This window comes from Neolamprologus brichardi, chromosome 23, assembly GCF_056152115.1.
Source record: "Neolamprologus brichardi isolate AB-2024 chromosome 23, ASM5615211v1, whole genome shotgun sequence".
Taxonomy (NCBI): Eukaryota; Metazoa; Chordata; class Actinopteri; order Cichliformes; family Cichlidae; genus Neolamprologus; species Neolamprologus brichardi.
Window position 1 is genome coordinate 15,406,074 of NC_142125.1, and position 72,089 is coordinate 15,478,162.

General features: G+C 41.4%; 1 protein-coding gene across 1 annotated transcript; it reads right to left on the minus strand.

Moving 5' to 3' along the window:
* Nucleotides 1-26,614: 26,614 nt before the first annotated feature.
* Nucleotides 26,615-42,850, minus strand: s100p (S100 calcium binding protein P). The gene is made up of 5 exons (XM_006802019.3): nucleotides 42,775-42,850; nucleotides 28,149-28,256; nucleotides 27,843-28,013; nucleotides 27,534-27,729; nucleotides 26,615-27,374 (listed from the first exon to the last, which is right to left on the minus strand). Exons 1-5 carry the CDS (start codon nucleotides 42,822-42,824, stop codon nucleotides 27,090-27,092), a joined length of 810 nt encoding a protein of 269 aa, XP_006802082.1. The 5' UTR covers nucleotides 42,825-42,850; the 3' UTR covers nucleotides 26,615-27,089.
* Nucleotides 42,851-72,089: the final 29,239 nt, after the last annotated feature.

Sequence of the window (72,089 nt, forward strand, 5' to 3'; positions counted from 1 at the left end):
TAGGGCCTTTCCCCATCACCGAGTTAGGGAACCACTATGTGTTGGTGGCTATGGACTATTTCACGAAGGTGGGCCAGAGATGGACTACTATAGGAGGCTGAGGGAGCAGCTGCATGTGGTTAATGACTACACCCGCCAGGCCAGTGCCGGAGTACGACAGAAAAGAGTGTACGACACCAGATGCCGAGGGGCTGCTTTCGTGCCTGGCGACAAGGTTAGGGTGTACTGCCCTGTTCGTAAGAAAGGAGTGTCCCCCAAGCTGTGCAGTCACTGGCAGGGGCCGGCGGAGGTCGTGGAGCGGCTAACAGAAGTGGTGTACCCAATGTTCCCTCTAAGCTGCGCGCGTGCGCAATTGCGCACTGCTGGCACGGTCTCTGCGCACAGAAAATCTGCGTTGCGCACAAAGAAAAATATAACCTGAATTGAAATTATAATTAAAACTTTAACAATTCTGTTTTGCAGTGTTAGTCAGTAAGTGACTGGCTGCTCCTGTATGGGATTAGAACGATGCCACCTTATCCCATAGTCCAGCCAATAATGCGATTCACATTCATATATACGCAGCTAATCAACGTCGTTGACAGGCTATGACAGCGTCCTTATGTGCCGACACCGGTGTTTTAGCTAGCAAAGCGGCGTGGCTGATGTGGAGTGAAGCCACGTTAATGACGACATGTACAACCATTGGAGATGTGAGCAGGAGAGATGGAACAACTGACAGAAAAAGTGTGGACTTTATACCAGTTTTAAAATTGTGTTGATAGGCCACGTAAAACCAGAGTTATGATAAAAACATGTAATGTTTGGTTTTCTTCCTGAATACTATCGTTGTTTATATTTACTGCGGGAAGAAACGGTAAAAACTGAGTCAATAAAATGATATGCCAAGTTGTGTAGGAAAGGGGGAAGTTTTAGGAGTTTTGAGAACGGCGGTGTTTTGAGATGTGAGAGATTTGCGACGTTTAGCGCAAATCTTGTGTAGTTAGTGTGTAGTGTAGTCACTAGTTTTGTTGTGTGCGTCAGAACAATGAGACGACTACTGAATGTTACAGGTGTTACAGGAGTGATACATCTCCTGTTGTCAGGCCTGCAGGTATCAGGCTGTTGTTCTCCTTTATCTAATAGTGGACAGAAATTATTTTTGGAGTGGCACAAATAATCTGTGTGGCATCAAATTTGATGCAGAACAGCTGATTGTTCTGTAAATAGTTTTAAATGTTTATTTTAAAAAAACACCTTGGCTGCATTTTTAGAAAAAAAAACTTTGTGTTGGGTAATAGGGTTGTCGGGGACGACTGACCCCTTAGGTGGGGGCTATGTAGCGGATCAGGGCTGTTTTGGGCTTTGACAGTTATGTTCTGTTGTTCCAGGCGGCAGCGTTATGTTGCCATGGTTACAGTGTGATGCGTTCTCTCTGTGCGACTGTGTGTTTTCTGGGTGGAGAGAGCACCTTTGTTGTTATTATGCTAAGCTACGCCGAGCAGTTGGACACTGTGTTCAGTGTTGAGAAAACAAACAACTGTGCTTCCTGCCAATTCGGGGAAGCAAGACCAAACAACACCTCTGTCTCCTCCTTGTCTGAGCTCATCACAGTATGTTCTCAGTTAAAGCTTGAACTTTTAACTTCAGGATTGTGACAAGTACAGAATTGGCTTTAAATACTTTAAATACTTATTAACTTGTTCACTACAGTTTAAGACACAGTTGTGCAAGACTGTGATGGCCATTGAAGAGAAGGATAACATGATGTTTTCTTGATATTATTGATCCCTGAACAGCTTACCTTCTGCTAGTGGGCACAGCTTCCTCCAGCAGGTAATGCCACCCTCCTGGGTAAATTGCCCTATAGTTGTCTCCAGCAGGAACACGGGTACACCACAGGTTATCACCTGAATGAAAAACATACACAGCAAACATACCTGTTGTGCAGCTTCTGAGTAACAAGCTTACTCAATTACCGACGGACCAGGCATATATTTTTAAAACAAAACATATATCAGTTGTTTAAACATACTACCAGAATTAAGACAACATATTGGGAAGTTATCAAATGAAATTTTTACTAATTAATTATTTGATTGGTACGTTTACTACTACTGCTACAACTACTTTTTACTAGAACTTTACTTCATTTTCTCGTTTCTACTTTGGCTCTCGGAGGAGGCGGACGCACTTTTTCTCCTCTCCCTTATTTTCCCTGCTTATGTCCTTGTCTAGTCTCGTGTTTTTTTGTATTTTCCCTGTAACATTCTCTCACAATCTGTTCTCTAAAACCTAAAAGAGGAATTATGGATTGGATCAACTGGTCTCTAAATGCAATTGATGCCCCTTTCTCAACGAGAAGTTTGGCTTGGGTGACCCTGAGTGCTGAAGATATCTACCTATTCGGAACCATGGTAACAGGGTTCTGGCAGATCGGAGCTGGCTTGGCCCAGACTTATCGAAGAATTAAGAAAGTGGAACCGGCTGTTCAAACCCCCACAAGGCTGGGATTGGAACGATGGGAGAGGCGTGAGTTTCTCAAAATGGGCTCATTTAATCAGCACGGATAAGATCTTGGAGAGGCTACGGCTGCTGTGAATACTCAGAATAAGATCTCTGACTGCAGACTGGATACATCTCGGAAGGGCTCGCTCGGAATAACATCGCTGGGCGCAAAATTGGATGACATCTCGGGGAGGCACACTGCCGTGAGTTCTCAGAAATTGGCTCCTTGAGCACAAGAAATGACAACATCACAGAACGCAAGTATGGCGAAGCTCGCGGCTCTCCAACGGGAGATTGAGAGACCAGTGTTGGACTGTAGAACTGCTTTGAAATTCATATGAGCTGTTCGCACTAAAGTAAAAAAAATAACATCACTTCATGCGGATACCCTCTCGGCGCCAGCTGCAAGGCCGGAGCTGAACAAAACACCCTGATAACGACTGTGTTTAGTCTGTTCCTTCCCATTCTATGCAAGGCCACCTGGGTTGGCTGGAAGACTATTTACTTAGCCTGGCAGGGCGAAGGACACTGTCTCAGCTGAACTATGGACACGCACACACATACATATACTGATACTGATAAGCACTCACCGACGCATCACCCTCCCTACCTCGGATCCAACGCCACCTCCAACGCTTACCTCCCCTCTGATGTGGACATCGGGTCAGTTGGAGGCGCAGTCGAAAGATTGCAGCGGTCCCAGATCAGATGTACACACTGGAACTCTTTCCAATGTTGCTTGTCTGTGTTTATTGTGCTATGGTGTGTTGATATCTGTGCATTCCTGTATTATCCTTTTATGTTACACATTTCGATGTTTTTTTCCTCGCTACCTAGCCTGACCTGTCTCCCCAATGTGATGTTTGTGTATTGTATGTACGGTCGGCAAGGTCTGTCATCTCGGTTGTGGGCAAAAGACCTGCAACTGACAAATAAAGGCTCTCATCTCATCTCATCTCATCTCATCTCATTTGTGCAAGTTGATTTCACAATTAAAATTACAAGAGTCAAATTTTTATAAACTAATGATATTTGTTTCCTCTTTTTTTTTATTATTATAATTATCCTGTTGCAAGTAATCAAGCTGCCTGAGGACTGGATACTTTTGAATTCAATGGAGCAGAGTCTCCACTTTGAATGCTAACATCAGATTTGAGGGAATCAACCTGCTGACAAATCCAAAATGCTTCAAACAGATAGAGAGCCCTGCTTGGCTTCACCTACAATTGTCATGTGAGTTGTCATGTGAGCTACCTCAAGTGATAAAATTAACATTTCCTAGCATACCAATGGAGTTTGAAGTCACACTTTCAGTCTCATTTCAGTGACTGTGAACTAGTAATAATAGACCTTGAACAAGCAATTTATTTTGCTCATGCTTTACCAATCAATATAATCCTACAAGATTAATACACCTTTTGGTTAGTTAATGTAAAATAAATATATTAAATAATAATAATAATAATAATGGATTGCATTTGTATAGCGCTTTTTCAAGGCACCCAAAGCACTTTACAATTCCACTATTCATTCACACACTGCTGGAGGCAAGCTACAGTTTAGCCACAGCTGCCCTGGGGCAGACTGACAGAAGCGAGGCTGTCATATCGTGCCATCGGCCCCTCTGGCCAACACCAGTAGGCGGTAGGGTAAAGTGTCTTGCCCAAAGACACAACGACTAGGACAGAGAGGCCGGGGTTCTAACCGGCGACCTTCCGGTTACAGATGCGCTTCCCAACCCCATTTGCTTACCCCCTCCATTTTTGTAACAGAGGTAGGGAAACCTCCACACGTTCCCCACGCCGACAACATTTCCCACCACAGCAAGGAGAAATTCCACCTTATTTCCCCAGTGTCCTCGCTCCTCCACCTCTGGCTGTGTGTCTCTCTGCATAGATTTTCTTTTCATCATTTCCAAAGGTTCAGGGTGCGGACAATGATGGCACTGCGCTTGGTGCTTTAATCATCACTGCCTTTATATTCTCTGCCAATTTTGTGTTGAGGAATAAGTTAATAAGTTTTCAGTAGAAACATTAACCCTTTAAAACCGGTCAGAGCGGGCACGCTCCGTTTTGCGCAACTACTTTTAAATCCTTGTAGAACTGCAACCACGTAAGCTACCGCAATCATTTTTTTTTTTGCATATGAAAGTGGAGGAGTTGTACTTACATCTTATGCCGTCAGCTTGTCCTAGGTCACGGTTTCCTTCCACATATAACTTTGCAAAAACGGCATAAAAAGCGCTTGCAGGAACACAAACATAATATTCCAGAAACACGCTTTGCCAATCCGATCAGCTGTTCATAACACTTCCTACGTTAGAATAGACGTCAGCGTGAACTATCGCATGTCCACCATTACCTGCCCGAAACCGGAAGTGACGTCATTTTCGCGGAAATGTAGTTTTTTACCATCAGGGCCTCATGAGCCTATACTGGTGTTTTTAAAAGTTATGTTTGACTTTATGACTTTCTGTGTTGTTTCTGGGATGCTTAGAACTAAAATTGCACTGCTGGAAATAGTTTATTTTGATGCATTTGCTGCTTTTTTGCAAATTTGCACTATAATATTTATTTTCGTTTTTCCTGCAGTATATAAAAATTGGTATATTTCAAAAATAAAACTATGAAGACACTCAAAATAAATTTCCTGTGGTGGGAAACTATTTTTGTATTTACAGTTTTGAGGGATAAGCCTCTTAAATTTCTCTAACTAGAAATATATGTTAAAAAAACAAAAACGATTTTCAATTTTTTTGTAGTTTATTGCACTTCTTTGCAATTTATGTAATTACTATGCACTTAATGCATACATATTATTAAAATCTGGGCTATAATGGTTGTATTGATGTATAGCAACAGCATGTAAAAATATAATATAAGCTCTGGCGGACTTGGTTCTATGGTAGGTCTTAAAGGGTTAAACGAACAGAAGAAGAAGAAAACCCCTGCACATGCGCGGTACGGATCGGGTAGACCCGATTAGTACGGTCAAACTTTGCACATGCGCAGTAAGGATCGGGGAGTCCTGATCCGTAACTATCATTATTGGAAACATTTTAAGAGATACTTATTATTCTTAACAACTTAACAGATACTCTGACCTGTAACTATCGTAAAACACTTCGACCGGATGTGGACACCTTTCGCGCATGCGGGGTACCAATCGGGTTTCCGGTACGGATCGGGTAGTGACAGTGCGTACTTTGAATTGGAACAGTACTTGGTCTCCGACTGATGACGTATCACGAGTACACGAGAACGCAAGTACGCATTATTACGCTTATTATTATTATTATTACGCTATTGAGACAGGGCCATGGAGTCTTCACACCCCCGTTCTCTGTTCACCATTGGGGGGCTGGGAGGAGGAGCCGTATGGGCTCAAATTGTGGTCATAAATATTTTGTACTTGTAAATCAGTTTTGTACTTGTAAATCAGGATTTGTATGTGTAAAAATAATTTGTGTGTATGTAAAAAAGATTTGTATGTGTAAAAAGAATTTGTGTGTGTGCAAAAAAGATTTGTATGTGTAAAAAGATTTGTGTGTGTGTAAAAAAAATATGTGTGTGGACTTAGCCAAAAAATATGTGTGAAACTCTGCACTCAAGTTTCAAGTTACGTTTGTTTTGTTTTTTCTGTGTCTGTATGGGGGTGTGGGTTCTGAAACTCTCCACATCTCTCTTGTACACTCAGGAACTGTTATCTTGTACTCCAGGGTTTACTATTCGTATTATTAGATTGGATCCTTTCTTTTTTCTTTTTGTACACCCACTGGTACTCCTATAATTATGAGGTGGGAGTGTATGTTTCATATTGTTTTATGTTCTTCAAAAAGAAAACGGCATATTGTTCAATTTGTCTTTTGTAAAAATGGATGCAGAAAATTTAATAAAAATATCTGGGAAAAAAAAAGTTTCAAGTTACAAGTACAAATTTTGACCCTATTTTTTTTCTTTTCATCTGATTGGTTAATGTCATGTCAATCACAAATGTAACTATCCAATCAGAGAACAGATGGGTTTGGCTGTCGGAGGGGGGCTTTTTTGAACTGCAGGTCCTTAAAGGGTAATACAGTTTGAAGCTGGAGGATCTCTATATAAATATCTGACAGAAGCTAGGTCCCCTAACTTTCAGTAGCTGTTGAAAGTACAGTTGTGGTATATCAGTGGTTAGAAATACCATTATTACTTTAGGATTAGTTTAACACAAAGTCAGGGCTGACCTGGGACCATTGCTGTGAGTCACAGTGCACAGCATAAAGGTCCTTTCACATCGGACGCAGCATGTCCTGCCAATGATAACTGCTAACTAAAAGCCAAGGATCCAGAATTTGTTGTGCTGGCTGCTGAGCTCTGTGGGGTTTTTGCAGCCGCTCTACCTGTACTAGATACACCTGCTTCTTGTCGTTTCTATCTTGGACTTTATGTCCTCTACAAAAGTTTCTGGGGTTTTTTGCTAGTTCTTCAAATGTTTAATAAAAACATGTATCGCTAATTCTTAAAAAAGAATGCTTTGTAACTATCCCCACTAGTGAAGACTGTGTCATTTCCACAACACTGGGAGGAGGAGTTGGCCGTCCAATTGGGGTCTGGAATGTGGGGCCTCCCTGCTGCTGCCGAGTCGGGGCAGTCTGCTTCTCTCCACCCCAGGGAAAAGGGTAACACTACCTGGGTCTGGGTGCAGTTTCCCCCTCCAGGAGCAAGGGTACCTAGACCTGGGGCATAGAGTATGCTTGGGGAGTGTGATTGTGTGTACAGTGTCTCTTTGTGTCTGTCTCCACGTTGGGTGAGTGTTGAGTAATTGCATATGAGAGCATGAGGGTGGGAATGGATGTCTATATCTGTGTGTGCCTGTATGTCTGTGTCTATATGTCAGGTTGGGTATCAGACGCCACCTCTCTAGGAACATCTCAGGACCTCCAAGGTATGGAGGCCCATCTCCCCCACCACTTCCCCTGCCAGTGGCAGATGCCCTCAGACATCGGTGCGTTGGTGGTTCTTTGTGTCCGGGGATGGGCGTCCAGGTACACACCGGCTCACTCCTTGGTGGCTGCTTGTCGGGGCCTGGAGCCTGGGGCTTGCTCGGGCCACTTCGGGGGTGGGGTGCCCTCAGCCTCTCGGCCTGGGGCTCGGTCACTCTGGTGCAGCTGGCTGCCGGCGGAGCTCACGGGCACGTCACTGCAACCCCCCCTGGCTTCTGCTCCGTGGCTGCTGAGTGACCCCTCATCTGGGACTCTCCTCAGCTCTTTCTGGGACAGTGGCGCGGCTGCCCCTCTGTTGGTCTTCCTTGGTCTCTTGTGTTGTGAGGGCCTCTGGATGTCTGGAGTTTTGATCTCCTCCATACCTGCTTCATGCCCTGGAGGATGGGGCTGTGGCTCCCCACACCCTCTAGCAGATCATTACATGAAGGAACCTTTTAATACAAGCGTGCTCATGCTCACAGGTGTACACACGGGTGCTCACACACACAAACTACACCCTTTTTGGCTCCTACCTCAAAGCACACTGTGCGCTGTCAATCTTACGTGCTGCACAATAATGTTTAATATTTAGTATTTACTGTTACATTCCCATCATCGTGATGTTGTTTATTATGTTGCTCTTTTTTCTTTCTCAACAGGTGATCCAGGGGATTGATATATGTATTTTTTGTCTGCTTATTTTGTTGGTTTTTGTTTTTTGCCCTTTATCCCCATCCCTCTTCCCCGCTGTTTTTCTTTCCTTCTTTTTTTCTCCCCTTTCTTTTCCCCAGTCAAATCTGTCCCGTATTTAGCAAGGGAAAATAAAATAAACAATAAAAGGTGAATCAAATAGACCATTACAGTTCAGTTCAGTTCAGTTCATTTTTATTTCAAACATGTGCCTTCACAATCATTACAAAATATCATTCCATTATTTGTTTGAAAAGGAGTAGGCAGAAGTATTTACTTATTTGTCCCTACCCCCTCAAGTTTTACCTCTCATTCATTAAATTTTTTAAAATTTTTTAGTCTTAATTTAAACTAACAACATGTGAAACAAAAGTAAAGCAAAGCAAAACAAAACATACATAAATCAAAAACAAGAAGCCCCACCACAGTATCGTTTCTTTCATATGAAAAATACAGAATGTGTATATTTGCAGATACACAAGTTATGGAAAAACAAACAAACCAAAACAAAAAGGCTGGGATGGTCCATTTGGTAAAGTAAATCCATTGGGCATCTTTCTTTGCCTTTAGACAATAATTCTGATGGCAAAAGAGCCAAACAGGACAGGCAAAAAAAAAAAAAAAGAGAAAAAAAGGCTCTGAAGGTCCCTGTATTAAGCACATAAACCTGTGACACAAAAATCACCAAACTCAGACCACCACAGACTGTTTTCCTTCCTGGTGATGAAGGAAAACGCTGGGCTGGCATGTAAAAGGACATTTATTCCCTTCAAGGACCTGAAGCTCCATAAAGCACCCCTCCAATAGCCAAACCCATCTGTTCTAGTAGCTGCAGTTCCACCAGTGCAAAACAAGAGGGCGCCAGTATTCACGGCCAGCCGTCTGTCCCTTCCAGTGTCCCTGAGGCTCTTCCACTTTCTCCTGCAGATGTCCTCTGAATAAACGCATTATCTTGTTAGCGGAAAGGTATTTGTACATCAGTGGGAAAATAGCTGGACAGTAGGCGGGCTTGCTAGCTTTTGCGCGGCTTCATCGGGTCAGTCTGAAAATTAAAAAGAAGAAGGAATGAACTTACCAGGTTGCCCGATCTCCTTACTTATGCGCCTCCAAGCTAGGTCCTTTTTATTCCTGTCTCGGTAGAAGTAGTAGCTAGCATCATATAGCTCTGGGTGATTAGCCACAGCACTGATGAGCTTTTCCTCCATACTGAATGAAGAATCAAGGGCTTTGGCTGGATCTGCCCATTTGACCTAGGTCAGAGCCACGTCACCAGGCTCCTGATTGGTTGTCGCGGCGCGATTTGACGCTGGAGTTCAGATTTTTCCAACTCGAGCGGTAGACGCGAAACGCGCGTATGCACAAAATGCAACACAAAAACTCACGCGCGTGGTTTTATTCGCGAGTCAAACGCACCAGACGCGCTACACTGACGCGCGTTTCACGCGTTTTGGCGTTTTCGCGACGCAAATCTGCTTCCGAATTTTCGCGGGACCCGCAATCGCGTGTCATCGCGCTTTTCCATTGACTTTACATGTAAACCTGACGCTCTATTCGCGTCCATCGCGTTCGGTGTGAACACACTGACTCAAGCTTCGAAATCCTACTTTTTGAATTGGGGAACCCACGCCCAACACTTGTTGGAGTAATATACAGACCTCCAAAATATAACAAAGATTTTATTCGAGATTTTTCTACTTTTTTAGCAGGAATCATCCCGAGTTATGATCAAATTTTAATAGTAGGTGATTTTAATATCCATGTATGCTGCCCCCACAACCAGCTGGCTAAAGACTTTTTTTTTTCTCATCCAGCATGTATTGGATCCAACAGATGTACAGGGCCACACGTTGTCTTTTGGATTACCAATTGTTAATTTGGAAATAAGTGATGCAATCTTTTCTGACCACTGTCCCAGTGGCGTGTCCAGCGGGGTGGCCTGGGGGGGTCACAGGGCACCCCCCCAATCACACTGGCCACCCCAGGTGCCACCCCGAAGCTAAAACACTAAAATTGAATGAAATATCAAATGTACGATTATGGTTTCACAGTCAAGCTCAGATATCCGAGGGTAAGTGAATGCAGCACCGGCTTCTGCACTATGAGCATCATGTTAGCAAAGGTAGGAGAGCCAAGCACGAAAGAGGCAACGCAGAAAACATTTTTTCAGCGAAAGATTAACAAGTTAACATAGCTGGACTAGCCATCGGACATTTGCACGGTGGGCTGATGACTTATTTATTTATTTATTTTGTAACGGCATGAACAATGAGAGGTGGTGGATTGGCCAGATGCTGGCCGATGTGTAAAAATAACTCAGTTGTTTGGTGGTGGCTATGGCGGAGCTTCCACAGAGGCAACAGGTGGATGAGGGAAGGGGAGGCAGGAGGAGAGCCCCGAGGCAGCCGCCGGTCCGACTATCAGGTGAACTGAACTTCAGGTAAGAATATGACCTGCAGTCTATCTGGGTCAGATATAAACCAAGTTTAGGTGGAGTTTATTTTATTCATAAGGTTAGTTAGTAGAGTTGCCAACAGCTCCTTAAAAAATGGAATGGTCCCTCATTCAGAGAAAATATTATGAGTTTCGTATTGAGCTGTGACGCAGTTTGTCCCGTACTTTAGCTAGAATGAAAAAAGACACAAAGCTGGAGTTATTCTGTGTGTTTACGCTGCACAGCTGTCTCTTCTTCTCTCATTCTCCCCCTCCCTCCCCTGTTGCTACTTCAATCATGAAACTGATCAATGATCAGCTGATTGGCTTTTCTCTCTTGTTTATTTATCGCCCACTTTGCGCCAGAAACAGGAAACTAGCGAATGTCGCGCTAAACAACAGTAGCACGTTTAAGCTTGATCAGCTGTTGTTAGAATTTATTTAATATTAATTTCTAGTATCAGCTGATGTTTGCTGGAGCCACAGCTGTAAAAGCTGCTGGTCATGGTCGGTTTGGATATGTGGTGAGAGGGAAACATGAGGATGAAACCAGGAGATGTCCTTACTGAATCATCAGAGCTGAACAGGTGATGGAGAAACAAGTTTACCTTTTAGGTGACATGAATGAGTTGAAGGGAAGTTATGAACTGTTTCTGAGAGACAAATAACACCAGGATCCTTTTGTAAGTAGCTGACAGCTGGTAACTGTGCAGGGGCGGGTCTAGCAAAGTGTTGCCAGGGGGCCAGGTAGGGCATCAACAGGGAGAGGGGGGCACAAAGAAATACTTTTCTTTCTTATTCTCATTTAAAATATCTAGCTTTTATTAAATAATTATCTGAAGCTGACGAACAAAGTTTTTATCTGACGTAAAATGTATAGAAATCATACATATACCAACAAGACAGTGTACATCACTGTCACAACAGCATTTTTTTTTTTCATTCAAAGGCTTTATGGCTTTAATACCTGGTAGGCCGGTCTGTAGTGAAAATGCCCAATTTTTTGTCCCAGTCCAGCCCTGCAGGTTAATACTGGCAGTGTCACCATGCCAGCTGACTGTATTTCATCATCAGCCAGTGTTGTTCTTCATACATCAATATTACCAAAGTTTACCATAAGGCAGCATATAAAGTATTTACTTGCTTTCAGGTTTCATTCAAATGTTAGTCTTTTCATTTGTTTCCCCACTTTTTTCCTGTTTCAAAATCAAACACCAGTTTGTGAGAAGATTATCTTCTTTTGTTTTATAGGCATTGGTTTTGCATTGGCTAATTTGGCAATTGTATGTTAAAAATGTTTGTATTTTAATATTCAAAAATGTTTTTGCCCAAAACATATGTGCACTACACGTCAGTAAAAATACTATGCAAATATTGATGTCCTTGACTGCTGAATAAACACTGACTGATTGTATCTCTTGTACTTTATCAACGCAGTATCTAACAACTTTGCACCGTAGAGGTTAAAATCTCATTCTAATAAGAGTTAAAAGCGCATTCGGTTATTAGGTTTATAGGGTTATTGAATTATGGTTAACGGTTGGTAGAATTGTTTTTAACATTATCTTATATAGTATGTTTAACCCGAGTGACCACCCGGTCAACTGGTGGGTAACAGGCATCTCCGAAAACATTAGAGCACTTATGTGATGTCTTGATGAATCGAGCAGATATTTGAAGTTTACACAGCACCATTCTCGCATGAAAATATCTTAAAAGTTTATTTTGTGACCCAGAAAGAGTAATATTTCAAACTCCGCCACTCTGCGTTCATCCGCCACTGCCTCGTTTGAGTTTTTTTCACGAAATGGATTCTGGGATATTGCATTTCGTCATTTCGAGCTGATTGGAGACCAAAACAGCAAATCAGATTTTTTTGCATCCAAGTCAGTGATTGGCTGGTTTTGTGGCCCAAATATAACGGTGTAGAGAAAGAGTTGAGCGCGCACGGGCAGAAATGTTGCGAGCGCGAGCAACACATTGCGAGCGCGAGCAACACATTGCGAGCGCGAGCAACACATTGCGAGCGCGAGCAACACATTGCGAGCGCGAGCAACACATTGCGAGCGCGAGCAACACATTGCGAGCGCGAGCAACACATTGCGAGCGCGAGCAACACATTGCGAGCGCGAGCAACACATTGCGAGCGCAAATACAAAAACTGAGCGAGAGGGGCTGCTTTTGCGTGTGTGTGTGGATAATAGCAAACACTGAAATACATTTCTTGCACGCAGCAATGAATTCTGTTCACTCAAATTCAGCTTTTCTTCGCTCAGAATAAATTTCTCCTCAAAATGCAACACTTGCACCTGCAAACCTTTTTTTACGTGTGCTCAGAATAGTGGCACAAAAATAAAGCCATAAATTTTGGTTGGAGAGAGACAAAACCTGCAGCTCAGAATCTAGCACAAAAAGATGTAAACACAGAGCGGACCCGATGCATCAGAATTGCTGAGCCCCGACGGCGTGCCCATCTACAGGCCGTCGGGTGAGAAAGCCGAGAAAGACAAAGCTGATTCTGATGCATCGGGTCCGCTCTGTGTTTACGTCTTTGTGTGGAATCCGTGTACCTGCTCTCATTTGCTGTTTGGTGGTTTTTGAAATAGTTTTGTAAGCTTTAATCTGAGAATCTGGCGTTTCTGGCAAAACACAGTTATTTTTAACCCTTGTGCGGCCTGGACCAAAAAAAAAAAGAAGGGGGGGGGGGGGGGGGGTCACGCAGACCCCGGCGGCGCAAACCCAGGTCTCGTCGCAAAACAGGGCTCTGGTTCGCGGTGGGGGCAGATGGGGGTCAGGCAGACCCCCGGCTATAGCGGGTCTCGTCACAGCGTAGGACAAAGGCACCTAATTGGCTGTAACCCTCCATTGATCGCATAAGTTATGATGGCAAACCTTGGGGTCTGGAGGGACCCCAAAGCGCCACGGCAACAACTCTCAACTTCACATCATCATCATCATCATCATCGTCTCCTTCTCGAGAGTGTTCGCGTAAACCGGCCTCAGTGAGGACCGCGGACTCTCCGTTCCTCCTTCTCCCCCGTTCTCCTGCTCCCCACAGGCGAGCGCTTAGCCGGATGGGCTCATGATGGGGTATTTCGCCACCCCACACCACATTCGTAAGTTACGATGGCAAATACTGGGGTCTCGAGGGACCCCGAACCACCGGAGCAAACATCTCTCAACTTCACATCATCATCATCATCATCATCATCATCATTGTCTCCTTCCTCCTTCTCCTTGGTCCTTCTACCCTGCGCTTGCAAACGCTCAGCTTTACAGAGGGTAGTCTTCACGTAAACCAGCCCTCTCCTCAGTTCTCCTGGGCCTCGCTGTTGGACGCTTGGCTTTACAGAGGGCAGAGTTCGCGTAAACCGCCCTCTTTGAGGGCCTCAGACTCTCCCTGCCGCCTTCCTACCTCCTTGTTCTCCATTCTCCTGCTCCTCGCAGGCAAGCGCTTAGCCAGGTGGGCCCCAAGTTACGCGTAAACCGGCCTTCGCGAGGACTGGGGGGGCTCTCTACTCCGTGGGTACACTGTGACCCCTTAGTAATGGCGATGGGGTATTTTCGCAACCCCAATGCACATTCGTAAGTTACGATGACAAACACTGGGGTCTGGAGGGACCCCTAAACGTCGGAGGAAACAACTCTCAACTTCAGATCATCATCATCATCATCATCATCGTCTCCTTCTTGGCAGTGTTCGCGTAAACCGGCCTTACTGAGGACTTCGGACTCTCCCTGCCTCCCCGTCCTGCGACCTCCTTCTGCTCCGTTCTCCTGCTCCTCGCAGGTGAGTGCTTTGCCGGATGGGCCTTGGGTTACGCGTAAATGGGCCTAAGTGAGGACCACGGGCTCTCCGTTGCTCCTCGTCTTCCTTGCTCCTTCTCCATTGTTCTCCTGCGCCTCGCTAGTGAAAGAGCAGCTGCTTGGCCTGCCTATTACTCAGTATTTGACAGTGGGGATGGTGTGTTCAGAGTGATGTGCAGTGTTAGTTTTCCGCCACACATAGCATTTTGCATTTTGGCCAAAAAGTTCCATTTTGGTCTCATCTGACCAGAGCACCTTCTTTCACATGTTTGCTGTGTCCCCCACATGGCTTATGGCATAGGTGTCAAACTCTGGCCCGCGGGCCAAATTTGGCCCGCAGCCTAATTACATTTGGCCCACGAAGCCATACCAAATTACTATTAGAGCTGGCCTGCTGGTATTATACAGCTAATATTAGGGGTGCAACGATACTCGTATCGATATTGAACCGTTCGATACAGTGCTTTCGGTTCGGTACGCATATGTACCGAAAAATACAAAATTTTTAATTTATTTTTTTATCAACTTTTCTTCTGACGATGCTGTCTGTGTTGAGCGCTCAGTGGATCTGTGCTCAACAGGGCAGCCTAGGCGGAGTAGTCGAATGCAGATTCACTGAGCGCAGGGCAAGCTAGCAGACAGAAGGTTGCAACATGGCAAATTGAACCTCCCCCACCCTCATTCAGATGTGGCGTTTGGAACTATTTTGGTTTTCATGTGACGTATGACCCTGAAGGTAAGCTGTCATGGACAAAAGTAAAACAGTATGTTGGATGTGCCACGCAATGCTCAATTACATTGGTGGGAACTAGTGTGTTAGCAGGTTAGCTCGTTAAGGTGTTGGCCATCCAGCCCCATGCACAGGGCGATCTGCGGTAGCTCGTTAACAGAGATTTGCCGTGTTAACGCTGACAGCACTAGTGGGAACACAACGAATATGACTGCACATTTACTCCAACATCATCCTAGTGCAAAGACAAGTGGAAGCAGACAAAAACAAAAAGGACGCATGCTACAAACTTTACCCGAGTCATTTAGACAGCCGTTAGCACATGATTCTCCTTATGGGGACCTGATATGTTTAACCACTTAAGCCCCACGCCCCAGTACGGGCAAAAAGGAGGAAATCATGTCATATAAACCATTTCTACAACCACCAAACACACCGAAAACAAGCGTGATTAAACGAGCAGTTATGTAAATGCGCAGAAGTCCGCTAAACAAACAAAACCGAACCAGAAATTCTTCAGACTTCCTGTAACCGTCTAAAGATGGGCTGGTTAGCTTCCAGGGCTATCACTGACTCCACACACCAAGTTTCACCACGATCAGACCAAAATTCACTGAATGAGCCACAAAAGAAGACCACAAAAAACACACAGCGGCGCAAATGCGCTAAGACAGAAATTGGCTTACCGTCCTGATTCCCTCCTTATTTTCGCCGGTAGCCACGTGATTAATAGTAGTTGCCATGCCTACCTAGCCGCATCAGAGCAGTTTTCTGTCAACAACCTCCATTTTAGACCCACCTACAGACACGTGACTGAACAGACGCCACATGCAGTAAATTTGGGCCCACGTGGGTTTTGGCATCACAACGTCTGATTGGTTGCAGTGAACGTGGCATCGTCACTGTGAATCTATTGGCTCAAACATTAAAAAGAGGTGTCAATCACGCAAATTGACCAAAAGAAACCAAAGTTACAGCCCCTCGGAGTTTAAAGGGCCAGAGGCCAATCAAACGCTCTATATGCGCTGCAGAAAAGGGCCGTTGCCATGTAAATGTGTGGTTAATTCTTCAAAAATATATTTAAAAAAAAAAGCATGTTTAGGCCTGTTAATAAAATTTATTAATTTCTGCTCTTTAATACCTAAAAAAAATCAACTGGCATGATGTCCAATTGTGTGCCAAAATTGGACATTTTTGTACAACGTCTGGATATTCATGTATTGACAGCGCTGTAATTTTTCACTGTTTCACTTTAGAAACATAAATCTTTGCACAGATGATGTTTATATGTTGGTTACTGGATTTCTGGAACCAAATGTGATCTGAGGCATATTTTTCAAAGGGTTATATGCTAAAAATCTTAAAAAAAATTAGGCGAGGATAAAATCTACTTACTTTTTCTGTGTTCCAGTCTCAGTAACTTTAACACAGTAATAATATCTGATTCAATATTTACACCTCTGATGAAATTTCCCAAGTGTTAGCTTTATTTTGATACCAAGATTGTAAGGACAGAGTTTGTAACTGCAGAGAAATAATCAATTAAATTTGGGCATTACATTTTCGAGCAGGAAGCTCAGAAACCCCCTTGGGGCTTAAGAGGTTAATATGCTGCTGAGAATATACCCCAGAAGAAGTGTATAGTATAGCTTTTATTTTGGAAAGAGCCATTTCTCTGTAATAAACTCTCTTTTCCAAAGATGAGTGATTCCTCAATCAGATATGATTTTTTTTATTACTTTGTTGTTTCAGCAACATTAAATTTAAAAACTGTACTTTTGAGTTAAAATATATATTTATAATTTTAATAAATGACAAATTAAAAAAGCATGAACATTTTTTTTGTATCGAAATAATATCGAACCGTGACACCAAAGTATCGAACCGAACCAAACCGTGAATTTTGTGTATCGTTGCACCCCTAGCTAATATATATATATTGTTTAGTATTAAGCTTTGCTTGTTCCATATTCAGTTTTTCAGCAAAACGTGTTTGAGTCCATAAGAAAAGATTCATTCTTATATCTGGAGGAATAAATATATTTCAATAAATATTAACGTTAGCCCGCGACTTTGTTCCAGTTTTGAATTTTGGCCCACTGTGTATTTGAGTTTGACACCCCTGGCTTATGGCAAACTGCAAACGGGACTTCTTATGGTTTTGCCACTCTTCCATAAAGGCCAACTTTGTGCAGTGCACGACTAATAGTTGTCCTATGGACAGATTCCCCCACCTGAGCTGTAGATGTCTGCAGCTCGTCCAGAGTCATCATGAGCCTCTTGGCTGCATTTCTGATCAGTGCTCTCCTTGTTCGGCCTGTGAGTTTAGGTGGACGGTAGTGATGGCTCGCTTGAAGCTGACGCTTCAGTAGGGCTGTTCGATATAACGATATATATCGGATGACAATATAAAAACGTCTATCATTTCATTTGACGCTATCGTTTGTTTCGTGGTGTCGCAAAATAAACTGTTTACGGTAATATATTTTAATCGTTTTGATGGTCACTGTAGTGGCTATCTTAATTTCTTAAAGTTCTCTCTTTCTCTTATATTTAATATAACCACACTACGGATGGACAAGCACCTGTTTTTATGCGTTGTGGTTAGCAACCACGACAGTAACACCATCGCGTGTCCGCTTGTTTATTTTCCACATAAACCTTTCACAATAAAGCTCAAGATCCTGTTGAGACTTTTCAAAACAAACTGAATCACGTGAAAGAGCAGATTATTTACGGATGAGAAGTAAAAAAAGAGCCGTCGGGTGCTAAAAAAATAAACCTTAGACTCAAACGTTAGAACAGGCTTTTCCCGGCAGCACGCCATATAATAAATACTCACAAAGAAAACGGAGGGCGTTACAACTTATGTCTAAAAATGTATAGTTTCATGCATCGGTTAAAACACTGGACTCCAGGTACATGACGCGCAGCTGGAAACACTTCCTGGAAGTCGAGCTGCCCGAGATTCACAGAATTTACAGAAAATGTTACATTTTTGTGATTTATATCGTTATCGGGACGATATAATTCTTATATCGGGATATGAGATTTTGTTCATATCGCACAGCCCTACGCTCCAGTGCGTGTGTCAAAAAAAATCAACACACTGCTTCAGAAGCACTGTGTCGAAGCTTGATTCGTTTGGCCAGAGTCACGTGATCAGTGACGTCTGAAGCTTCATTTCAAACCTAACTGCTTCGGTGTCTAATTCAATGGTTTCTAAGCAGGTGACTCATTCGCGGGATTTGTGGAGCGTTTTGATGGTGATAGATAGCAAACCACTGATCATTCTACTGAGAGATTTGGAGCCAGCGAGGAATAGAGGAGGTTCTGTTGTGTGGGAGTATTTTGAGTTGATTTTGGTCGATCGGGTGGGTTTTCCAGCTTTGTGTTCTGGCCGTTTGCTTGTGTTTTGTGCGTGTTTATTTTATCTGGAAACGGGAAAAACTTGAAATGTCAAAAATCTGCTTTTCATAATATAAATATCATTAAATAACTTTAGAAAGACTTCCATTTGACTCGTAACATTTAATGTTATAATGTGGTGGACCACTGGAGGGCTCCACTCACACCCAGTTCTCAGGAAGTGTTGTTGCTGTGTTTTGGAGGGAAAAGAGTTCAGTTGTGTGGTGATAAGTAATAAACGAGCAGTGTCAATCGAGAGCTCTCGTGTCGTCTGTGTTTACCTCCACATTGGTGACCCCTGACTTGAACATGTTGCAGTCCGATGGTGGCACCGACTCCGCTCTGGATGCATCAGCAGCCGCCAGCCCTCTGCCTCCGGCTGCAGCTACGTTTGCTGTGGCGCTCGAGCTGCCGGACTTTTGGCTTCACGATCCCCCGTCGTGGTTCGTGCACGTGGAGGCTCAGTTCGCCCTTCGTGGCATCTCGGCTGACGACACGAAATATCACCATGTAGTGGCTTCTCTCGACCCGCTAGCCACCCGTCGTGCGTTGACTCTCCTCCGGGACCCACCCACCCGAGGGAAGTACGCCGCCGTTAAGGAGCTGCTTCTTCGGCGCTATGCCCTCTCCGACGCAGAGCGAGCTGAGAAGCTCCTCTCCCTCTCAGGCCTGGGTGGCGGTACGGCTCTCGAACTGATGGAGCACATGCTATCCTTTCTCGGACCGGACGACGGGGGATTCCTCTTCGCCCACATATTCCTCCGACAGCTGCTGGCGGCCGTGAGAGCCGGCCTCGCCAACTCTCTGCTTCTGGGCACGAAGGATTATCGCTCCCTGGCTGAGGACGCGGATCGTATTCTCCTGGCTACCCGCACGATCACGACCTAGTTCCAGCTTCGCCGGCGACGCCTTCCACTCCCCCACTGACCTGCCCCGACGTCTCCGATCCTTCGCTGACGGCAAAGATCGCGGCACAGCGACACCACAGACGGGACCTCTGTTTCTACCATCAGCGTTTTGGCGCCAGAGCGCGCCGCTGCCTGCCGCCTTGTGCTTTTCCGACCCTGGGACATGGACCCCGCCAGCGCGCTGTAGCGGCCGCGACCGCTGGCGACAAAGAAAAACTGCTCTTCAAAGAAGACTCGTGCTCTGGGAGACGTTTCCTGGTCGACTCCGGCTCCCAGAAGAGCCTCCTTCCCCCGTCCGGAGCCGACAGTTTAGCAGCGGGCTGCGGACCGCAGCTTATTGCGGCTAATGGCTCTCCCATCGCAACGTTCGGGGAAAGGTTCGTGACTGTTTGTTTTCATGGTCGGGATTTCCAATGGAACTTTGTTGTTGCCGCTAGCTCTGTACCTATTTTGGGCGCCGATTTTCTTTGTGCCCACGGACTGCTGGTCGATGTCGCTAACAGACGCTTAATCGATGCACTGTCTTTTTCTTCAATACCCTGTTTCACTCGCGCCATCGAGCCCCTGAATCGGGCTAATTTAGTGATTTCAGGGAATGTTTTTCAGCGTTTGCTCTTGGAGTTCCCTTCACTGACTGTTCCTAATTTCTCGAACACGGCAACGAAGCACGGGGTTGAACATTATATCCCGACGGTCGGTCCGCCGGTGTTCGCACGCGCGCGTCGCCTCGACCCCGCGAAACTCTCCGTCGCTCGGGAAGAGTTTGCCGCAATGGAGCGCCTCGGCATAGTGCAGCGCTCGAATAGTGCCTGGGCTTCTCCGCTACACATGGTGCCCCAGTCAGACGGTCGGCCGTGTGGGGATTTTCACCGTTTGAATAATGTCACGGAGAACGACCGTTACCCCATTCCCCACATCCAGGATTTTTCCGCCCACCTCGCCGGCATCTCGATTTTTTCTAAAATTGACTTGGTGCGGGGGTATCACCAGGTTCCCGTGCGCGCCGAAGACGTCCCCAAAACTGCCGTTATTACCCCTTTCGGCCTGTTTGAATTTTTGCGCATGCCGTTCGGCCTGAAAGGTGCCGCCCAGACTTTTCAGCGGTTGATGGACTCTGTTTTGCGCGGGCTGCCCTTCGTCTTCGTGTACCTTGATGATATATTGGTGGCCAGCTGCTCTGAGAGTCAGCACGCGTCCCATCTGCATCAGGTTTTCCAGCGCTTGGCGGCACACGGCCTGATCGTCAACCCCTCCAAGTGCCAGTTCGGCTTGCCGGTTCTGGATTTCTTGGGCCACCGCATTTCCGCTGATGGTGTGGTTCCGTTGCCAGACAAGGTCCGTGCCGTTTCGGCTTTTCCGCGTCCTGCGTCCGTTAAAGCGCTGCAGGAGTTCTTGGGGATGGTCAATTTCTACAACCGCTTTCTCCCCAGAGCTGCGCACCTGCTGCAGCCTCTCTATGCTGCCTTGAAGGGTAAAACAGCTAAGGACCCGATCGATTGGCTCCCTGAACGCATCCAGGCATTTTCTGGGGCCAAGACCGCGCTGGCAAACGCCGCCCTGCTGGCCCACCCGTTTCCGTCGGCGGAGATTGCGTTGACCTCCGACGCGTCGGACGTGGCAGTGGGCGCGGTGTTAGAACAGCGGGTCTCCGGTGTCTGGCAACCGCTCGCTTTTTTTAGTCGCACGCTTAGGGACAGTGAGCGCAAATATAGCGTTTTTGACAGGGAGTTGCTGGCCCTGCACCTTGCGACACGGCATTTTCGGTTTTTTCTCGAGGGTCGGAGCTTCACCGCATACGTCGATCATAAACCTTTGACATTCGCGATGTCCAAGGTCTCTGATCCGTGGAGCGGGCGCCAGCAGCGCCAGTTGGCAGCCATTTCAGAGTTCACAACTGACATTCAGCACGTGGCTGGTAAGTCCAACTGCGTGGCTGACTGTCTATCCCGTGTGCTGGTCTCTCCCATTTATGTTGGCATAGACTTCGAGGCTATGGCCGCTGACCAACAGGCCGACCCGGACGTCCTTGCCCTTCGGTCTGCGCAAACGGGCCTTGTATTGGAGGACAGACCCGTGTGGAACGGCGGGCCCAGCCTGCTTTGCGATGTTTCCACCAGCCGTCCACGCCCTGTAGTCCCCCTTTCGTGGCGTCGTCGCGTTTTTGACTCCGTACACGCCCTCTCTCATCCAGGCATCCGGGCCTCGGTCAAGCTGGTCAGCTCTAGGTTCGTTTGGCCGGGCCTTCGTAAATCAGTGAAAGAGTGGGCAGCCGCGTGCATCCCATGCCAACGTGCTAAGATCCATAGGCACACACAGGCGCCCCTCGAATCCTTCGTGCTAAGATCCAGGGCGTTCCAGGGAGGCGTTTTGATCATGTGCATGTGGATCTGGTTAGTCCTCTGCCTCAGTCACAAGGTTTCACGCACCTTTTGACTGTAGTGGACCGCACAACCCGCTGGCCTGAGGCAGTGCCTCTGGCGTCCACTACAGCAGCAGCAGTGGCCAGGGCATTTTTGTCAACGTGGGTTTCGCGTTTCGGTCCCCCCGCCGACATCACCTCAGACAGGGGCCCCCAGTTCGTTTCCGAGCTTTGGTCTGCCATGGCTGGCGGCCTGGGGGTCAAGGTCCACCGAACCACTGCGTACCACCCGCAGGCCAACGGGATGTGCGAACGTTTCCACCGGTCGCTTAAGGCCGCATTCCGTGCTTCTCTCACAGATGGCAACTGGGTTGACCGCCTTCCATGGGTTTTACTGGGGTTGCGCTGCGCGGTTAAAGAAGACCTTGGGGTTTCCCCGGCTGAACTGGTCCTCGGTCAGCCCCTCCAGGTCCCCGGGGAATTCTTGCCTGAGAGCCCACCCCCGTGCTTTGCTCCATCTGTGCTGTCTCTCCGTCCCCCAAGAGACTCGTTTTCTCTTCCTGGCCCAGTGCACCATTGTGTGCCCGACACCTTTGTTCCAAGGTCGTTGGACTCCTCACAGTTTGTTTTTGTCAGGCATGACGCTCATAGGCCTCCGCTGCGTCCACTGTATGATGGCCCCTTTAGGGTTATTCAACCGGGCCGGAAGTATTTCCTTTTGGATTTTGGGGGTCGACAGGAGGCTGTTTCTATTGACAGACTTAAACCAGCACATGTGCTTCGGGCTCAGGCCCCCCGCCGTAGCCGCCCGCCTTCCACTGGACCGGACAATCCTGCTTCTTCCTCTGGGAGCGCCCCCCATCTGGCGGGGCCCGAGCTGTCTTCAGTTTTTCCCGACCGCCCATGCCAGCCTGGCCCTCAGGCTCGTTTCCCCTCCGCCAGCTCTCCACCTCCCCAGTTCAGCCGTTCTGGACGTTTAATTAAAGCGAGGGTTCTGGACTAGGGGATGACCCTACTGGGTGTTCGGGGGGGGCATGTGTGGTGGACCACTGGAGGGCTCCACTCACACCCAGTTCTCAGGAAGTGTTGTTGCTGTGTTTTGGAGGGAAAAGAGTTCAGTTGTGTGGTGATAAGTAATAAACGAGCAGTGTCAATCGAGAGCTCTCGTGTCGTCTGTGTTTACCTCCACAATAAAAAGATATTTTATTTTTAAAACAATCTTAAAATGTTAGTCTGCCAAATGTGCAGCAATTTAATTTATTTATTCTCTTTAGCTGATAGTTTGTGGGGCCCAGGTAGACTATAACTGCATCTCTACCAGTTTTTCTGCACTCCAGCCTCTTCGCACAGTGGAACAAATTTTCTTCATAAATAAAAATGAAAAAGTGTTACCTTAAATGCATCATGTTTTTAATTTGCAAGTTCATAAGCATTTTCCCTTTCCATTTCACAATCAATTCTGCCCCCAGGTCAAAAATATGTCTGGGAAAATTTCCCTAATATAATATTATTTATAAATATATCCATCTAGCGATTAAATGCATAAGTACATGGAGGCAGGACCTCACAGCAGAAGCATACTCCATAATGTGTTGTACATTATCATATGTATATTATATGTAACGTGGTATTTTTCAATTATTGTATTTACCAACATCAAGAAGTCACAAGCAAAGAAAGACCAAACCATGGTGCATATTTAAACCAGGAAATTTACTGGTCAAAATTATTTATTAAACAAATAAACCACATTTTTTTAACCCCAAAAGATACACGTTCAAAGCAACACAGCAGCCCAATATCAGACAGAATTCCACTCTGTAGAGTGAGCAATCTTAATGAAGCAGTTGGTTTTATTTTGTGGATTCAAGCTGCTCTTCATATTTATGGCCACAAGATGTCACCAGAGAGGACTGTATTAAAAAGCTTCGAGTAATGAACTGTTTTTTAATACAAGCTTTAGTGCTTCAGAAAGCTTCATTTGGCCATCACTAGTGGACGGCCTTGTCTTGGTAGGTTTACAGTTGTGCCATACTCCTTCCATTTCTGAATGATCGCTTGAACAGTGCTCCGTGGGATGTTCAAGGCTCGGGAAATCTTTTTGTAGCCTAAACCTGCTTTAAATTTCTCAATAACTTTATCCCTGACCTGTCTGGCGTGTTCTTTGGACTTCATGGTGTTGTTGCTACCAATATTCTTTTAGACAACCTCTGAGGCCGTCACAGAGCAGCTGTATTTGTACTGACATTAGATTACACACAGGTGCACTCTATTTAGTCTTTAGCACTCATCAGGCAATGTCTATGGGCAACTGACTGCACCCAGACCAAAGGGGGCTGAATAATTACGCACACCCCACTTTTCAGTTATTTATTTGTAAAAAATGTTTGGAATTGTATGATTTTCCACTTCTCAAGTGTACACCGCTTTTGTATTGGTCTTTAGCGTGGAATTCCAATAGAATTGATTCACTGTATGTATTTTTTGTCTGTTTGTTTGGTAGATTTTTGTTTTTTTGCCCTTTATCACCGTTCCTCTTCCCCGCTGTTTTTCTGTCCCTACCTCCCTTTCTTTCCCCCTTTTATTTCCCCCAGTCATGCCTGTCCCATGTGTAGCAAGTGAAAATAAAATAAAATGAAAGCTGCAAGCACCGTTATGAGGGCCCTCGCACCCCGGCGCGTCGAGCCATGCCCAACACCTACAACCAGCACGTCCAATCTGATGTCACATTGATAGAATTCATGCATTCAACCACCAGCTAAAATTTCATCTCATTCAATCATGATTATAGTCGTCCCACTAGGTAGCGCTCTAACCATTACTGACAAATTGCATATCAAACATTTCCGAGCTCGACTCTCATCACACCTGTGACGTTTGGGAAAGATTGGACATTGTGTTTTTGAGTGACGGCAGATTACAGATTTTTGGTGAGTGATTGAAACTCTAACTGCCGCCATGGGGCTGCACAGGTTACCCATCACTATACTGTACAGTGTAAAAAATGACATTTCCTGTTCCTACTAGGTGGTGCTGTCACTGATGTCAAATGTGGCAGTTGAGATATGTTCAGGCGTGGAGCCTTACCATATCTGTGCACTTTGGTCCAGATCGGACAATGTATGACGGAATGAGAGGTAATACGATTTTCATGGCGAATCATCAAAATTTGCCATAGCGCCACGGCCACATTGTATCCCAGAAACACAAAAGCTCCGCAATTTAACATTGCCCAGGTGTGTAGTTGACACTGACCAAATATGAAGCTTAACGATTTATCCCCAAGGAGGAGTTTGCAAAGTAACAAGACATTGAAATGGCAAAATTAGAGCCAAAATGTCACCTTCAATCCAAAATGGCTGACTTCCTGTTGGGTTTAGGACATGGCCATAATAGACTTTTTTGTGTGTCTCCTAATGTTAGATAGCCCTATTTCATTTTTCATGGTGAACCACGTTGCCACCAGAGTGCGCCGGTCAGGTTAATCTCACAATTTTCTCACTGTAGCATTATGAGGGACTGATGTTAATATTTACCGCTTTTGAGGTGGACCTGATGAAGCTGTGATAATCAGTATATCAAAGTGAAAGACATGACATTTCCTGTTCTCACTAGGAGGCGCTCTTTGTATTCCTGACAATGGGCATATCAATCTGTTCAGGGCAGGTCTGACATCGCGCCTGATCAGACTGGATTTCTTTGGATTTCTTTTGAGACATCAATGTTCGCCATGCTGCTGGGGTCACACCCTTTCGCAAAAACTCACACTTTTCACTGTAACCCAAGACCAACTCCTTAAGGCTTTCCTGGAGAAAACTGAGGTTGCAGATGTCACCCATCACTATACTGTACCCCAAAGTGTAAAACATGACATTTCCTGTTCCCACTAGGTGGCGCTCTACCTGATGTCTACTATGGCAGTTGAAATATGTTCAGGGCTGGAGCCTTATCATATGTGTGCTCTTTGGTCCAGATCGGGCAATGTATGACAGAATGAGAGGCAATAAGATTTTCATGGCGAATCATCGAAATTTGCCATAGCGCCATGGTCACACTGTATCCCGAAAACTCAAAAGCTCCTATTAAATTCCAGTTCTTTTTGATTCTCTACGGCCAAAACGACATGGCTCAAAGTGGTCTTTTTACTTTAAAAATGATCTTTAATTTTACATATCCCAGGATATGGAGACTGAGCACAGAGAGAACATCGGCTAGTCCCAGGCAGAAACAGGAAGCCAAGTTATTTATGTACCAAACGTCACACCCACTTCAAGTTTCGATCAAACACTCTGCTTAGTTTCACTTTCTGCCTCTGCAAAAGCCTGCAGTTTCCTGTCAGCCTGCAACCTAGTTTTACAATGAAGTCTGGGCCTCTCATAAAACACACTAATCAGCATTTAGATTATATATTTATTTCTTAACACTCCGCAATTTAACATGGCCCAGGTGTGTAGTTGACACTGACCAAATATGAAGGTTATACAATCAAAACCCAAGGAGGAGTTCGCAAAAATACAAGGCATGGAAATAGCAAAATCAGGGCCAAAATGTCACCTTCACTTCCAAATGGTGGACTTCCTGTTGGGTTTGCGTCAATGGTCCCACTGACTTTTTTGTTCATCTTGGCATGATACATATGTGTGCCAGATTTCATACATGTAGGTGAAACTATGTGTTCGTAGGGCTTCATTTAACAAGGCATAGGTGGCGCTCCAGAGCAATTTTCCAATGCTCACATGTAAAACTGTTAAAATACAAACTTTTTCACCACACCGGATATGTGAGCAAAATTTCATGAGTTTTTGAGCATATTTAGGCCCTCAAAAAGGCGCTTGTTTTGCCTGAATAATAATAATAAGAAGAAAAGGAGCAGATACAATAGGGCCTCCGCACTCTCAGTGCTCGGGCCCTAACAAGCAACTGGCAGGAGGGTTAATCTACACTTTTCTGAAACTTGGGTAGCTGTTTCAGTTGCTTTGGCACTACAGCGACCTTCTCATCCAGCTCTTAGCAAAAAAGCTAATAAGAGTATTTGCTAAAATATTTAACAAATAGACATATAAAGCAGAAAAGGCACTTAAATATGTATGTAACAAGTGACATAAGTAAAAATCCTGTGATTTACCCACAGGCTCCACTGGAGTCAAGCATAATAACAAAGAGAAACAGTTCTTTGTGATTGTCAGAAAATGTTCGAGTCATAGCGTGTCAGCTGCCACAGACAAACCACATCTCAGCCTTTTTGTGTTTCAGTCTTGACACCATGACTCTGCTTATTGCCCCTTGTCTATGTAGCCTTGAAACCCTTCACCTCGTGATGCGGCTCAGTCTATCGCACACGACGGACAGGTACTGAGTCAGCTTCACCATGGCAATGATGACGCTTCCTCCAATCAAAGTGCAGGTGGGCCAGAAGAGGGAGTGGAAGACAGCGATCTGACTGTAGATTTGTGTCAGGATGGCGCTGTCTGTTTTGTCTGTGCGGTCCACGAAACACTGAAGTGTGTGCTGAGACCGAAGACGCTCAGAAATGTTCTGAACCAAGACCTGCATGGCTGCGTAGTCCTTACGGCACTTTGGGATGTAGAAGCACTGAACGACAGGATAGAAGAAGAGTGAAAGTAACAGCTGTGTTTGGTAACTCTTTTAGATTATGCTATTAGTGTAAAGCGTACTGCTGTTCTCTCATTTTTGCTGTGTGCTGTTTGGATGGAAAAGTGCACACCAAAGATGCCAGCAATTACTGAGTACCTCAGGGTTGTTGTCCTGCGTCTCCTCGTTATGGAACAGTCGTACCACTTTTCCAGATGAGTTAAGGCTGACATACACCTGGAGACAAGGGTAGCGAGACCTCTTCCAGCACTCTGTTCCACAGCTGTATGAACAGTTCACATCCCAAACTATAGTGGAGTTGACAATAGTGCAGCTTGTCTCATCGGTCCACACGCTGGAGAAAAAGACAAAGACTCCACTTGAAGTTATGAGGATATGCAGCAGAAAGTTTCCAAGGAAACTCAAGACCTTTCTTAAATATTACTGACATTTAATTCAGCCTATTACCTGTCAGAATAAGAGCGCAGGATGGTGATTCCCACAACAAAGTACATCATGATGGAGAAGAAGACCATGCTGAGGCCCAGCAGGATGGCTCTGTCCTCTCCTGCCCTCAGAGCTGTCACAGTCTTCCTCCTGTCCAGGACCTCATATTCACGAATCTTCTGGTAGATGGATCTAAAAAAGGTGAATATTGATGAGGCATCTCCTCCTAATTATAATTATAAGCAAGGCTGACTTAAAAAAAAAAAATAAAATAAAATATATATATATATATATATATATATATATATATATATATATATATCACACCTGCGATCAGATCTTCCATCTGTTGCTTTACTTCCTGCCCACAGAAACATTCTTTCTGAGGAACGCTCAAATTGTAGTCCACTGCTGCTGCCAGAGGTGCTGACCCAGCTGTGAAACATACAAAGAGTAGCATTTAAGAACCAACACACTCTGCAAGATATAACTTCTGTTGTCTTGACAGTTTTCTGGTCAGCTTCAGAAGGTATTTCTAGATTGATCTGTTGGTGTTGAATGCAAACATTTAAAAAAGAAAGAAACAATACTTAGATTCTTACCAGCTGTGAAGGTGTGGCTGATACTGTATTGTGCGCATCATCACACATTTGAAAGTAGGAACTACCACAATTGTGTTTGTCATTACATTAGTGGGTGTTTGTCTGTCTGTGAACAGAAGGCGGGTGTGTACTAGGATTTGTCCTAGCTAATTACTCTTCTCTAGTTCCAATCCAACCCAGTCTCACAGCAAAACATGTAATACACACGCCAGACCTCCGTGTCTATTTCACGCTGCATTACCACCAGGGGGAGATAATATATTTAAAATCAAGAAGTTGGAAGTAAGCAAAAACATATGAAGTGCATTCCTGGGTCCTTAATCGCCAGAGACAATTAAACTAGGAGGCTACTATGTATATACATGAAAATACTGTAATAATGTGTGTTGAAACACTTTCCCATGATTATTTTCATGTTGGCTTGAAATAAAATATCTCCCTCTGCTGGTTCTTCTGCATGCTTGTCTGTTTCACACTTTACTTCTCTAAAGTGTGAAATGGAGACGGTGGACTGGCGTGTCTATTACACATTTTGCTGCAATATCAGGTTGCCCAATTCCAATTCCTAATAAATCCCAGAGGGCTAATTGGTAGCCCACGGTCAAATAATGACGTGTAGACAACTCTGCATTTCTGTAGACATCATAGGGGAACTATGAACAGTTCGACACTCAGTAGCAAAGGATTAGTAACTCTAATGTTCCACTTTATTGTTTCACATAGATGTTCTGGTGCAGAACTACAGGCTACCATTGACACATTTTGTCAGTGCAATCGTACCTCAACCATTCATACTATAGTCACAAAGCCTTATAGGAATGTAGCTAGCTTTAACATGAAGATGAAGCTGAAGATGGGCTTATTTTAGTTGAAAAGTCACTAGTATCACAGCTGGTGTGATCCTATCACAAGACAGTCTTTAGAGACAAAACATGTTTCCAATGTATTACTGTACTGCAGCAAACATCAGTAGGTGAGAGCAACCCTAGCTGTTTACCATGATGTGTGTTCACATCATGGTAAACAGCTACAGACCCAGTTACATTAATTGCTGACACACCCAAGTTTATTCATCAGTCATTAATAAGAGTTTCAAGCTTGCTCTGAAAGGTATATGTGTGTAGCGTGTGGTGTTCTAACAGTAAAAGGTAAAAGTTTGCCTTCATGGCAACAACATCCATGCAGGGAGGATGTTTAATGCAGGATTTTCATGCAGGAGACTGGGATTTGTGCCCCATGAAACCAAAAGTCTGTGTTGACTTATTACTGTAAGACTTATGAGACTTATTATTCACACACTAGGTGTGTCCAGGGTCACATTTTTAAAATATTTTTTACAGATCTTTTAACATCAGTTGTGCAAGTGTTAAAACAATATTTTTTATTGCTAATACCTGACAAGGACATGCAAGATTGCATTAAATTCATCAGTTCGCCTGCAGTTTCTTTTTACGCTGTAAGCTAATATAGTATGAATGGCACTTACATTGTTTCTGTGCACATGTCTTAACTGAGAACATATGTGGGTCTGATTTATGAGTAATGAACGTGTTGACTGACTGCATGCCTACGCAGGGTGCCATGTGTGTCTTCGAGTGTTATATTTGTCAGCTATTTGGACACTTATTTCTGTAAATTAATGGAAAAACTCCACGGTCACACATGAAGTGGTATGTGGACACACTGCCCACTCCACATTGCACTCATTCCTGTGCAGTTTAAGACCTCCTGCACAAATAGACACCACACTCCGTAAAAGCTGACGTCACCAAGGTCAGACACCATTCTCACCTGAACCAGAAAGAAACATTATATTATGTAAATGCTAGTGTTGTTTTATAAGTTATAGCACCATTTTATAGTTTAGAAGATGTGATCCAAGTAAGACATGTGCCCAGGAGATGAGATAGAGAGCAGAAATACAGACAAACATTTGCAAACCATTAATAGGTTGACTGAAAAGCTCCGTAAGAATGCACAGCAAGTCAAGGACATGATCTCTCCAGGATGTTCACAAACATCTGAAGACTTCATGACCAAAACCACAGAGGATTCACCACAAGCTGCAAACCTCTGGTGTCATGGTCGATCTGTTTGTTATTGGAGTTTTCCTGGTTTCTATAAAGTAAAAGTAAAGGCTTTTGGTTTGGGGTTGTTTCTTTGCCTCAGTTATGTTGCCCTTTATAGTGTTCTGATTTAAATATGGTTTCCCTTGATTTCTTTGTATTTCAATAATTTGTTAATATTTTAATATTCTAGTTTCTGTTAGTACCTATGGTTATTTTATTGGGTTCCTTGTATTTTGATTTATTGGTTATGTCAATAAGTCTGTGTCTGTTAGTTGCTCTATGCTTAGTCACTCAGAGTGTCTGGCCTGCCCTTGTCTTCGTTCTTTGTCAGAGCATGTGTTCCTTGTGGTTCCCTGATATTTTTGGATTTCTGTTTGTTGGCATTTTGGACTTAGCCTTTGGTCTTGGTTTGGACTCTGGATTCAGTGTGAATAAAAGGCTCACCTTTTGTTAGCCCAGCCTGCATTTGGGTCCTAAATAATAATACATGTCAGATGGTAAGCCTTAGCTACAGAAAAACAGGATCCAGTCCACAAAAAGACAACCTGATAGAGCACTATAACATTTTTTAAGTTTTCTGTGAGCTCTTAGGGCAGAAGCAGAAAAAAAATAAAGCTAAAGAGGTTCGTGTTCATCTTGTGTTTTTTAATTTCTATACAAAAATTGTTTCAGAGACGAGAACAAGCAGAGAAGCAAATCTGCTGTTTGCACCTGTCTACTTAAACAGAAGTGGTCAACATGACAGCGCTTAATATTGACTAAAGTATGCTTCATTACATTCACATTCACGCCAGTGCACACAGTCTGTTAAAAAATCGGGCAATGGCTGATAAACCATGGGTGCCTGAGTCTCAATATTTACTTATCTTGTAGGTGTGTGTTGTACAGTTGGTTGAGGTGAACAGTTTCAGACCAGCTTTTTAGCACAGCACTGTGGGGCTCTTAGTGGCAGCTTAGCGACACTTTACCTTCACTGAAGTCTACTCTGACGATAAGATGATCAGTGGTGGGAAATGTCAACACTGGAAGCAAAGAATCCCGTTTTATGACTCAAATGTGAACCACGGCCTAAATCAGAGGTTTCCAACCTGAAGACTGAGGTATTATTCCAGACAAAACACAAAGGACTGTAAGTCAACATGGCTTCATGATTCAAAGCTCCAGGCCAAACAAGGTGGATTTTGGCCGCAAAGAACAAACAGAACAACTACAAAAGAGAGTAGACAAAAAGTAATGGTGTGCAATGGTGGCTTATTAACGCATGAAAAAGACAAGAAGCCTAGGAACAACTAGTAAGTCTGCACTCTGAGAGCAAAGTGCTCTATTAAGATAAATTGGTACTATTAGTGGTATTTTTAAATATCACACAAGTGCCTGGCTCGATGCTGGGCAAGAGTCATCTTCAAGTGAATGTGAATCTGTAAATCTCTCAGGAAGGAAGGGAAAACTTGTGCTAATAGTATCACTCTTTCAAGACCTGTGAGTAAGGCTGGTGTTTCATTATACTACAGTGGTATTGCTGAACATGCTCAAGTACAGAGTCTCTGTTAGAGCTCAAGGCTCTGCTCATGGCTCTGTTTAAATAGGTATTTGCTTGAAATGGGCATGGACTATTTTGAGGCAAGCAATACCACAATATCTTCTTTTTCAAAGAATGCCTTTGTAAATGCAAAATGTATCAATTCATCTCATTCTATAAATAAGGAAATAATTACTTTTTTGTTATAATTAATATAAAAAGGTACAAACATATTCAGTTCTGCACATTTAGTATGTTTTCCTGCTTTGTTCACCTAACCTGAGCAAATAAATAACTTACTATGTAAGTACAGTCCCAATATTATTATATTATATTAACAGTGTCAGCAGTGGGGGAAAAAGAAGATGAAAAATAAATAATAAAAAATAAAAATCACTTACCATAAATAAATGTATTTTTATGACAGTATTTATAAATGGTATTCTTTTATTTTATTACTATGTAATTATCCTTCTTCTTATAGTTTTAAGGTAAGATATACTTCCTTTATCTTGCTGTTTCACAGCATTAAACACAGCTCTTAACAGAGCTTTAAAACAGTAAACGCTTAATAAAATAAATACACTATAACAAGGCAAAATAGCTTAATCAGGTAAAACTTATATAGAAGAAGTGAAATTAATATAAAATGTAAGAACTTCGAAGAAAGTGTAAATATAATATAAAAAGGGCTTAATAAAAAATAAATTCACGTATTGTGGTATGAGGTGGTAACGTATATCTATATCTCTTCTCTATCTGTGGCAGAGAAGATGAGAGCCATCTGATATAAAATAACTGGCTGACATTTAATGTGTAAATATTTGTCTATTTTTAATTCAGCTTTTGCTTGAAAATGCAAATAAAGTAACAATACTTTTACTTGAGTTCAGTATCCCAGGACTAACACAGACAAATATGCTATATTGTAACAAATAGTTCCATACTGATGGTGGTTTAAATGAAAATACTAAATCTAGAGAAGAGGATGCATTGCTAAGATTTTATGGCTCCCACCTGAGCAGTGATGATGAAACAGAGCTCACCTGATTTCTGATGGTGGTGTTGGAAAGAAGTCAATGGTCAGACTGTCGGAGCAGTTGTCCCCTACCATGTCACCTTATGCTTCACAAAACCTTCACCCATTGGATAATTTAGCTCTTTATCTAAAGACTGCTGCCATTTAATGCTATGACTGATGCCTTACAGAAAGCCTCAGCAGTGCTTTAATTTCTCAGTAAAGCCCAACAAGAAGAATACAGTTACTGGTATCAGAGACAATGAAATAATTTCCTCATACATAAAGCTCCTCTTGCTGTTTTCAAATTGTCATTAATGTAATTTTCTGATCGATTGTTCTAAAAATAAAAAGCAGCAAATTCTGACCCCCCCTTCTCTGTGTCCGGGGCGAACGAAGCCTCGTGGCTCTGTTTTTGACTGCTGCTCTGTCTGATGGGTCAAATCTCAGTCACTGAGTTTACATCATCCTCATCTGCATGTTTTAGGGTGGTTGTGGGAGGTGTCCGTGCTGCATGGAAGGGAGGGGCACTGTCAAGTCTCTAAGTCATGGCTTCTGGTGGCACTTTGGTCATGTTGGATTTTGAAATGAGCACATTAAAGCAGTTTTTATTTTTTTAGATTTTCAAAAACAGAGAGCGAATCATTCTAAGCAGTGAAGATCCTGCTGAAAATCTCCAAACGCTGTACTGCAAGAATCATGATGTGGAGCATAAACCATGATGGCTGCCATTAATACCATCTACTGCTAGTGCTTAGGACTCTGTCAGCACTTTATGATGCTTAGCTACATATCTCAGGAGTATTACTGACAGAACACTGACTGACTTTGCCCTGATGGACCTGATTTATGATGCTGGAACTGAAGCTTTAGTGCCAACTGGGGGATGCAGAATGGATAACAATTGAAATTGTTAGGAAACAGTTTGAATTTTATTTTTCAGTCACACTTTTTGGTTGCTATATTATAGCAAATTGGTTTGGTCTTGGTGTTGTGTATAGTTTATACTGTCTTTGTGCCTGTTTTATGGCAATCCTGCTGCTAAACATCAATATCCCATTTAACTGGCCATGTTGTTGAGCTTTCTTTTGCTCTGTTGTGTTGAGTGCTGCTAGGCCTATCAACATTTTAGATATATTTTTGTTCTAATGGAAAGGTTAGTGCAGCTTTCAGAAATGAAAGCACAAGGCCACTGGGTTTAACTAGAAATAATTTTACAATTAGTTCTCATTCTTAGTATATTATGGCTCCTCTGAAACAAAGACATTGTGGAATTAGCTTTAACTTGTATTCTTTCTAATGACCAGCTGTAGGTTACAAAGAGTTGTCTAACTGTATAAAAATCTACAGCAAGATTAACGTCTATCTCCAAATGCTCTGTAATTCTGGTAAATAATTCCCACAATGCATTGAGTATTTCTTCTTCAGTCAGTTTCTCACTTACTATGTGTTAATAGACCTCTCTGCACTGAATTGTACTTGTTATTAATCTCCGTCTGTCTTCCACATTATGTCTTCTATCCCGTCTTCCTTCTCTCAACCCTCAACCCCTCCCTGAGCCTGGTCCTGCCGGAGGTTTCTTCCTGTTAAAAGGAAGTTTTTCCTTCCCACTGTCCCCAAAGTGCTTGCTCTTAGGGGGTCATATGATTGTTGGGTTGTTGTCTGTATGTAATATTGTAGGATCTAGCTTACAATATAAAGCACCTTGAGACAACTGTTGTTGTGATTTGGCGCTATATAAATAAAATAAAAATGAACTGAATTTAATTGAATTATGGTTGATACCTTAGGAGTGTGGAGCATCTTCTATTTCTTAGTCAAATATACGTCTCACTCATCTTTCCTGGCTTTGAAACATGCTGATGACACTATGCTCAGCTTGAGGCTTCACACAAGCACTTCACAGACTAGTGGGCGCTGTCATGGTGGCTTTGTCAATGTTTTTTATGCAGTCTGTATTCCAGCCCAAGGTGCTTCGGAGAGTGGGAAAATTTATGTTAATATTATAAAAAAAAATTAAAATACAAAAACAATGAATAGAACTTTGTAAGAATAGAAACCTGGAGAAAATTATGCTGCAAGCAATACTAGACTATAGAAACTACTGACGACCAAACTGGAAATGAAATGCTTAAATTATAAAACTTACTGCATCGTATTTGTTTTTAGAGTTTTTATTATGTTATTTTTGATTCAATTATTCTAGTGCTTTTTTTTCAATCTTATACAGTATTGTAACTGACTGATTTCCTTCATAATTTTCTTAATATATGCTGTTTTTTCTATACTGCCCTCATCTAATGTCTGGCACCACACAGAGTGTGAGCATGTGACATGCTCTGAGTTTGACCTTTAAGTGACAGATATTTGAAACAACAGCTTTGTATATGTATGTCCGTGTATAGCTTTGTATATATTTTTAGCATTTATCACATTATTTTACCAAATATTTAAAGCACGAGAAGTACTAAATTATGGAAACAGCACCAAAACTCTTGAATGCCAGAGCTGTTTTCCATGAGGTTGAGTCAGGATCATATTCAGATTTCTTTACAGATGCATGGCTGAATAAAATTCTGTGCACAAAGACAAACAAGAACAATTTAAATGAAGTGCAGCCAAATAAAATAAAATAAAACAATAGATTAAGATGTTATTACACATGTATAGAACATAAAACAACTACGACTAAAAGCAATATTTGCAAAATAAAAACTATGGCTGAGGTGCTCTCAGCTATTGCACTGTATCCATGGGTCATGTATTAGTATCATGTGCATTGTGAATTTAATCTGATGGCAGTTGGTTTTAGGTAATCCTAAAAATCTGTATATTATAAAAAGCAGAAACTCATTGTTATTTTTCCACTATGTCTGTTAAAAAGGTCATGGTCAGCATGTCCACCAGAGGAATGTAGTCTGATATGGTCAAAAATACTGCCATGAACACATGCTCGGACTTGGTGCCTACATATTACTGTCCTCATGTACATGATGCACACACACACGCCTACACATGCTGGCTTCATCTCAAGCAGGTCATAACCTAAGCACTTGTCTCTCTTTGACAACTTAAACCTCTCGGTGTTCCTGGAAGGCAGGAGCGTCAGGTGGTATAGCGATACCACAGGTGCTGCCATTCTCTGTGACAGGGTTAGACACAGAGGCATGCCTACACGTACACACACACACACTCACACACACACACACACAAAACCCCTAAATCACTTCTTCACTCTTAAATTTAATGGTTTCTGTAATGTGCACTCCCTTTCTGTCACCACAGAGCGACCATGAAAACAGATTTATGTCGCCACTGAGGGTGTGTCTCAGCAGTGATGTCATGGGTCTGTTTCTGGAAGGTTATTCGGATGGCATCTGTTCAGTGTGTGTAATCTGCAGTTGTCTTTTTTCTGAGTGGCTGCTGAGCAGACCGTGAAAGCATAACACAGCTGTTCAGCTTTGTTTAGAATTGAAATTCTGCACTCTATAGCTTGTAAAATACGTAATGTGACTGAAAGAACGAATAAAAGAGGACTAAACAGTAAAGATGTGCTTGTGATGTAAAGCCCAGGTGGATGGCCACGTTAGCCAATGTCTCCAAAAGCAACTAATTGTTTATGGCAAGGTCATTTATGCTAAATGGTTATTGTGACAGGATTGTTTTCGCCTAGGTTGAAATCTTTCTGCATTGATGCATATCTTTTTGAACATTATCTGTCTTTTTTCCCTTTAACTGACCCTCGTCAGTTAGAAGGCAGATTTGAAACATGAGGCAAGAGAAGCTATGGTGGCATTCATCTTCCTATTTGGAAGTAGACCAGGGGCATTACTGTTATGTGGCATGTGCTTTAGCAATAAGGCTTACGTCAAAGGGTACATTGAATTTCAAATGTTTCACTTTTATAGTAACTGCTAGAAGTAGTACTTCCTTGCTTGTTTCATAATTGCAGGAACTGAGGATCATTGTAGTTCTTAGAACTCTGTTTACAGGGTATTTTCCCTTGACTTTAAAAATGGAGGTGTAATGTGATTGGTTAAGCAAGTGTATGTTGCTTAGTTGAAGGCACAAATGCAGTAGCCAACAACTAAAATTTATCCACATAACAGTTGTTTAATTAGCCTTGGGCGATTGTGGCTCAAGAGTTGGGAGTTCGCCTTGTAATCGGAAGGTTGCCAGTTCGAGCCCCGGCTCCGACAGTCTCGGTCGTTGTGTCCTTGGGCGAGACACTTCACCCGTTGCCTACTGGTGGTGGTCAGAGGGCCCGGTGGCGCCAGTGTCCGGCAGCCTCGCCTCTGTTAGTGCGCCCCAGGGTGGCTGTGGCTGTGGCAATGTAGCTTGCCATCACCAGTGTGTGAATGGGTGGATGACTGGATGTGTAAAGCGCTTTGGGGTCCTTAGGGACTAGTAAAGCACTATAAAAATACAGGCCATTTACCATTTAAAATATAATAAAACAAGAAGAAATTAACCAGCTGTGAAGACCTGACAAAGATGTGTGACAGTGGGAAGGAAGAACTCCCATTTAACAGGAAGAGACAGGACCAGGCTCAGGGAGGGAAGCAAAGCAATGTAGCGCAAACAAGATTACAGCAAGGTACGTATTAGAAATCAGTGGCTGGCTATTACATAACTGGCTGACAAGCAAACAGAAAAAATGCTTCAAACATATGTAGCTGTCAGGCGACCTCCTCCAGTGGAAGGTAGTCCACAATGTTCGGTTTCCCAGACATGGATTAAGTCTAGTCTTAAGTCTAAAAACTTTTTTCAATGGAAACTTTCATTTAATTTTCCTTTAAATCCAGAACTATAGGTGAAATGGATAACATTGGTTGACTTCAATGGTGGATACTGAAGTCCATAGCTCAATTTGGCTTTGCATAACGCCCTATTTGCAAGGCATCAGAGACCATTCCTGTGAAAAAGAAACCTCCATTCCCGACCCATATCTGTGTTTCATGCTATGCACATTTTAATCCAATTTACTGAAAAATCGCTCTGAATTTGAAATTTTGAAAGTGTCTGGCACACTCAGCTAGACATCTCATGTTACTAATAGGCTGCCAGATAATAACTGTTGAGTCACTTGAAAGACATTAAAATGTTCCATAATGCATGCTGCCATCCATCTCATCCGTCTCATCATGCTTTAAGATTTTACTCTTATAATGGAAATGGAGCTTTCCATTTGTTTGAATGGGTCCCTGTGGTGTGTAGAGATGTGAGTCACGATTTTTATAAAGAAACGCAGCCTCTCTAAACCTTGAGTTAGAGAGAGGCAGAAAACGTGAGCAGAGAAAACAAAAAACAACCTCAAATCACCAGGTCACTATTTGTCATTTGGGACTAATAGCCACTGCAGGATGTCCTGTTTTTGGTATAATAAGGGAGATATGTGGTCTTTATAAACAGTAAACACATGTGGGATGACATTCACAGGTCATCCGAGCAATTATTATAAATTAGTAGATCTGATGATCCTAGGTAATAATAGTCCGGTGAGATTTGTAAGATAAAATTGCAAGTTCATAACTTCTTCATATCCTGATAAAATGAACAAAATGAATCTTCCCATTGAATGTTATTTGCGATTTCCTTTCTCTATGGCAGGGGTGTCAAACTCAAATACACAGTGGGCCAAAATTCACAACTGGAACAAGGTCGCGGGCTAACATTAATATTTGTTGAAAAATAAATCTTCCTCCAGATTTAAGAATGAATCTTTTCTTATGGACTCAAACACGTTTTGCTGAAAAACTGAATATGGAACAAGCAAAGCTTAATACTAAACAATATATATTAGCTGTGTAATACCAGTAGGCCAGCTCTAATAGTAATTTGGTATGGCTTCGCGGGCCAAATGTAATTAGGCTGCGGGCCAAATTTGGCCAGCGGGCCAGAGTTTGACACCTATGCTCTATGGAGCTAAAAGAGGCCACCCAAACACATGAGATATCAATGGAAAGACCAGGGTGTCCTCTATTTAGTCCATCAGGACTTATTAGGATAAGTCAAAAGATATAGACCAAAAACAAATGTTTATTACAGAGGACATAAATGAATGGGCTGGTTCTCAGGAGAATATAAACAAACAATAAACCACATGATAATATGAACATTCACTGTTTTTCTCATCCTGTAGGTGAAAAAGTGAAAGAGATGGTAAAGCAGTGGGATTTACTGTAGACTGGATTAAAGATGCTTCATCTGGCACATATTTTGTTCTGACTGTTACAATGACTGCTAATAGAACAGTGCAGACAGCTGGTGTTAATGGCTGAGAACCAGACTCCACGGCTCCTCACGGCGAGGTAACATTAATGGAATGATCCAGACTGCTGGAAAGTCATTTTGCTGCATGTAATTAAATTAACAGCTACAGTTTACAGTAGCTCTGTGGTGGCATCATTCAGTCCAAATATGGAGAAAACATTTTGAGACTATATCAAATTTTTATTTTTATTTTTTATTTGTTTCCTCATGTCTATATTCAATTCTTAAAAATGTGACACTGAAGGCAGCAAAATTTATGTTCTCGTGTGGACAGGAGCTATGAGGGCATGAAGTCCTATCACATTTGAAGTAATGGTGAACAAACGGAGAAGGAGAAAACAAACAGACTCAAACTTGAATTATGAAAGAAAAAAACTTTTTTTTTAGAAATATAACAACCGTTTGTACAATTTGTAGTTTGTATGAGCCACTTTATAGTCGCCATGACCACCAACAGCTACAAATGTCTTATTTGCATGCTAACATTTGTATTAATCCGTGTTGTCTTCATATATAGACAGAAAAATGTAGGTTTGGTTAAAAAAAAAAGTCCCAAAACATTCACAATTGACTTGCTGAAAGATTCAAAAAGCTCCACAGAGCTGAGAATAGAAAAGTAATAATAATAATATTATTCTCTGTGGGTTTGTCACTGTGGGTGACCTCTTTCATACTGAACAGAGTCATTTGATCATTAATATAAATCATTAATACAGCCACTATAACTAATTTAAAATATAGAGCAACCTTTAAATCAGAAGTCTTTTCTCATCTCTAGCTCCTGGTTAATATGTCATATTTTCACCATAATAGAAGGCCACTAGAATGAGTCCTAAAATAGAGAAAATGAATTTGCATTTGACACTTTACATTACTTTACCTTTAATTACCCAGTTGGTGACATTTGACGGTGTTTGAGTGGAAAAATGAGACTACAGTAGCTGTCAAGGACAATCAGCAGCATTGTACCAAACACACAAGCTTAGTGGTGCCAGTGCTGAAGCCGTGCAAGCGTGTGATTTGTTTGTAGCCCCGTGTTAGCATTTTATTGCAGGCAAGTACATTTCTGCTTGACTATCATAGAGGTTGCATTAACTTGTGATGATAATGTAGCTGAACCAATCAGAAAACATACCTTAACACCCTGCTATAGAAAGCCTTTATGTATTTTTTTCAGTGTTTAATTTAGACATTGTTCCTCAGCTGGACTGATACACAAACATTGACTCAAATGATCAGGCTTACAGCCGTCATAAAAGGAATAGCATCTCTTTGTTTTCTTATCAGTGATTGACAAAGGCAGTTTTTACACAGCTGAGACAGAGGAACTTCACTTAGTGTGGAAACTGCTCTGATGCCAAGATTGCATCTCTGTCATATTCAATAATCCCAACCCCCTCTGAAACCTTTAGAAGTGTAATCAAACACCTTCCTAATCCACAAATATATCACCAGAGGACTCAATAGCTTCACAAACAGTTGTTCACCTTGTCTCAGTTTGATAAATTGTCTGAACTTACCTTCAAAATGCAGCTGCAGTCAAAAAGTTTCCTGGCTAGGTGAACATTTTGCATTTAATATCCAAGGCTTCATCAAATAAGAGTCCTCTAGACTGAGCCAACAGGCGGTCCATGTCTATGAGGCATGGAGCAGCTCTGGCAGCCTTCAGCATGCCTCCCATACTGCAGACTGAACAACAGCCAGAGGAGCCACACTGCCCCTCACTGCTCCCACTAATAATTAGTGTGTGATGATGATTGTAGGATTTAGGAGAGAGAGGGTGTTTGGTGCAAAGGGAAACAAGAGTGAGAGACAGGAAACAAACTAAGAGGTGAAAAAAGAACAACTAAGGTGATGGGAAAAATATCTCTTAGAGAGTCTGCCATGTTAATCCTTAAAGGAGCAATTATTCTAGATGTTTCCTGAAACATCTGTCAGCTGCTAGATGCTGATCAATGAGTCTGGGGCAATCTGGGCTATCTGTGCTGCTGGGGCCCCTAAGCTGTTTAGGCCTTGATGATTAGTTATTTGGTTCTAAATCAAGACAGTTAAATTAAAGGGGACCAGTGTTGGGTGTAATGCACTACAAAGTAATAGATTACGTTTTTGTTAAGGCAGCAGTGCAACTCATTATTATACTAAATTCAGTAATCAGAATACAATTCCAATTATATTTGTACTCTTATTACAAACAGTTTCAAATATTTCCACACAGGCCGCTGTTTTCCGGACATACAAAAACAAACACATCACTGGCTTTTGAAAATATCTGCGCAGACTGCATGTTAACACAAAGCTATTGAAAAGCCCAGAGTGATGTTAAAGCTGAGTGAATACCAATTCCAGCCCAGCAGCCAAAGCCTGCTCTTCAGCAGGCAGTGATGAGCAGTCAGTCTACCCTCCCTCTCTCCCAGCACTGGTTTCTACAGTAGAACACAGTGGTGATTGTTTGAAGTGTCTTCAGGCTGGTTTTCAATTTTTCTTTGTACTAAATCTTCAACACAAAAGAAATATTGTATGTATGGGCTCTTTAGCATAGGGACTGGTGTTAGTATGTGTCACAATGCATGTCAAGCCAGAGAGTTGGTTAGAGAGTAACACAAAAGTAATGTAATGAGTAGTAACACAAAGTCACAGAATTATTTTCTTGGTGAGTAATTAAGTAAAGGAATACATTAAATATGTGTAATACATCAAAGTCACATTAAACAGGGACAATATTTCAAATAATAAAGTCAGGAGATGCACAGTTATTTGCTCAGAGCAGGAAGCTCAGTAATCAAATGGCTCTAAATTTACACTTTACAATTTTCAGGTAGTTTTTTTCTATTCTTGACTGTGTTTGATGTCATTGAGTGGGGGTGTGCTTGATATGGTGATCTCAGATACACAGCACTGGCTATCAACACAGAAGAAGAAAAATAAGGATTATTTTGAACTGTGAATAGTGCAAAGCTATTCTAAGAGAGTCCACGAGTAAAAGGTTCAGAGTGAGCAGATCCTCTTTAAAGACAGTACTCATGGTCAGGTACTACCTATTCATGATTATGTGATGGTGTTATTACAACCATTACAACTGAACATTAAACAGACTCTCATCCCATCCATCCATCTCTACATGGCTATAACTAATCCATGGTGAGAAAAATACTGCTACTAGTATTATTGTTGTTGTAATATAATTTATTTTCCAAGAACATTAAAGATTATTGTTGAAATTTTATATTTAAAAAACAAATATGTAGAATAAGAGACATCTAAATGTGGATGTGGATGTTTAGGTTCTATAGAAACATTTTTCCAGTACATGTGTTAGTCAGATTCTCATAATCTGACAGTAAAACATGTATTTTATTTGTGTCATATAAACATAAAGCTAACAAGAGTGAAAAGAGTTAAAAAACAAAAAAACAAAAAGGAAACACGTATGATCTGGTCTGGACCGAAAGGAGAAACAGAGCAGTGATCTCACCGTGGGGTGCAGTGGATGGTGGTCTTTCTGAAGGTCCTCTGGTGTAGCATGTTGTTGCTGTGTTTATGACTGACTGAGTAGCTGTGGACTGGCTTAGTCCACACAGTCAGTAAACTGACATATGAGGTCCACAGGAAGAGGTGGAGTCTTATAAACAAACAGAGAAAGAATCGTAGGAAGTGGAAGCTTTGGTCACCTTCCTGGTGGTGAAAGATGTGCAATTGCAACTACAGCCTTCCATCCAGTGAAAGTTGATAGTTTAACGTGAATTTTTTCACAGTTATTCAAAATTACAAAACTTTTTTGCAAACTTGATGCTTTAAGCTTGAGCTCTATAACCTATATTTTATTCACAACAGAACATAGGAAAAAAATACACTTTTAAGAACATTTTCTCTCATTTTCAATTTGATGGCAGCAGCACACAAAAGTTGTGACAGCTATGTCGCATCGCCTTTTCTACTTCCATGTGTAAACATCTGGGAACTCGGGAGATCGGGACTTTTGAGCAACGACCGTTATCCCATTCTTGTCTGACAGGTTTTTTACTTTTCTAGGTGATAGGCTCAAATATCATAGGCATCCAATACTGAATTACAGCATTTCTCGAGATTCCCAGAATTTTTTGATGATATTTTATACTGCAGATGATGAGATATTTCAAAGTCTTCACATTATACATTGATGAATATTATTTTGAAACAGTTCCACAACTTGTTTTTTGTAGATGCACTGAACCTCTGCCAATTTGTACTTCTTTTTGTATTTTTTTTTTTTTTAACCAGCAGCAGGCAAAGACCAACTTGTTTGCTCAGTCACGCTACAATAATAATAGGATGGCAACCTCCATGAAACTAGGAAACATTTATGGTCTAATGACTGAATTGAATTTTATTTTTGTGAGAGAACAATTGCAGGTAGCTGCACTGTTCAACTGATCACTGAGAGGTTGAGGATACAAGACCCTCAACTTCTGAGCAACCACTTTTGATTGCAAGTCGACTGCACAGACATGGTCTGGCTCAGACTTAGATTGCGAATGTCTGTAGCATCACGCGCACTTTCAGCACAGACAGCGGGTACATTTATAATTTAGCAACTATATGTAATTCTGCTAACTTTTACAATCTTCCTTTTAGAAAATTAGCTATTAGCAGCTTTGGCTTATTAATCAATTAGATTGCTTAATGATTGTAACATTATTTCAACGGTTCAGCAGTGTATGCAGCACAGTATGAATTTTACTTCATGAATGAGAACATATGTTTTTAATAGGATGTTTTTTGGAATCTCTCTCGCTTGCGGAAGCCACACAAGGGACAGCCAATCAGAAGAAAGTGCACTTTTAGGAAAGAGGGGGCTTTTAAACAAAAAAGGCTAAATGCTTATTTCAGACACAGACCTTAATCGCTGCATTATCCACTTTTTTTAAAAGCTTTGAATCACTGAAGGCTGTTGTAGAGCCACAAGTTCACAAGGTAAAATTTGTGGAATACTTCTTTAATTTAAGTTACTTTTTAAAAAAAAACTGCATTACATGTGGAAACCAAACTCTACTACTAGGAAAAACTGTACATGCAGTCCATGGAGTAAATTTAGAATGAGAGGCGCTCTTATTATTATTTTTACCACTAGGTGGAAGCAGAGAGGAGGATCTGACAGTGCTGCAAAAATTCAACATGGTTGCAGTTTTGACCAGGGCTCAGCAGGGGTCAGTATAGAGTTGCACATGTGAACAGGAGCAAGATGCTGTTTGTCCATAGGAGGCACTGTATCCACAGCCATCCCTGTTCTCTATGTCACACACAAACACATGCCGTGTTTTGAAACAGGGTTCACTCAAGGCTTAACTTGGCATCCCATTTTAGAACTCCACCCTTAACAGCTCTAAATGGACTTAGTGACTTCACCCCACCCCCGTCCTGCTGTGTTGCTCTGTGTGTGTGTGTGTGTGTGTGTGTGTGTGTGTGTGTGTGTGTGTCTGTGTGTGTGTCTGTGTGTGTGTTTGTGTGTTTCTAACACAATGTGCAAGAATCTGGGAAAGCAGAAAAGACGGAGAGGAACTAAAAGGCCAAGACATTAGGAGAAAATGTAGGTCATCGAAGATATGAGCAAGGATGAAGTGCAGTGAAGGGACATTGAGGGAGACAAGGGGGAGGATAATAGACGAGGACAAGACACCTGAAAGACTCCCAGTCCTGATGTGGCCAGAGGCAAAGGAACGTCAGGGGCAGAGAGACAGAAAGAGTCAAAGAGGGATGAAGAAAGAATCAGAATCAATAACAAGTGTGTGTGTGTGTGGGGGGGGGGGGGGGGGGGGGGTCTGACCAATCAAAAGCAACCATTACCTCTCTCCTTATACCTCCTCCCTCTCTTGTTATACAAAGAGGTGACCTAAATACTAAATCTGCCAAACTGTTGGAGAAAAACTAGGAGAAACTGCTTCCTGCCTGTGTGTGTGTGTGTGTGTGTGTGTGTGTGTGTGTGTGTGTGTGTGTGTGTGTGTGTGTGTGTGAGTGAGTGAGGGCAGTGTTGGGGTTGTGCTAAATGTTGCATCAGTAATGAAAGCCATATTATTGCAGCTCAAAGCTTTATTCTCGCCTGTTGGCATAGCAACTACTGAGCCAAACCAGGATGATCAAAGAGGGTCTGATTACAGTGTTTGCCTGAGTGTGTGTGTGTGTGTGTGTGTGTGTGTGTGTGTGCGTGTATGTGTGCGTGCGTGTTTGTGTGTGCGTGTGTGTGTGTGTGTGTTTGTGTTTCTGCACTTTTTGGGGGCTTCATACACTGTTGGATATACAGAGTAATATATAATGCATCAGTGGTGCAAAATTGCTCGAGTTTGATAAGAACCAGTGGTGCCAGCGGTACATCAGTTCCATAGTTTAATGAAGCTATCATCTCAGTGAGATCAGGTATCAAAAGAAACACAGTTTGGTATTTTAGCCCTGAAGAACCAGGATGAACGTAGGTTTGTAATAACGTGATTATTTTCCCTTTTGGTGCAGACTGCAGACAGGATATAATAAAAAAGTCAGAGTGTGAATATTGTTATATTAATATAATATTAATATTATGCATTTTCAATCTGTGCAAACAACATATGCATTAAATGTCATTAAAACTTTCACTTGATAAAGCCTACCTAGAAAGCTTCATCTGCAGTCTATAGTGAACAGACACAGACCTGCTGATTATAACATTCCATAAATTCCATTAAAAAACGCTCCACCAAGAACCACCACCACCAGTGTTGTGAGGCTCAGTGACCAGACACACAGAAATAAAGATGACCTATAATAAATAAACATGAGGCTGTGAGGAATAACTCTCTTTTTTGCCAGCCTTGGGTGTCCATTTGAGGAACTCTAGCTTAGAAAACTAGCTTAGCATTTATAACAAAAAAAGCAGACTGGACATTAAAGATGGTGTCTACACTGGGATTTTTAAGCTGTAATAAAATGTAATAAAAAACACATAATTCTTTTTTTTGGGGGTGGAGACTGAATTGAACCTAGTCCTTATGACGACAGCTGACATTCCCAAAACCTGTGTGGATGCTTGAAATACAGTTGAGGGTGAATTAAAGTCAGATGGAGATGTGGATGAACTTCTATTTGTGTTTTATACTGAACATGCAGATGCCTTAAATCCTACAGATGGTCATTTTAAAAACACAGCTGATTAAAAGTGTTTTCTTACTGTTTACATTCACAAGAAGGGTTAGAAGAGATTGGATTTTTTCCCTCTGTTTCCCTGTGGGTGGTTTAGTCGGTAGAGAAGGGCACTGTTATTGTGTCAAGAAGCAACCCCTGCAGGATCCAGCAGTTTGATGAGCACATTGCAGAAGAGACCTAGTCAATACACAGGTTTAAAGGAGCTCCCCTTGATATGCATTTAAAAAAATAATCAGGTGATCACGAGCTTCTCTCGTCATTTGCTCCCTGCATGTGTTTCTGGCAATGGGAGACAGTCCCTTACATCACAGATAAAATACGTTGGCTGAGATTATGCGCATGTGCACACCATTCCCACAGATGAAGAAATACGTTTCCGGCTTCAAATTAAAGAGGTATAACCACTCACATCTGACTAAAAGTAAAAAACACACAACATGAAGAGACATTTAGATTAGCTGTTCAGTTAAGCAGGCTGTAGAATGGTAGGTCGTAGGGAGAGACTCTTTTTATGTGAGACCCCTATGTGAATTCATAGGATGCTTCTTTGCCCCCATGACATCACCATGACATAGGCTTGTGCCGTTTTGAAGCACACTTGTAATATAGTGGATTATCAGCTACAAAGTGGCCCCGTGTTAAGCCACACCCTGTTTTAAACAAACATCAGGAGAAAGTTAACTGGGATAGTAAATCAGTGGAGCAGTAGCTTTATTTTCTCACTGTTTTACATTATGCAATTGGATTATTTGGGGGGGGCTGACTAAAAGAAAGAACCCACAACCCTCACTCCCACTAAACGTCCAGTTTGATGGCATAGCTCGCAAGATGAATATGCCGTATGAGGCTTTTGTCCAAAATATAATGTTAATTTTCATTAAGTCACAATAATAACATGTTTTTAAACAGGATTTGAATTAGTAAAATACATTTTGATGTTATTGTACCATGAATAAGTTTTTGTGTCTCAAGAAACTGCTTGTGAGAACATGTTTACGTTCCTGTTTTGATTTCATTTTGCTCTTTTTATCTATTTTAGTCAGCGTTTGTAAACAGGAACCATCAAGGGAAGGTTCCTGTAAATCCATAATGCTCAGGTTTTAAGGGCAAAATTGGTTTTATGGAAAGAAAGTGAAATGCCATTTAAGTTATGACATATAATCAATGCTATATCTTTGCAAAAACAAAAATAAATTCATGGCTTTTTTTGTCTCGCATCTTGTTAATCAAGGACTGTCTCACAAGTGTTGGCTAGATGAATTTGCAGCTCTTTTCTCTTCAGTAGCGGTAAAGGCAGTGAACACGGACGCGATGCATTTTGGCTTTGCTCATCGTTGATACACAGTCTGTAGTCACACCATACGGTAATATATTCTGGCTCAATTTTGTTGATACATTACAATTAATAACACACAATGTTTCAACAGAGCTAATGGCCTTTGTTGCATTTTATTCTCTGTGGTGTGTCTAAACTAACACCATAAAGACAGATAACTCTTGTTTATTTTGTCTGTCAGGTGAAAAGCATAGAGTCAGTAATGTGCAACTGAAACCACAATATCTGCTCATGTGAATTAATCGAGCCAGTCTAACAAAGAAGAATGAAAAGAGAGCAGGTTTATTGCTTTTGCCAGCTGAGAAAAGTGTGTGTGTGTGTGTGTGTGTGTGTGTGTGTGTGTGTGTGTGTGTGTGTATGTGTATGTGTGTGTGTGTGCAGTGTGCAGTGTGAAGAGTCACTTTGGGGGTGAGCCTGGTATTACAGAGTTATAAAAAAAACATGTCATCATTTCTCAGAAACCACAGAGCCGGTTGCCATGGGGATGCTGCAGGGAGCTCCTCATCCTCCCACCAATGGGCTTCAGCGATCTGTTACCGCGGGAAACCTGGCTTGTTGCCTAGGAGACCAGTGGCTATGTGCTCCAGCTTAAATGAGAGAAAGAGCTGAAACACAGGGCAAAAAAAGGTTCACGGAGATATCTGGGATTACTGGTGTGTGGAGGCAATATCGATCTCTTAATTGAAAATTAGATATCAGCCAATGAATGTAGCAGTTATATTGATTCTGGTGTTATTGCACTATTTGTCACTGGTACTGTATACTGTCTTTCTTTGGTAATATAAAAGGAAAAAAGCCATAAAGACATGAGTAAAAGTGTGGCCAAATATCTAAATTATATTTAAAAAGATGATAGTTATTCAGTAATATTGTCCTCAGTTTAGAAAGAATGAAATGGAAGTGATGTTTACTGATGCACCAACTGCTATAGTGGACCTATCTTTACTTACCATTGATTGAGATCTAACAAAACATCAGTCAGAGCATAAAATATAACATAATAGTATCAAAATTATATCTTCAATCTTCCTGTAAAAGGTGAAAGGCTCTTTAAAACTCACATTTTATAATATTCCTTACATTTTAAAAAACAAGAACTGGTGGAGCAAAACATGATTGGGTGAAAACAGAGGTTTTACAGTTTTTATAGGTTTAAATGTACAATAGAAGTGTAGGTAGACAGCAGAGCAGTGACTGATACTAGAAAAGGTGGTGGAGAGTGGCAAAGCAAGAGAGAAAATCTGCCATTCAGCCCCCAGAAGGACTGGCTGGCACATGAAGACAGTCTGGACCACAGAAAGGACAAGTTAGCAAATAAGATATCCAGCAATAGTTTCCAGAAACAAGAGAAGTTTGAGGCATTTTCTACCACAGCTGTTGAAGCAATCTATCAAAGACTGAATAAGAGAGCTGGAGTATATGTGTGGATGTCAACTAATTGTTGAGCTATGAGCAGGTCGAGGGACCAGGACCAATAAAAAAAAGGTCACTGTGCCCCACAGGTTACCTTTACTTTTAAAACTGAGGCACAGAGTTTGGCAACAAAAGACTTAAATACTCACAGCAGCAATAAGTAACAGCAGCACAACTAAGCTTATGCTAATTATTCATTTATTAGTACCTCCGTACATCAGTCATGGCAGAGGTAACTAGCACAGACCCCACTGGGGCTCAGCAGCTGATGCTTATATCTAACAGATCAGACTTCTCAAAGTATCCAAGTACCCTTCATGTCTCATTGGAAATAAAAAAAAAAAAAAAGGTTAGTGTGTGCAGCTAGCTTTACATCATAATCTCACTTTAAAATAGAAAGGTCTCGAGATTCTGCACTCCCAGTCGGTGCTGCTTTCTACACTGCCATCTCAAAGACAACTATTGACTGCATTTTTGTAAATGTGGTTACATTTTCCTATGAGAACTCTGTGTACAGCGTTTTGTAGCCGTGCATACTGTCCTTGCAAGTGCTGAGTAGCATGTAAAGGTATCCCAGTGTTTATTCATTGATTAGGTTTATTCATTTTATAGACCTGCCTCTCACAGTGCTGTCTTAAATGTGTATTCAGTGGTTACTTATGTGCATATTAGTTTATATCCTCTTCTTTTGTACACAAAGTCATTTTTTCAATGAAAAATGAGAGTGAGGTGAGCCAAATGCCCCTACTGAAGGTTTGCTGTTTGACCAGGTCATATGATCTGGCCCACACCCCAGTTGAGCCTAAAGTGTGGAAAAATAGTAAGAAAAAATACAGATCGTTGGTCATTCTGATATCTTTTATTTCAGTTTTAGTGCTTAGCAGAAAAGGACAGAAATCTGGCATCATTAAAAAAATACAAGTGATGAGCGGTTTTACTTATGGTAATAATATGAAACTTTTCTTTATCAGTCTTTATCTAAAAAATGCCCACAGATTAGTGAGTTTCTAGTTTGAAGATACAAAGTCTGTATTTCACAGATTTGTGAGAAAAAAAAAAAGCTCCAGATGAGCATTTTATGTGAAAATACCAGTGCCAGGAAAACAAAGTGTGAGAAGACGTATTCAACACACGATGAATTATTGATAAGTGAGCCATCTGGAGATGCAAATAACCTCCTACTTATTCACCAAGGACATCACCTGAGTGCAAGACAGCACTGCAATGCAGAGGGAAATATTACATAGTGTGTTGTATTGCATTGTGCCACAGAAATACATTGTGTGACTAAAGCTTGTTTTCCACTTTTCTGAATTTTGCATTTCAAAGTTTTATATTGTACAGCTACTGAAAAGTTTATTGTTTTATGAGGGCTGAGTTTCTCTTTTAAATCTTTCCACCATGAAAGTCCGAGCACAACCCAACGCTTTTGTAATGTAGCAGAGTGTTGGTGCATCCAGTAAAGACTAAAATTACTTTTTATAGAATGTTTTTATACATTCTGTGGTATCTGCTGAAATTCAGCAATATTCCGGCTGCTGACTCATGTTGAACAGCTGTTATTTACTCTAAGCGGTTTTGATTGGGCCAAAGTTAAAATGTAGATTAGATATTTTGTTTCCCATTGAACTGCAGGATGTTCATTTTGTCCTTGCAGCTACGGAGCTTTTAAGTGATGAATTTAGGAAACTCCATGGATAAAGTCTGGTGCCTGTTGTGCTCACTTTCAACTCTTTGAATGTAGCTGTCAACCCAGAGAGCTATGGCCATGCCAAGCAGGGAGTCCCACAAATTCATCCAGAATGATTGGTGACTCTGTTAAGGGGAAAGCTGCCAACATCTATCTCTAGACTCTTTATTCAAGTCACTAATTATGCACTACTGTTGAGGTTTTATCTTTGCTCTGTTGGACCACTTGAACTGAGACTGCTCAACTTTTCTTTTTATATTTTCTACTATTAATAAAAGGAAATACACATAAGAGATACATAATACATAATAAGTACATGTAAAATATAAGTTATTTTTTTAAAGCTCCACTCTTTAAAAAACATCATACAAGCCATTATACATCCAGTGTTGGGAAGCTTACTTTTAATATGTATTCCACTACAGATTACAGAATGCATACCCCAAAATGTATTTTGCAACGTATTCTTTTACGTTACTCAATGAGAGTAAGGTATTCTGAATACTTTGGATTACTTAATATATTATCAAGCTTTTTACAACTACATGAATGTACTATTGCTGTGTGATTTATTACTATAACTGAAGGTTACTCGCCATACCAATACCAACTAGATTTTTAAATCTAAATATAAAATGAGTAACAGTAGGGTGGACATTAGGTAAGGCTGCACTTTTTGCAGCGATCTCGTATAGAAAACTATTCCGCGCATATATAAAACAGGTCCGCGGCTCCGAACCATAGTAAATGGACCTCTGGCTAATACGTCGGAAGTAGGGGTGACATGTGCCGCGAGACTGAGACACAGGCATTAGAGACTCTTAATGGTGTTATGTTTGGGTTTCCACCGGCGTGGAATTACCAAAACCAGAGAGGGCATAGCCTAATATATGAAACAGGAAAAGACCACCGTGCAATCCATTTATTTCAACAAAGTAACTGTATTCTGAATACCACCATTTTAAACAGTAATTGTAACGGAATACAGTTACTCATATTTTGTATTTTAAATACGTAGCGCCAGTACATGTATTCCATTACTCCCCAACACTGTGCATCCAATGGCATCAATTAAAAATTAAATTTTTCAATGATGTAACAAAGTATACACACAATATTCAAATTGCCTGTCTGATATTGTTTAGGTTGCACGCCTTCTTGGATCGAGTTTGGATGCATCCCATAAATTGTTGATCGGACTAAGGTCTCAGGCTCCAAGGTTTCCCAGCAGAACGCTGAAATACGTCAAGACGCTGTTTTTTCATTTCATGTTTCAGTCGTAGGTTTTTGAACTTTGTGCAGTTTTCATAAAGCGAAAAGTGAAAGTGGTATGGAGTGAGAACAGTTATCTGGTGTATGCAATTAGTGAATATTTTCCCACTCAAAGATGTCATTATGCATGATAACTTCCTGTTAAAAACAAAGTGTAGATATTAGCTTGCCTTTTTAAAAATATTTAGAATATGGCAACAGTGTTGGAGTTCTTTTAAATTTTACACCAAAACATGAATGAAACAAAGAATGATTGATTGCCTCGAAACCAGGAAACAGATAGCTGCAGGGCATGATGCAGTAATGTACTTTTAGCCAACTAAAATAAAAGATAAGCACATCAGTACAAATAAATATTTTAAATTAAAGTTAGCATTTTTTCATTAATACAACATATGGTATTACTATTTCCCGACAGTCACCACAGACACCACTAACTGGTTACAAGTGACTCTTGAGATTATTTTTATGTTATTTACATTTGTGCAAATCCCTCTGTAGTAAAAGTAGCAAAGCAAACACTGCTTTGCTCGCCCTCAGTGCCCTCAAAACCTTTACTGACACACCTGAACACCACATCAAACAGAATGCTTTCCACTGACCTCAAGCGATTTGACTGATGTCAACAGTGTCAGAGTTTATTTTCCAGTCGTGTACTGTTACCTTTGATAAGCGAGCAGTACTTGAATATGAAATAGAAAAACATATACAAACAGTAAGTGTGCTACATGAAGACCAGTCACTTTAATGAGTCATGCACCCTTTCTGATGCACAAGCTTAACTAAATACTAACTTTTGTTATTCAGTGTTTTGTTAATTAAAACTGAAAAGCACTTTAGGTTAACCAAAGAAAAATTTTCCTACTTAAAAAGAAAGAGAGAAAAACACTTATCCACACTGCACACACAGGTTTGGTGTTTAAAGCATAAATTTGACCGTAAACGTCTTAAATTTTGCTTCAAAAATTAAAGTCCCCATTTCTAAAATTGCACCAAATGATGAGCTTCAATAAAAAGGCATAACTGATTGTAGCTTTGAAAAGCCTCTGAGTCATGCCTGGCTTACATCAGGATATTTTTTGATGCTTAAGTCACTCTGGTTTTATCTTAATAAGAAAAAGAGGTCAGTCTGATCCCCTGAGTGGGTCCATTTACAAAGCAGATAATTAATGGCTCAAGACGTCTGAAGAAAAGAAAATGTATAAAAGGTGGATGTTGCTTCCAAACCTGGAAATGAAAGCTGCTTCAATGGCCAAAAGGGGGCGACATCATTGGTGGCGAAAAGATTTTAGGGTGTATCAAAGTGTTTGGGAAAACTGGCTTCAACTCCCATCGCTGTGACCTCAGTAAACACTTTCCAGTCATATTTCGTCCATTCATTACATTTTTGACAGAATTTTGGTCACCAAGAGTCACAAAGAAGACTATGAAACGACTCATTCATGAGTCGTTTCATAGTCTGATCCATCCCTTATTCGTCAAGTTTGATTTCAGAACAACAAGATGTTTAGAAAACTCTCAGCTTGAGGCTTAAAGCCGGGACTTTGATAAGAAATGGGTGATGTCAAAGTTGCGTCTATGTTTTATACTGTCAGTGATAACCTAATGTTTCAGTTTTCCCTCATTAAGTCACTTATTATAATACATTTATCACAGTATAACTATTGTCATAACTCATAGTGCTAACAGGCCTCTTAGGTTTACTATCTCACATTGATGTGGTACAGAAGGCCGTGGGTAGTGTCTCTAAATCACTGTCAGTTTTACAGCTTTCTGAAACACCTATGGCTCTGATGAAACAGTTTGGAAAAACACTCCCTGGACAGGATCTATTCCAGATCCAATGTTGACTGGATCTGTACATTTAATTCTCCTGGCCAAGACTAAACAGAACAAGGAAATGACTAAATTTGATCCAAGACCAGCAAAAAAGAACTTAGCATTGAACAGACCTCATCTTATCTTAATGACCTTGTAGTACCATATCACCCTATTAGAGCACTTCGCTCTCGCACTGCAGGCCTACTTGTTGTTCCTAGAGTATTTAAAAGTAGAATGGGAGGGAGAGCCTTCAGTTTTCAGCCCCCTCTTCTGTGGAACCAGCTTCCAGTTTGGATTGACGAGACAGACAATATCTCTACTTTTAAGATTAGGCTTAAAACTTTCATTTTTGCTAAAGCATATAGGGGTGGATCAGGTGACCCTGAATCCGCCCTTAGTTATGCTGCAATAGACGTAGCCTGCTGGTGGATTCCCATGATGCATTGAGTATTTCTTCTTCAATCACCTTTCTCACTCACTATGTGTTAATAGACCTCTCTGCATTGAATCCTACTTGTTATTAACCTCTGTCTTCCTTCTCTCACCCCAACTAGTCACAGCAGATGGGCGGCCCTCTGTGAGGCTGGTTCTGTCGGAGGTTTCTTCCTGTTAAAAGGAAGTTTTTCCTTCCCACTGTCCCCAAAGTGCTTGCTTATAGGGGGTCATATGATTGTTAGGTTTTTCTCTGTATGTGTTATTGTAGGGTCTACCTTACAATATAAAGCGCCTTCAGGCGACTGTAGTTGTGATTTGGTGTTGTATAAATAAAATTGAATTTAACTGAACATCCAGAGGGTCTGTGATATGTTAAATGATGAAAGTGGCTTTTCATTCCTCTACATATTAAACCAAAGTAAATAAAATGATTAGCTATTAACAATTGATTTGTTTTTCTATACTGACAACTGTAACTGAAATGGCTTTGACACGGAATAATTCTTAAAAACATTCTCACTTCTGAAGCAATTTATGCCTCATCAGGGTGTGGTACATTATCTCATATTTACAATTTTCTCCACAAGATCTTGTAATTACGAGATATTAGGCTAATGCGGCATTGATTGAACTGTGAATTGGGATAATTAAGAACTTTCCACGGGATATGATGTCAGCCAAAAAAATGAATAAATAAACATGCTGCTATGATGATGGACATTAGAGCCAAACTGATTTATCTGTCTTAAGAAGGATACTGATTTTTGGTCATTTAAAATTACGATATATTGTCTGAAATTATTTTTTTAATACACACTAACCATAAACATTTGTTCTGTGTAGTTATTCATAAGTCCTTATAAATGTTGGGGTCATTGCTCAAAAAAAGCAATCTATACAATTACTTGTTACTTTTCTTAAAAGTAATGCAGTACATAACTAACTAATTACTCACCATTACATTTTTTTATACTCTACTCTTTGCGTTACGTACTCTGTAAAATGACCTAAAACCTAGAATATTGTCACATAATTACCATTTAACAGTATAAACCTTGTGTATCTTGTGTCTGGGACTGTGTTGGTGCTACAGTCCCAGACACCAACACAAATCCCCACACTAAGAAGGACACACATAGGATTATTCTTTCAATTTTAACATATTAAAACTGAGTAATAAAAATAAGACTAATGTCCACAACTCCGCTCTAGACTGCACCACCATTTTCCTCCTGCCCACAAACTGAAATCAGCTGATTGTAGTGGGGTGGGGTGGCCCATTTATTGATATGAAGAGCAGGATTTTTTACAGAGAGTCAATAAATATCTGAAAATGACTCAGCTTTTTAATTTGTTTTAATCACAAGTTCCAACTTGTGATTCCCGCAGTGAATGATTGTCAGGCTAGGACTGATCTTTCCACAGAGGGAGTGTGACTGCTGCTCCGTATCATATCATCATAACAGCTGTGGAATCAGTTGCAAAGCCAACAAGCTGTGAGTGAAACATTTCTTCAGCGATGCCCTGCATATGAAAGCATTCTACCAGGATCTCACAGATAGTAGTGCTACTGCATGATTGCTGTTCATCTAATTAAAACAAGACGTTGTAGATGTCACATTCAGACAGGGGAGACTGCAACACCACAGCAGAGCTGCACAGTAGCCATGCAGAGAGTGATGAAGAGCTGACAGCCAAATAATAGCCAAGAAAGGTGACCAGGTGAGAAACCCTTGGTAGTCTGTAAATAAATTAGCTGCACTGTGTTAATGTTTCCTCCACAGGTTTACTAATCTAAGGCCTTGTAAACGCATCTTTTTCTCTCCCTTTTGGTCTTGCGTCTACACTGAGACGGCATTTTCGGTCATGGAAAACAGAGCGTTTTGAAAATGCTCTCCTCAAAGCGGATACATTTGAAAACACCGTTTCCGCGTCGCAGTGTGGACAGCGAACCCGGAGCCTTTTCGAAAACGATGACATATTTTAGTCATGTGATGCAGTCTTGTGACCAATGAAACTAAGATAGCGGAGGGCATTAAACAGCAGTTGTTCTGTTTGCTCTCAATTTTGACAGCCCTATTAAAGATGTGGATGAACAACTCTGTGAAAACAGATGAGAACGACAGTGTGGACGCGGCGCGTTTTCAGACGTATACCCCATTTTCAAATTTATCCGGGCTAGTGTGGACGTAGCCTAAGTCTTTTACAGTGGTAACCTCTTGTAGTTTTGTTAACTAACAACATTTTGTCGCTATAATTATGATTATAAAACTGTACTGAACAACGACTAAGCTGTATTGGGTAAGGATTGCATACAAAAGTAACTGTTTATCCACATTATCTCGTTTTCATATTTGCTGGAAGCTAAAATTGTAACTGAAATAAATTTTCACGAGATCACATGGGGCTTTAATAACATCAGAGACATTTATGAAATTATAAAACTCCCACACGTTAGTACAAATCTTCAGGTTTCTTCTTTTAGAGGTCAGTTGAGGTTATCACCAACTTAACGCCCTTTTGCACTTCAGTTGGCCCTTTTGCAGGTGTAACTCAGATTGGGATCTTTATAACAGGATCTGACAGTTGGATAGGAAGAGCTAATAATGCTGATGGAGTTTAGTTAGGAAGGCTTCTGAACATTTACCTCTCTTCTGTCCCCGTCGACCTCCTTCTGGCTCCCCGTCTGCCTCCTGCTGAATATTTCAGGTTAAGACTAATGAAGGGAAGCTATCTGTCTTTCACTGCTGCGGGAGCTTTAAATAGAACAGGAACATCAGTTCACTGCTAGCAGTCCCACAGCTCCGTCTCTGTGTTAACCTCACCAAATGGCCTGGCATCATTCGAGCACACTGAGAAATGAATGGGATTATTGAGCATGGGAAATCTGACAGGTATGAAACTGACGATGATATGAATTGCAGGATCAAAACAAGGAGCCAAAGCGAAAAAATTATGGAAGCTCTGCTGCAATTGAATGATGAGGTGGGGGCTCAGATCAGATGGATGCGTTTCATCAGGAAGCCTGGCTTTGTTGTATCCCTGTATGGTTGGTTGTAATTATACAGATTTATATTCATTAAAAGAGGGTTTTTGGGGGCGTTTTTTGTTTTCATCAATGTGAGAACCAGATGGAGAACTGACATCTGAGTGTGTTATTTCTGTCAGGGCTTTTTGCATTTTAAAGGGATAGTGCACTATTTTTCTTTATTGTTCAATGGTGAAATGCTTCTTTTGCTCTTTGGTTTTTATGACGATTAAACCAAAGATATAAAGCAACATGTGCTTATCCCAGGGCATAAAATGGTGCTGTTCTCTTGCTGCTGGCTTCTCTATTTTATTTTTATCTTTTAAAAAGTCCACATTTCGAGGCTGTAATGGTGGCAGTAGAATAAATCCAGCTTTTTTTTTTTTTAACTTGTTTACCGTGGTGTACCATCCTGTTTTATATATTTTTTGTCTTAAAAACTGAAAAATTACTTAATTTGTTATCTTAATTTTATAATGTTCATGAAAAGATTGAGTTCTGTCTGTCTTTTAGGTAAAAATGTGATGCCAAAGGATTCTTCACAACATCCACATATGAGTTTATAGTAATACATATTGCACTGTTACCATGAACCGGATGCTTTCAACACCAACACAAAAGGACATATTCTGTGTGATTTGGAAATAACAGCAGCTTCGACACAATATTAGTATTTCACACCCTTCAAAATGAAATGGGATTAAAAGATGTTTATTATTGACCTCTAAAAAAGTTGATAATGTTGACTGTGGATAGATCCAGGCTGGCAATTTACCCATTTCCTGTCTTTATACCATGCTTCAATGAGCCAGTATCTACTTCTTTCCATGGTTAAGCCACATGCATTTTCATCACATGTTGCAGCTGTCCATTAACCAGTATAGTATTACCAGTATATTTGGCACAGTGGGGCATTAAGATTATGAGTCTGTTGATGATTACGACTTTGAACATTTGAGCCTATGGATATTCACTCGTCTTTGGAGTCAGTCTAGAGTGGCAGCTGGAGGTACTGCAATTTTTATTTCTTCTTCATCGGCTTCGTTTTTTCAGCTATGGAGGTTGCCACTTAGTCAAAAGATATGAAGTGCGTTAATTGAATGTTTGAATTTAAAAATAAAATGTGTGTGTAATAAATACCCTCAGCCTGCGACATGCCTCATCCTTCAGTGTGTGACGCATACATTTCCATGCATCCTAACTCTAACCTTAACCCACAGTAAAAGCGACTGCAGTAACACGCATCATCTGATGGTTAGTAATATTTTGCATTCTTCTGCAGATCACACAGGTCAGCTTTCAGGTTTAGTCTGTGGAATAGTTTGTAATACGGTAACTCTCCTCTGAATGAATCCTGCGCTCCACCTGAGCTGTCAGATTTATCCAGAGATCACAAACGTATATCGGCATACAGTCTGCAGCTATTTCTAATAGAAGACTTCACCCTAATATCAAAACCATATCAAGTCTGTTTCAGCTGCTTCTCACTGATCTGAACTGCCATGCTGCCAGAGAAAAAGATGCATGAAACCAGAGCTTACATTGTGTTATTTTGGTTAGTGCACTTCACCTTTCAATGCTCCTGGTAGAATGCTGGCCTTTATTGTAATGAACTGGCTCTGTCTGTGTTGACACATTAGCACAGTGATTGTCCAGATTACTCATTATTTTCTCTTTTCCTCCTTTTCTTTGTCTCCTCAGTAGCTACATCTTTACAGATAATCACCAGCATAATCCTGAGCTTTCAGCGTAAAGTTTAGCAAACCCTCAGCAGCGAAGTAATGAGCCCGACATGAGTCAGGGTTCATTTTAAATCCTGTCAGTGTCCAAAACATACATCCTCTTTCTCACTTCCCTTCTTTCCTCTACTTCTCACTCCCTCCAGAGAGACAGTAAAAGTCTTCAGTAGCACTCCATATCCAACTGAGAGACAAGTTGAAGAGACAGACAGACACCCCGAGGATTACCAGCTTGCAGAGATAAAGGCAGGCAGAGAAGAAGAGATGGCAAGGCTGCAACAGATTTCCAGATGGAAAAGGTGTAAAGGTGATTAAAACAGAAGCTTTAAAAGTTCAATTTAAGTTAAAATGCCCAAGCAAAGTTCACTGTGGCCATGTCAGTCCCGTTAATAGGGTGCGATATACTGCAGCTGCATATTGATTTATTAATATCAGCTTTAATGCTCTCCAGATTTATGACTGACATGTCAACACTCCTCGTCAATCAGAGGGGAGCTGACATTTTGGTTCCGCCAGTTCCGGTCAAACCTAAATGAAAATGAAAGTCTTCATCATGCAGAATGCATTCTCAGGCTTTATTTGTGTGCATGTGTGTGTGTTTGGGGTGTGAGCTGTGAGCACTCGGGGCTACAGTGCTATTTATAACTGACATTGGCAGAGTTGCATGAGGACACTGTGCTGCATGAGGACAGAGAGAGAGCAGGAGAACACGATGAACTGTTCACTGCATTCCTACATAAAATGTCCACATAGTGTAAACTCTCAGCACCTGTGTCTGTACAGCGTTTTGTACTTAATATCACCGCCGTGACAGAGGCTTGCGCTGTGTTTTAAATGAGAATCTTTTTGGCGGCACAGAGTAAATGTGGCACCACAAATGCTGTCATTGCTTGAGGAATCCACAGGAGCTGCTGTACACTACAGCCCCTCCGGCTAACAGTCTCCCACACGCCAGTATTTTAAGGCTTCAGAAATTATCCACTGACAAGCCAACTGAAATTTTCTGTGCAGAGACTTGGCTTAGGATCACAACTTTTAGATAGCAAATATGAACAGGCGGCCAAACATTAATTACTCACCTGTTGTCAACAGCACAATCTCAAACAGTCCCTTGGCTGCAATTTTGGGGGTTTTTTCAATATCAATATCGTTTCATCACCATACTGTACGATGGCACGTGTCTCTACCTATTAGACGCTCAAGGCGTGTGGTACCTCGCCAAGTCACCCTAAATCAACTGGCAACCTCCAGAGCTTAAAAATGAAGTCAACAGAGTTGCAAAAAACTGCAGTACCCCTAGTGGCCACTTGAGATTTCAAAAGTGATGTCTACTGTGATGTCATCCAGTCGTTTCTGAAGTCCCGTTTTGAAGCCTCAAGGGTGTCGGCGCAATCTTGGTTTCAAAAACCTGCTGAATTTTACCGCGAGCAATCTGTGTTAAATGAAAAGGAGTTTAATTCCTTTTAAATTTGTAAATTCTGTCATCTACACTTGACCCTAATGCCCGTGAGAACAGATACACTGATTGTATACTGAAAATGAAAATAATAACAATTTAGATCATTTTTAGCTCTTAACGGTGCCTCAGTACTTGTTTGCTTGTTTGGAAACTGAAGGAGCATTTTGACCTGGAGATGGCAAATTTTATATTTGGAACCTGCATCTACTGCATTGCTCAGTGTCTAGTGACGTCTGTGAAAAGCTCTCTGTGCTTAAAGCCAACGCTTGACAGAGAGAAGCATCACTCTTCTTAGGAATCTTAATATATTAATTCATAAGCAAGACGAGTCAAAAAGCTCTCTGCACAGCCCACGCAAGGTTGAGAGTAGGTAGGTAATCAGAGAAGGCATACAGATCAGATGATGAGCCAGTTCAGGCAAGGGTCAGGATCAGGTATGCAAAAATGCTTGTGTAAGTGCTGTTCAAGCAAAAGATATCGAAAGATTAGCGGGTAAAGCATGTGTAAGGCCGCAGGGAGCCTCACAGGCCTCACAACTGTAGTTGAGGGTGGCTGTAGCTCAGGTGGTAGAGCAGGTCATCTACTGATCGGAAGGTTGGTGGTTCGATTCCTGGCTTCCCCTAGTCTGCATGCCAAATATCCTTGGGCAAGATACTAACCGCAAATTGCTCTCCGATGCATCCATCGGAGTATGAATGTGTGTGAATGTTATCTAGAAAGCACCTAGAGAAATGTGCTTGTGCGAATGGGTGTGAATGGGTGAATGCACAAGTTGTGTACAGCGCTTTGAGTGCTCAGAAGAGTAGAAAAGCGCTATATAAGAACCAGTCCATTTACCATTTACAACTAACATATGAATAATGCAGCTTTAAAGTGTAACTCCACACTAGTTTGTGTTGTTAGAAGGAGGTAAACGTAGCTGCACTGACCTGGTTAGTCAGCAGAACCGCCGACCACACCCAGCATCACAGCTGAGGTTGTATTTCTGAGACCACACACAGCTTTGGTCATATAGAAACCACAGTACACATGCTGCACAGGGTGTGGAAAGTCCTCGTTGGAAGCCCATGTAATTACCTGGGTGTGGTTTCTCTGTCCCTAAAACACAGACAATACTGTCCCATTAACACTTGGTATTAACATGTGCACACTTTTCATTCACACCACAGACTATATTAGGATATATATTTCTACTTTACCTATTATTACTTTATACTTCTCACATGTAGCACACAGTCTTCAAAAATGGAAATGCTCTGGTTTCTATGACAGGAGGTAAGATACGTGGTGCATTCACTCAAATTCAGTGGACAGCTACCAGCATTCTTGTCACATGGGGGAATCGGATATCACACAGGCTTTGTAAGGGTGAGAGTCCTGGCAGTTTGAAGAGCCTTAAGTGTCTAGTCACATTGCATTAGGTATGAATCTTCTCACCTGCACCTCTGTCGGGTAATATGCTGCATGTGTGAGAATGGCTCGTGAGTTCGTCCATATTTAGATCTGATCTCAACGGCTGGCTGACTTGTCAGCAACCAGGTGCTTTCCAAGCTGAAGTGAACCCTTGTAACCGAAAACATGCAGCTTTCTAACATGTATTGAAAAGGGTGTATTTCATTCCATACAACTTTTTTCTTGATCTTACTCAAGCTGGGTAGTTTTGTAGTTCAAATCTAAAGGACGGAAGTGAAACTTAAAAACGACTTGGCTGCATTTAAGTAGTTTCAGGAAACCTCACAGTGGCTTGTTTGCATTGGTAGGAACAAACAATGTCATTAAATAATGAGGGGCCACCGAGAGGTAAGGGCCCCGTCTTAAAGATCTGCAGAGTTGTCAGGAAAGTCGAAGAAGTTGGAGGTGTTATTGCTGGGTTCAGATTTAACAGCCAGACATGGTGAAATTTCGTGGTTTGCATTTTATTTCACTATTGTTTTCCCTCATGCTGTTTGAATTTTTTTCACTGCCATTTTTAACTTTTGGATTCAGTCTCTAGTTAGATTTGGATACTAAAAACTACTATGCAAACTGTTAGGTTTGGGAAAAATGTGGTTTGGGTTTGAGCATGTCCCTTCACCTCAGTAACCTACAAAACTGAAAAATAACAAGATATGAGTGACAGCCCCATCTTACTAATGCTAGAACCTGGCAATACACTGCAGGCAATAACTGAGATGCACAAGAAACTGCGTTATTATAAGATTCTGGAATGAGAATGTCACGTGTGCTCACACTTTGCTGTCCTCACTCCGATGTGACTCAGTGTAATGCCAGCTTTTTTTTTCTTTTTTTACTTTCAAATCCAAATCACCGTAGAAAGTAACTGTATCAGCAAGTAGCTGCTAGGACGTGGCAAAGTCTGTTTTCACTTCTCCCCATGTGTAGAGCCACTTGCATAGAAGCATGAGAGGGGCAAAGAGGTCACCGGATTTAAAATACAATGCATTATGGATGACAAGAAAACGCCATGAATATTTAGTCATGTTGGAGTTTCTCAACTATTCAACAGAAGGTCAATGAAAGGTAGCTAACCTCTGAAGCAGAGGAGCCAGGGGCTGTTCTGTCTATGTTCTAACAAGATATAAACTTGGAAAATGATAATATTTAGTCAAATCTCCCCCTGATCACCCCAGGGATTTAAACCTGAACTAATGTGTCTCTAATTAAAGTCTCAGCGGGGAGACACAAAGTCAAATTTATCTTTAAATATCTGCTTTCAAAAATGTTTGTGATTCCAATAAAGATTTCTCTCTGTGGACTTGAAAAGTGGTGTTACTGTAAACTGTTATGAGATTAGTTTTGTTAGGATTTGCAACACAAATCACCAGCAACTTATATCTCATTAAATAACTTTTACCCATACATGGGTAAAATACACCCGATGTCCTAAAATGAAAACTAAAAACCAAACAAAAGAAGAAGCAATAAAAACTGCTTCAGTGGGGTGCATGTGTATGTAAAGGGAGGCACACCCATGTTTTCTTACATACATGAACTCATTTATTTTTTTACAATAAATAGCTGAGCAAACATTAGCTGTCCTTCCACTGATTTTCTTATCATGTGTGTGGACTCAAACTCCACTGTCCACTGTTGGACTGTTCACTGTCCAACAGTGCAGCAGTGCATGGACCATTTCTCAGTCAGCGTCAAGTTAGGATTTCAATGCTCACAGAAGCTCACAGGAGATCTTCAGAGTAGACCACGGAGTGCCATCACCAGCTGCAGTTCAAAACAGTGGACTTAGTTTGTCCGTCCTTAAGACCAATTTCACAACAGATACCTGATCAGCCTCCTCGTGAACTTTCAAAATAAGACCAGGTGGAATAGCTGAGTTCATTTGTCTCAAATGAGAAAAATATATATATATTTATAGCCTGCACGAGCATTTGATATGTGTGGGGATACATTCAAATATGTTCATAAATAATAAATATTATACAAGCTTTTCTTCAGTCATTGAAGCAGGTCTGAACTGCTATTGTATTAGCTAGCTTTGCATGTCAAAACAGAAATGATTTCATTTATATTCATGAATATAACAATGTATATGTACAAAGGTTTATCTGTGAATGCTTATTTTATCCATTTACTGATGCAGGCTTGTATTTCAAGTTAGTGGCAGCACACTCTTTCCCTCGCCTTGCTTTGACAACTGGGCTAGGCTCCAGCCACCCCGCAACCCTGAACTGGATATGTACAGACAGACGGAAGGACAAAGATCTTGATTTCTGGCACGAGGACCCAGATCTCTTTCAAAATAATCTGTCATGTCTACTAAAATTCTTGGATTTCAGCATGTTTCAGCTCTTCGTGTGTCATGTTTCCATTTGTTTGTTCAGTCTGTGGCCCTTTGCTTACAGTTTCAAAGTTGCTCTGGCGCTGGGACAATAGCGTGTCCCCTCTCCCCATCCCAAATGGACCATTTCATTACTTCATACCCTGCAAATTAAACAGTGTTTACATCATTGTTAGTGTGATGATGGGTAGTCTGCCTCCCCTTTTTTTATACAATGGATCAAGGAAGTCGTGATATGGTTTGAAACAGAGTAGCTGGCGTATTTCTCAGAGGGAAAAGATGTAACAAAACCTGGTTTCCTTTCGTAGAGTGTTGGAGCATTTATCCTTCCAAGCATTTTGAGGTCATTTGTTGTCTCCTGTTCATGTTTTTCCTGCACAAACTGACACATAGCTGACTTTCTGAGTGCAAATGGCTTGCAAATGTTGCACACTGTACAGCTGTTTTTCCTTTTAACATTTCTGGGTTTGTCTGCTTAATAGATTCTAAATGATATTGCATTTTATTAGAGAGATTATTTATTTTATTATTACTTTCAATGTGGCCATGTTTCAGTCAGAAGAGAAACTGTAAATGATCCTGACAGATGAAAGAAAGATCACATTTCAGGGATTTTTATAGGCCTACACTTAGCATTGTGTTTAAGTGAACTAAAGAGTTTAGCTTTAGGCTCAATTACATAAGCTGGCATAAATATTCTTGCATAAATATGTTGACAGTAAAAAGTCAGACCTTGAAACAGCTACATTTTAAAAAAAAAAAACATCTGTGTCTCTCTGTGTTTTGGGATGCTGAGTGGGTGAGGTGTCGAGTGAAGTCTGTCACCTGCAGCTACTCTCCTGTTTTTCTGACGTTATTATTCTCGGGTTGTTTCCGTGCTTTTCTGTAAAATCTTAAATGCAACACAGGTTTTTTGGGATAAGAGCCAGTATCTGACAGATTTCAAATATTCGGATCATTGTAGCTAAAACGATAAAGCATAATAGCCTCGTATCATGAAAATCCTCCGCTGCGGCGTGTGGTGTTATCTGTGCAGCTCCACTGTTAATCCCAGGATCAATAACTGAAGCCACTCTTTCATGATCGCTTCACGGTGGCCTCAATCTGTCACACAATATCATGTCAGTCCTCCACAGACACACGCATGCATTTTAGCTGTATGGAAGATCACACTTTAGTCAAGAAAAGAACACCAACAGTGCCCGCGTCGCACCATTGCTGTACATTTGGCACCTGTTTTTATATATATATATAAAACTGTGAGATTATTTATGGTTTCTATGTTCTTTCTCGGCAGCAGCCTTAAACCATCCTTCACACTCGTGATGTTTACAACACAATCACATCTACTTTTCTTCTGCTGCAGCATCTTCAAAGGCACCTTGACTGGAATATTGGCAAGAGACGGTTTCTCATTCACTTTCCGTGCACACGCGTTCTCTGGCAGCCTGGATATTTGTGCTGGCACCATTGCAGCTCGCAGGTTCTCTAACATTTGCATAAAAGCCTTTTTTATTTTAGTCATCTGTGCAGAGTAGAGAGAGAAAAGCCACCTGGCAGGAGCTGCACTTTGATTATTCTGCTGACAAATGTAAAAAAAAAAAAAAAAAAAAAGATGAAAGGATTAAGGGATATGCAGTTTTTAGTGTCTTATTTTGTTTTTTGAGTTTAACAGCAGACTCCTGTTAGGTTAGAAACATTATGTATCATACGGCCTCTAAACAAACTATTAATTTGTTAATTGCCCCCATTTAGCCCATAATATGCAAGGTTTGCTTTCTTTTTCCAAGTGCTTATACAAATGCAACAAATGACAAAGGAATCCATGTAGTAAAACTATCCATCTATCTATTTTCTTAAGTGCTTATCCAGCTCAGGATAAGCTGGTTAAGCACTGAGTTTCAGGCCCTGGATGCTTTCCCAGCTTTCACAGGGCAATAGGGAGACCACACCCTTCAGTGACTGCCATTTCCATCATCGGGCAACAAACTAACATACTCATATATCCACAGCCCGTTTGGACTCACCAGTTAGCTGCGCTGGCTCAAATAAAATCTAATTACTGTCATAGACAGAGTGTACTATTGCCATCACTATTTTATTTACAAGCTACACTATCCAGATAATCACACTAAAACCCACATTCAAAGCATATACAGAGAAACTCTTTGGACCTGAGTGGATAAGAGCTGCATGAGAAGTTTGATTCATTGTATTTTTAGATAGTATCAAATCACAAGAACAGTCGCCTCAAAGCACTTTGGAATTTGAGGTAAAGTCTCTACAATAATACAATAATTCTCACTTGGGGTCAACAATCAACAATCAGCTTTCCCACTGTCACACTTGGCGACAGTGGGAAAGAAAAGCTCCCTTAAAACAGGAAGCTTCCAGCAGAACCAGACTCGTGAACTGGTTGGGTGATGAGAGGAGGAAGGCAAGTCAAAAACACATTGTTAAAGAGAGCCAGAAATAAAAATAAGTAATGGCTGAGGCTATCTATGTCGCTAAATTCTGGAGGTGTGGCAACTGAAAAATTCGGAATCCCGTGTCAATTTTTTTTGCAATGAGCTCCGTGCATTAAAGATTAAAAATGTCAAATTCATTGCTTTCAAATATGCAGGAATAAACAATGATTGTTTCCTGTCGTATTTGATTTTTGTAATTATTTTATATGTTGTCATCACGCTGTTTAGATTCGGACTTGGAATTTGTTCTATTGAAAAAATAGCCGAAAGCATCAGTTTCACAGTCATAAAACTGATAGGGAAAATAACAAACCGTTGGATGGTGATCATTATCTAAACACTTTTCACACAGAGTTCCAGATCGCTTGGTCTACATCACCTCCTGCTTCTCGTGTTATTAAAGCTGAAGACGTGCCATACAGCTGCAGCAGCACTCCGGCTCTTTGCTCCCCTGAGCTCGCTGTCAGTGGCTGTTTCTTGTGCGACACGACTTCTTTCAGAGGGGGGGGGGGGGGGGGGGGGGGGGGGGGGGGGGGAATGAAGTGTTAGCCCTAAACTAAAAGTGGCAGTGTGGTGAAAAAAATATCAATAGCCAAGATAAGCCTTGAGCATTTTCAAATGGCCTGGTATAAAGTAAGTTACTGCAGATCCCTGAATGCTAAATATAAAATTGATTTGGTGACAGTATGAATTAGCAAAACCTTTTTTTCTCAGATCTAGGTTCAACCTTGGAATAAACCTTGACTTCTATGATGAATTCTCTCAAACCTTCCAGTTTCTGTCATCCAGCACAACAACTGTACAGAAACAAACGTGCCTCTGCTACTCTGCTGGCACTGAGCCCATCTCCACTTCTTTCATATACACCCTCTGCTTCATACCAGCTATTTCTGCTGCTCTCATTCTGTATGCCTCTCCCCATCTTCCACTGTGTTTATCTCTTTGTGTGTGTGTGTGTGTGTGTGTGTGTGTGTGTGTGTGTGTGTGTGTGTGTGTGCGTGCGCGCGTGCGCGCGCGCGCGAATGAGAATATGTGTATCTTTCTCACACATCCGAACACTCTTTCATTTCTTGGCTGCCTGCCTGCAGAGATTCATCATTAATTCATCCAATTTCTTAATGTTCCTCCTCTTCGTTGCCTTCACATGGCCTCAGTGTCCCTACCTCTTCAGCCTCCCACTGGCTCCTCTCCACCTGCACCACTTTTAGATTGAAGAGCCTTTTTCTTCTTTATTTCCTCCTGTGTCACTTCTGAGTAACTCCATAATAAGTGTTCTCAAACTGCAGAGAACATTGACTAATGGTGGCCCTCTATGTGCAGCATACAAGTGAAATAGATTTCATGTGTGCACAGGAACAAATAGTTATGTACTTACACAGTTATAACCTGTTACTGGCTCGTGCATAACAAAGTCAGAATAAAGTAACATGATATTTAGAATCCCCACATATCATTCCCTTCAATACAAACAATGGCTGGAATAAACACTTTTAAATGGAACTATAAAACATTATCCGGTCTTTAAGTCTGACGTCATTAGCCCAGTCTGGGTCCAAACTCTGCTGCAGGTCTACATTCTTTCATCTGTAATAAAATGACCAGTGTTGCTGCTTTACCAGGTGTAACAAATAAGTTTAACATCCTGGCATCCATGAAAACAGAATTTATTACATTTAATGGAGTTAGAAGTTAGCAGGAAGTTAGCTCACTAGTTTCCATCTAAATATAATATACCATGTTCAGCCTGAGGGATTTCTGAAACAAATTAAGACATACAACTCTGCTATGGCTTCCAACATAAATAAAGACAGGAATGTCAACAGTGATGTTTTGTAGGGTGATTCAAGTTTGGCTAGCTGGTATATAATGATGTGTTACGTGATTGCTAGCGACACAGCTATGTTAGCGTAATATAAACAGTGAAGCTGGAGGATGAACGCTAACTTTTTTCCACTCGATAAAAGTTAACGTGAGTGTTCCCGAAGGTTAGGGACAAATGCAATCGCATGGCAGGATGCTGTAAACGGACCAAACTTCAGTCAGGAACATCTGAGATAATCCATCCACAATATGAGGTTAGTCATTATACTGCTGCATGGGCTGAGCTGTAGTTACATTGTAAGGTTTTAAAAACTGAGCTTTAAAATGAATAGCGGTAATAAAAGCTAAGAGAGGCTGTGATCACTGACTGTTTTTAGGGGCTTGCTGAGACTAAACAGAACATGATACAAAACATTAAAACGTGTTAAAAACACAACAGCCTTAATAAAAACTAGTTTGGGCCCGGAAGCAGGATTCATCACGTCATCACTTAAAGACCGGATTATTTTTACTTTCACCTTCAGATCAGTCTGTGGACCTTGAAGAAGAGGTCAGAGGTAAAATATAATGTGATATTCTAAAATCTTTTTAGGGTACTTTCTATATGTCGACAATACACACCACACTTGTAAAAATCATTGTTTCTAAGGTAAGGCTTTTTGTTAGTTTTCAACCAATAAATCATGGAGTTGACCTTGAAGACCTTGGCGGATGTAAGCCAAATTTTAATGGATTGTTAACATGACCCCATTCTAGACCTCTACAAAGTTTTATCAGAATTCAGACAAAACTTTTGGACTTATCTTGTTTACAGACAAAATGATCACATGCATGATACCAAAAACATAACCTCCTTGTCGAAGGTAACTATTACCGGTACATCTGGTATAATACAATACACACATTCAAATGCTTTATAATGCAAGTGGAACTTTCAGAACCCTGCTGATCTACTGGGATTTTTGCTACGTAGCCAGGGTTTAAAGAGAAAACTATCCAGTGAGTGGCAGTTTTATGAGCAAAAATGCCAGAGGTCAGAGAAGAATGGCTAGACTGCTCTGAGCTGATAGGAAGGAAACAGTAATTCAAATAAACTCTCAACCAGTGTATGCAGCCGAGTGCCTCTGAATGCACAACACATTGAACCATTAATGGTTCAGCCTGTAGCGGATGTGCACAGCAGCAGAAGACCGCAGCAGGCGCCACTCCTGCCAGCTAAGAGCAGAAACGTAAGGCTGCAACTCACAATGCTATAATGTCAATACGGACCAAGATCTCTGAGCATTTGCTCCCAGGACTCTGTTGAATTAATGTTAGAATAAAATTAAGGCAGTTTTAAAGGCAGCTGTGGATCCAGCCCAGAACTAGTAAAATGGTCTTTGCCTGTAATGATATGATATGTAATGATACAATGCCACTACTGTACATTTCAATGATCTTACTGGCTGCCAGGAAAGCTTGGTAGTTTACTGAGGGCCTGTATTAATTCTGAAGCATTTTTACTTGTAATCATGAGAAAATATTTACACATGATAACCATTAATAACAACTAACTCTTCAACAGGGCAAACAAGAAGGCGCACAATTATTTGTGAATTATAAATAATTTGAAACATACACACGGCTCTGGGTAATGCCATCAGTAAAGAGCACTCCCCCCTTTCATCCACACACGTGCGGCTCCAAAATAACAACACGGTGGTGGCAAATATGCAAACACTGAGGCTTCAGATGGAGTCAAGAAAACAATGGTTGGTGCCACGGTGGCTGCGGCCCTCCTTTATAGTCGCTCCAGGAGGAAACTGGTTTGATTAAATTTGTTGATGCTGGATGTAAATCAAAAGGTGCAGAATCATCCCATGTGTGCTTCAGTGTGACAATACTGAGTTGTGCATTTTTTGAGAAGCTCTAATGATTCTATAAACACAACCCAGCCTTTGTATATATAAAAGTGTGGAATGTAGACTAATGAAGGAGTCTAATATGAAGACAACACTAATTTTAGAACACCGGATACGCGTTGAAAAACTCCCAAAAACTAATAACAAAGTCAAAGTAGAGAGCAAAATGAAATGTCACTTTAACCTTTACTGTTCACTCCAAAGGCAGGCCGGTCCCATTTCATTTCTTTCTGCTTCTTTTGCTTTCATCATCCACTATGAGGGAGACGAGGGAGGGAGGTGAAAGTGTCCTTGAGATGGTTTTCTCATGCAAATAAGTGCTGGGAAAGAGATTTCTGCCATAATACTTTTACCAGTGTCACTGCAATAGAGCTGGGGTGAAGCACTGAATACCATAGTGCAATCCTTCAGTACTAATGCATTACAGGATAATTAACATTACTCAAGCACACTGAAGCTAAGAACATAATTTTGATACAGTTATGTAGTAATTTAGTAATTTAGTTTACTTTCTTTAAAAAAAACACACCTAAAACTCTCCACAGAGATAATGAAGAAAGGAAAAAATGAATGACGCTAGGGTTGAAGTGGTGGATGTATACTTAATGTATACTTAATAGTGAATAAAATGTTACAATGTTTAAATAAGATAAATCCAGCACATGTCGTTAAGGGATTAAAAATAGGTGAGATGACAAAGTGAAGATTAAATTAATGAAGACAAAAAGCGAAAGTACATAATGAAGCATAATAAACTTGGATATGTTAAACTCTCTTATTTGCAGTTTTTATTAGCAGAAAGCATAAATGTCTTTTTTTTTTTTTAATAAATATTTATCTCTCCTGCTCACTGAGCCAAAGACAGTTCATGTCATCATTGTCCATTGAGTGTGAGGCTGTTCCCCATGGGTCACAGATGTTACTGACTGAATTTGGGGATTTTTTTGTTCACTCGCTGCTGTTGTTTTGCAGTATTTCCAAAAGTCTGCGATTTAGGAGTTAAAGAGGGACCTTGAAAGAAGGCTGAAGATCTCATCCTGTTGCTGCCGGTTGCATTTTCATGACTTTTAGCCATATCTTTAACCATGCAGATTTATGCCGCAACAAAACCCTTCCACCTTACCAGATATCTGCATAGCCACGAGATGAGGCAGAGCCAAACAAATTTTTTCAAGACTGAAAAACCAGATTAAGTGTGAAATTAATGTTCTCTTCTGTTTATAACTGGTTCCAGCTCTTGACAGATTTCAGACAGATTTCCCAGCCTTTGCTCTAAATATGTCAAAGAGGATTTGGTGAGTCATCCAAAACTTGTGTGACCAACATAGCACCTTTAACCATGTTATTTGCCTCAGTGGGTGGGCCAGCCTTTCAGTTTGATACGTTTGAGAACAGTCTGTCTGTGTTCACCACAAAAATCCACAACAGAAATTCACAACAAAAATTCATAATCATCTTT

Coding starts and splice junctions, on each gene's coding strand:
- s100p (XM_006802019.3), bottom strand. CDS start 42,824: ATGCTACACCAGAGGACCTTCAGAAAGACCACCATCCACTGCACCCCA. Junction 28,014..28,148: donor GATGGAAGATCTGATCGCAG/GTGTGATATATA, acceptor CACCTTTTTTAG/ATCCATCTACCAGAAGATTC. Junction 27,375..27,533: donor CGCAGGACAACAACCCTGAG/GTACTCAGTAAT, acceptor CCTGTCGTTCAG/TGCTTCTACATCCCAAAGTG.